The sequence below is a fragment of the Pteronotus mesoamericanus genome, unplaced genomic scaffold (genome assembly GCF_021234165.1).
Source record: "Pteronotus mesoamericanus isolate MK-2021 breed Mesoamerican mustached bat unplaced genomic scaffold, CSHL_Meso_final contig_87, whole genome shotgun sequence".
Classification (NCBI taxonomy): domain Eukaryota; kingdom Metazoa; phylum Chordata; class Mammalia; order Chiroptera; family Mormoopidae; genus Pteronotus; species Pteronotus mesoamericanus.
Genome location: NW_026555273.1, coordinates 387821 through 457625, shown reverse-complemented (window position 1 = coordinate 457625; position 69805 = coordinate 387821). Strand labels below are relative to the sequence as shown.

At 56.5% G+C, this 69805-nt stretch overlaps 2 gene segments (V, D, J or C); both read right to left on the bottom strand.

Annotated features, from left to right (window-relative positions):
- Window positions 1–19824: 19824 nt before the first annotated feature.
- LOC129080281 (Ig alpha-1 chain C region-like) lies at window positions 19825–21453 on the bottom strand. The segment is given in 4 exon segments: window positions 19825–20249; window positions 20439–20742; window positions 20916–21243; window positions 21375–21453. Coding segments are annotated over 4 exon segments (1136 nt in total).
- An 8000-nt stretch (window positions 21454–29453) lies between these two features.
- On the bottom strand, window positions 29454–68439 carry LOC129080279 (immunoglobulin heavy constant gamma 1-like). The segment is given in 6 exon segments: window positions 29454–29537; window positions 29913–30043; window positions 31383–31703; window positions 31790–32119; window positions 32622–32912; window positions 68256–68439. Coding segments are annotated over 6 exon segments (1341 nt in total).
- Window positions 68440–69805: the final 1366 nt, after the last annotated feature.

Here is a 69805-nt window from a genome sequence, read left to right as displayed (position 1 = left end):
GTCCCTGGAGATGCCTGTTCAGGTTGCCCGCCTGTTTGGTCTTCTCTCTCATTCCCTCTGGCTCCTTGTTTTCTTTGGGGTCATTTCCTTTGTTGCTGACACACTGTGTAAAATGTTGCATTTTATCCTGGTTCCTGTAGGTGGTGTTATGGGCTGTGGGTGGTGGGTGAACACAGTTGGCTGGGTGACTGGACGCCACATACCTGTGACTTCTACTGGGGTCTTGAGAATCACCTGGTCTGGAGCAGGTGCAATGGCATATGATGGCCACCAGGGGGCGCCCGAGGCTGCTCCATGGCCACCTTGGGGTCAGGATGGGTCTGAAGGGGCCCTGAGGGAGCAGGAGGACCTGCCAGGGTGGCCTGCGCCCCCTGAGACCCCTGAGCCCTGACTGGCCCCCATGGCTGAGCCTGCCCCTGCCCCTGCCCCATGTGTGCCTGGCAACCTGCCCTTCTGTCTGGATGCTTCTAAACCCTGTGCTCATCCCAAAATGTCAGGAACCGCAACTTACTTTCATTTACTGTTAAGGGCTGAATCGTGTCCCCCAGATTGCCGTGTTGAGGTTCCAACCCCAGGATATAAAAGTGTGGCGGTATGTGTAGATGGGGCCCTAAAGAGGTGATTAAGATAAAATGAGGTCACCAGATGATCCCTCATAAGGGCAGATGAGGACACACTGTGCAGAGGGAGGGCACGTGGGGACAGAGGAGGTGTTCCTCTATGGGCCCAGGAGAGAGGCCCTGAGGACCGAGTGCTGCCTCACCTGCCCTGGGACTCCCGGCCTCCAGGATGGGGACGGCGGGCTGCTGACTCAGTGGCCAGGTGGTGGCGCTGCATCTGTGCCGGCACCGACGGACGCGTCCTCCTGCCCGGGGCCGGTGGACGTTCGAATATGACACGCGGGTCTGGGCCACTGTTGATACAGCCCCAGCCCCTGCCTCTCCCCATCCCTGTGTTTCTCCTTGTTGGAAACTCTTCTTCTTCATGTCCCCCATGTGGCATTCAATACTTGTGCTACTGTGGGGGCCAGTTAATGTCGCTGTCATGCTGGCTCTGTCCCTGGTGCTGCGCCCGGGCTCATCTTCAACTTTTCATCCACCTCGGGGACCGCCCCTCCAGCTGTGTCCCACGGGCTGCCTGTCTCATCGTTCTTGACTCCAATGCCAATGCCAATGTCACGTTTTCCAGGAGTTCTTTTCGTTTCTCTTGGTCCAGTTAAAAATGTCTTATTTCCTTGTCATTATTAAACACTTCAATACCAAAATTAATCACACACCCTGCACACTCCACATCTGATGATTCTAATAGTGGCTCTTCCCGACCATCAGTCTGGAGAGCCTCCTGGCACTGGCCCTTGCTCGCGGTGGCTTCCTCTCTTCGCTCTGTGACAGTTTGCCCTGTCCCTGGACTTGGTTGCTCAAACCACAGTCCCCGTCCGTGCATGTGCTTTTGGGTTTTCAGTTAATGGGTGAAAGCCCGGCCTGGGAGCTGCTCTGGGGAGGGGTCAGGTAGCTGGGAATGGCAGGGCTGCGATGGCACGGGAGGGCTACCAGAGGGCTCCCGAACCTGCTCTGTGGGCTGATCCCACAGGGGCTGTGGCCTCACGCCTGTGTTGCCAGGTGTCTTCTTCCAGGACCCCTAGCAGGACTGCCTGCCGGGACCAGCTGCCACTGAACCTGGGACAGAAATGCTGAGTGGATCCCGGCATATCACTCTGTGGGGGCATGCGGGCAAGGCTTGGAGAGCATTCCCCCAAAGTGCAGCGATGAAGACAGCACCCCACCTGACCAGCGAGCAGGGCGCCCACCCTCAGGCCTCAGACCTCAGGTGAGGCTGGGCCTGGAGCCATCAGGACAGTAGGCGACCCACAGGGCCGCCGGCGGGCAGTGCTGGTGCCCGGTGTCCCCAGTGTTCTGGGCACTCGGTTTGACCTTCCCTGAAAGGACACTGGTGGCCACCTCCCCTGCAAGGGCATGTGGTGAGGATGGACTCGAGGAGTGTCCAGTGACTGGGCCCAGTCCTGGGTCCCAGGCTGAACCCAGACACCACGCCCACGGGTGCTGGCCATGGCCCTCGCTCCGTCCCTCTGCCCCCCACCCTCTGTCCTCCACCCTCTGTCCTTCATCCTCTGCCCTCTGCCCCCACCTGCCCTCTCCCCACTGCCCTCTCTCTGCTCTCCCCTGCCGCACCTGCCCCAGCCCGCGGTAATAGTGCCTCCTGCAGACCTCAGGCTGCAGTGCTGCTCATGGCCACACGGGGCAGCAGAGCTGCATGTATGCAGTGGGCTGGTGTCCAGAGCTGCGGTGCTTGGTGTCCTGGCCAGGACCAGGCTAGAGGGGCCCCCCCCCGGGGAGGCCAGCCCAGGGAGCCCGATTCCTGTGTCAGGTCACCTGAGCCTGGCCCGCGGCTTCCCTTGACCCCACGCCTGCCAGGCTGAGCTCTCCACAACAGGACAGCCACCGGGGCTGAGCTGGCTGTGCCCGCGGTGAGCATCCACCCTGAGGGCGGTATTGGGAGGCCCCTGGACCCTGAGTGGGTGCTTGGGATACAACATGAGGGGACCACAGTCCTGGTCACCCGTCCTGTCCTGGGCACCTCTGAGGTGGGGGTCCCGTGGGGCAGGAGGAGGGCTCCTGGTGCCTGCTAGGGGAGCAAGCCGGGGCCTGGGGGCCCCTCGGGCTTCCAGGGGGAGGTTCAGGTGTTGGCGGCCAGGAGGGGCCAGGTCCTTTGGTCACGGAGGCTCTTATCTAGGTACAGGGTCTATGGGACCCCCTCCCATCCCAAGGGGCCCGTTGTCATGCTGTTCCACCTTCTCAGGTGTGTGGTCTCCTGTCTGTGTTCTATGTGTGTTTATGCACCTGGCCAGTTACATGTTTCAATTTTTAAAAAAATCTCCACCTGAGTATATGTTTGCTGATTTCCATAAGAATGTTGATATATATGTATATATATAGAGAGAGAGAGAGAGAGAGAGAGAAAGTAAGAGAGAGATGTCGATGTGCTAGGGAAACATAGATTGGTTGCCTCTTATACATGTCCCAGTCAGGGCTTGAACCTGCAACTTAGGTACGTGCTCTGACTGAGGATGGAGACTGCAGCCTCTTGGTGTCTGGGACGGTGCTCCAACCAACTGAGCCCTCGGCACATGTTCTACATCCATGGGACTTGTTCAGGTGGCCCCAGTCCCTGTTTGTCCCTGGGCGTGCCCTTTCCTTCCTCATTCAGCCCCTAGACAGTGACAGAGCCCATCAGCTCTGTGTTTGTGGTTTGCACAGTGTCAGCTGCATCCTGACCCGCAGGCCACGTCTTCTGCGGGTGGGATGGGGGGTCACAGTAACCTCAGCAAACAAAACACAAAAGGGAAAGCAACCTGGGGATTTTGTTCCCATCAGCAGAGCAGAGCTGATCCCCTGAACCACTGTCGTGGTGGAAACTCCTGAAAATACTGGACTTTAAAAAAATCTTAAAATTCCCTGTTTTCTTTGGCAAGGTGATCTGTGAGAAAGAAAGGGCCATGGGGGTCCCTGGTCACTGCACATGGGCGGGGTCCATGGGGTGGCAGGGCCACAGGCTCCCCGTGGGTGACCCGAGGTGCAGCACCCAGGGTGCAGACTCAGCAGGTGGGGACGTTTGCATGCCCCCCCCAGAGACCTGCATGCCCACTTTAATGAGACCAGGGCTCCAGTGGATCCTAAAAGCAGATGACCAGGCCTGGGGAGCGGCAGGGTGGGGAGGCCGTCAGGGAGCAGCAGCTCAGAGCTGGGGCACCTCCAACCCTTCCACTCAATTCTCCCCACTTCCCTGAGACCCTCGCCCGCCCGGTGGCCCTGCCCCAGCTCCTCCTCTGCCCCCCTCCCCTCACAGCCCCTCCTGCCTGTCTCCCCTGGCCTTCCCCACTTTCTGCCACTGGCCCCGCTGGGTCCCCCTTTCCCCTGACCTCACCCCGCCTCTCTCCTGCTCCCCATCCCTCCCCCCCCCGCCCCCTCCCGGCATCCGGGGGGTCAGAGGCCCCCGCTCTCAGAGCGCTGCAAGTGTCGCGTGTGCGGTGGGCTGGGGCACCGTTCCCGAGAGCCTGTTGGACACGCAACCCTGACTCCCACCGCATCTTGTTGCGTTTCACAAGGTAACCTGTGGCGCGTGCAGAAGGCTAGGGCGGCCCCTCTGCGCCCAGCGTCCTCCCCGCAGTGAGGACCCTCCCGGGTCTGCCAGCCCGGACCCCCAGGGGCTCGCCCCCTTCACTGCAGCCAACGGTCAGAACCAAGTCCACGTGTTTGCGACGTGAGCGTGGTGTCGAGTCTGCGAGGGCGATACGGGAAATTAAATGAAATACACAGCAACACCATCGTGCTAACCATGCCGGGGGAGCCGGGCGAGGCCAGCGGGGGACCCCGGTGAACTGCAGGGCCGAGCTCCCTCCTCCAGCCGGCCCTCCTGGCCTCCTGGCCACACCCAGCCTGGGCTGTGTGATGGGCAGGGGCTGGGCCTGCGGGCTGGGCGGGGTCCCAGGAGGGGAGCTTCCCCCCCCCCCCCCCCCCGCACCCACGGACCAGAACCTCCTTCCCAGCACGACCCCCTGCGGGCCGGGAAGGGCTGGGGGAGGGCTGACGGGGAGTGGCAATCTGAGAGCGGGGCCTCCACCAGGGCCTGCGGGGGAGGCCAGGAGGGAGGGCTGTGCCCGTCAGCCCACAGGCCCCCAAGCCCCCGGAGGCCTGGGCCCCCAGGCGGGGGTGCGGGGCTCTGCCACCCCGCCCCGCTCGCCAGCCTGTCCTCCCCTCCCAGGTCTGTCCCCAGGCCCAGAGCCGCTGGTTCTCCCCTCCTCGTTGGACCAGACTCGCTGAGGGCGCCCGCATGGCTGCCCCTGAATGCTCCTGCTCTGCCCAGAGTTTCCTCTTAAAGAAAAACAACCCCTTTGTTTGGTGAAATGTCACATTCTGACAGAAAACCAAGAAACACACACAGCCCGAGAGCCCCCAGGGCGCCCGCGCACGCCCCAGAATGAGCCAGCCCTCCACGGGCTCGTGACCCAAAGGCACCCCGAGCCCCCCAGAGTGCGGGGGCCCAAGGGGCAGCTCAGCCTCTGCGGCACGGTGGCCCCAGTGGGACCAGACGGCCCCTGCCATGGCAGCGAGGCCAGGGCGTCGGCAGTGACCAGGAGGCTCCTGGGCAGGAGCCTGGGCAGGCCCACCGGCTCAGCAGGAGGGCAGTGGGGGCGGTGGCCAGCACGTGGGCACTGCTGCCCGCAGCTGGGCCCTCACAGCTCCGCACATGGCTGTGCCCAGGGACCCCTCCACAGCTGGTGTGTGGAGCCAGGGCCCAGGCAGCTGCAGGTGGCCAGGCTTCACCCCCAGAGCATTGGCGGCCGTGGTCGGCCTGGGTTCTGGAACCATCCTCAGTGGTTCAGAGCGGGTCCACTGAAAAGGGGCCGACCCGGGCAGCTGGACTGTGGGCTCTGGGTGCCTGGCCCAACGGGGCCTGGTGCGGCCCTGGGCGGCTGCCGGCCAGTGGCCTGGGGTGTGTGTGCTTGTGCGTGCGTGGGGGCGTGAGTGTGACTGGGCGTGGGTGTGTGTTCACGGCCTGAACCACCTGCTGCCCTCCTGCCCTGTGACCACGTGGGCCTGGCCTGTGCCCCACGTGGGGCGTGGGCACGGGTGACTGAGGGTCTCCGGGTGTGGGTCTGTGCACCCCACGTGTCTGAGATCCTGGTCCCAGCATCAGCCTGACACGTGCCCTGTCCTGCTGTGCATCTCTGTGCTGAGCTGGGGTCCCTGAATGGAGCGCTGGCCCCAAGGGGGTGCCTGAGGACAAGCCTGGAGGTCTCTGGCTGGCAAGGGTCTCCCCTGTTCCCCAGAAAGAAATCCCCACTGAGCCACGCAGCCCCATCCCCCATGTGCCTCTGCGAGTGAATGTGTCTTGGAGAGCATGTGTTAACTGTGTGTGCCATGTGAGCCCACGTGTGCCGTGTGAGTCCATGTGAACCAATGTGAACCTGTGTGAGCCATGTGAGCCCATGTGTCCTGTGTGAGCCGGTGAAACTCATGAGTGTGGGGGAGTGTGTTCTTCCAGTTCCATGTAAATGCTCTGTGGTGTGTCCCTGAGTGTGTGTGTGCGTGCAGTGTCCACATGGCTCTATTGAGCGTGAGCCTCTGAGAGTGTGTGTGTATGGGAGTGTTTGTGTATCTGTCTGTCAATGTAAACACATGTTTACCTGAGAGGCCACATGTGCCCATATATGTGCTTGAGCCCACTGGGTCTGTGGGCACATCTGCGTGTCAATGCCGTGTGTCTGCGTTTGCCCAGCAGTGGGTCTGACGCCTGGGTGTGCTCACAGTTCTGTGTGTGTGTGTGTGTGTGTGTGTGTGTGTGTGTGTGTGTCTGACTCTCTGTGTCTCTGTCTCTGTGTGTCTGTCTGTGTATGTCTCGCTGTGTCTCGGCCTCCCTGTCTCTGTGCCCCAGTGTGATTGTGTCACTGTCTCTGTATGACTCTGTCTCTGTGTGGGCCTGTCTCTCTGTCTTGGTGTGATTGTGTCTGCATGTGTCCTTTCGTGTCACCCTGTGCCTGTGGGTCTGCATGGCCATGCGCGGGAGACGTGTGTGTAAAGAGGCGCCACCCCGCTGACCCCGCAGACCACACTCTGGGGGTCCTCCAGAAACACCTCCGTCAAATTCAAGAGCCGCCCCCCGAGGGCTGGGGCCTGGCTGGAGAGGTGGGCACAGGCACTGATCCTGCTTCCAGGAGGCGGGTGGGGGTGGCCTGCCTGGCCAGGACGCCCCTGCACCGCGTCCCCAGACGGGGACACCCCCAGGGCGGCCTGTCTCATGGCCACCACACCCTTGCTGGTCCTCCAGGGTCTCAGGGTGCAGGGTGGGCTCTCGCAGGGGCCTCCACAGCTGACTCGGGACAAGGGGCAGGGCTGCCCCAGGGTGGCCATTTGGAGTCTGGGGGGAGGGGGACGGGAGCCCCCTGAGGGCTGCAGCCCGGAGGTGTGCAGGGGCGCCGAGGGGCAGGCAGCTCCTGCTCCGGGCGCGGCTTCGTCCCCCCGGTGCCCTGCAGAGTCCCCTGCCCGGGCCCAGGGTGCTGGGAGACCTGCCCGTGGCAGCGGTGCCTCCTCCCCCCACTCGGGAGGCCCCGCAGGCAGTGGGCCTGGCCAGAGCGCAGGCCTGGCCGCCTGGGGGGCACGGCAGGGGGAGGATGGTTGGGGACCCTCCCCAACAGCCGGCCTCAGCTCCCCGCCAATGCAAATGCTCACGGGCTCCGGGCCAGCTGCTGGCCTCAGGGGTGAACGGGGCTTTCCACCCTGGCCCCCTCCCTGCTCTGCGGCTCCCGTCCTTGGTGTTTTTAGAAATATTTACAAGCATGTGTTTGTGCCTCTGTGTAGGGTGGGGGTGGGAATGAACCGGCCCGTGGACCTTGTTTCTCAAGGTGTTTCTCTGGGATGTGGGGGAGGGGAGCTGCACACTCAGCCTCCCCTGTGGGGCAGTGAGGGTCCTGGGGACTCCTGGCTGTGCAACCCCTACCAAGGGTCATGTCCCTGTGGGGAGGCCCTGGGCAGCTGAGGCACCCATCCTGATTGTGGCCCAGGGCCTGCTGGACAGAACCTTCCAGAAGCACAGTCCCCAGGCTGAGGGGACAGATGGAAAGCAGGCTCAGTGATGAGCAGGGATTTGCTCCACAGTCACACATTCATGTATGTGCAGTAACAACACACAAACACACATGTGCACATGTGCTGCAGCCCCAGCACTGGCTGCCCAGGTGACAGAAGCTCACCCACACTCGCAGGGGCCGCACAGCCCTGTCGTTGTGGCCCCGCGACTGCCCTCCGCTCTGAGCACTGGGCCGGCCTCCTCTAGCTGCAGGCAGGGAGCTCAGAGGGCGGCGCCCCGTGTGCACACAAGTGTGAGCACATGAGCGAGCATGGCAGTGTGCAGAAGCCCCGTGGAGCGAGCATGGCCAATGTGTGTGTACCTGTGTGCACAGATGTATGCACAGTAGGAGTAGTGTGTGATGTGTATAAGTGTGTAGTGTGTAGGTGCATGTAGTGTGTCTAGTGTATGGTGTACAAGTGTGTGTGCAAGGTGTGTGTGGTGTGTGTGGTGTGTAGGTGTTTGTACATAATGCATACAGGTATGTGTAGATGTGTATGATGTGTGTAGTTTGTAGGCATGTACAGATGTATGTGGTGTGTGATGTGTATGGGTGTATAGCGTGTAGGTGTATATACTGCATACAGGCATGTGTAGATGTGTGTACAGGTGTATGCAGTGTGTGCTGTGTGTAAGCATATAGCATGTAGATGCCTGTAGTATGTATATGAGTGTACAGAAGTGTGTACAGGTTCATGTAGTGTGTGGTGTGTGCAACTATTAGCATGTAGGTGTGTAGTGTGTATATGAGTGTACAGATGTGTGTACAGATGTATGTAATGTGTGATGTGTGTACTGTGTAGGTGTGGGCAGTTGTGTGAACAGGTGTATGTAGTGTGTGATGCATGTGTGTGTACTGTGTTGATGTCTGTAGTGTGTATACGAGTGTACAGATGTGTGTACACATGTATGTGGTATGTAGGTGTGTATAGATGTGTGTATATGTGCATATAGTATGTGTACTGTATGCAGGCTTATAGTATGTAGGTGTGTGTAGTGTGTATGTGAATGTACAGATGTGTGTGTGTATGTAGGTGTGTGGTGTGTAGGAGTGTGACACATGTGCATACAGGTATGTGTAGGTATATGTGGTGTGTGTAGAGATGGGCACACAAGCATGTGTAGGTATGTGGTGTGTGGTGTGTGGGTGTGTGTACAGGTGTCTGTGATGTATGTTGTGTGCAGGTGTGTAGGAGTGTGTGCAGATGTGTGCAGGTGTGTAGTATGTACATATGGCTTCACCACTGTGTGTGGTCTGTAAGTGTGTGGCCTGTAGGCATTTAGTTTGTGTAGGTGTGTATATATGTGTGTACAGGTATGTACCATGTGTAGGTGTGTGACATGTAGCTGTGTGCACAGAAGTGTGTAGTGTGTGTGCAGGTGTGCAGTGGGGCTCCTAGGAGACCCTGTAAGCTCACCCCTTCCTTCTAGGACTGGCTATTGTCACCCCTCAGGACAAGACCACCATCCATACTCCAGGCCTGCCTGGTTCTCTGCTCTTGGTGACCCCACCCCTGGGCATGGACAGGGCCATGGGAGGGTGTGGCCTGTGCCCCGAGCACCCCGGCACAGCACACATTCCTGACTGAGCACACGGTGGACGGTTGTGGGAGGGCATTCGGGGGCCAGTGTGGTTTGCAGCCCCTTCTCTGGTTAGGGCCTATGTGTGCAAGCACGTGTGCACACGGGCCTGCATGTGCGTGTGGGTGTATGCACTTGTCCGAGCGTGCGTGTACACATGCATGTATGTGCACACATGTGCACATTCAGTCTGGACTCATGTGCCTGCACACATTCATGCGTGTGCACCTTTACACAGCACACATGTGTGTGTTCTGTGTGCACGTGCACTTGGGTGTGTGCTGGACGGCTGGGGCATGTGCAGGGTTCTTGGTGGGGGTGAAGTGGCCTTGTTCCCCTTATTCTGGGCAAAGCCTGCAGACTTCCAGCTCCCTGCAGGGTCCCCACCCTCAGCCCAGGAGTATGTGGGGGCTGAGGAGCCCCTTGGGGCAGGGCCGGGCTATGAGGAGGGGCTGGCATGGCGGCCCCTGAGCCGCCTCACGGGCAGCCAGGCCCAAACCTGGACAGAGACGGAGGCCCAGAAAGGCACATGGACACTTTCCCTGCCCAGCACAGCCACAGAGCCCACGTTACCCAGGGGACCACATCCACACCCACACTCACGCGAGCATGCAGAGAACGCACTCAGACCCACACAGCCATCACCACACCACGCCCCAGTACACCTCACACAATAGAAGTACAGCCGCACGAGACACCCTCACTCACAATCACCGTTCCACGCTTGCTGAGAACACGGATACACTCACGCAGATGAACACAGAGACCCACACACATGTTCACTCCCGCAGCCCTTGCTCACTCACACAGTTGACGCTCATTCTGAGTCGCTTACTCGTAATCACACTGTGCCCTCACATGATGACACCCTCTCAAACTCCCAGTCCTACACTCTCACACAATCACACTCTCACAACTCTCACACTTACAATCCCTCTCGTGCGCACTCCTCCCTGCGGCCCTTTGGGCTGAGAGACACCCACTGAGCTCACCAGGCCGGGCTGCTCCCGAGGGGCTGAGAACGCCCCGGGCATACGGGCCCACCAGCCCCATGGCTCTCTGGCCGTGTGCCCCTGGCCTGCCTCGGGGCCCCGTCTGTGAGGCGGGCACGCGCCCTCTGCTTGGGGAGGCGCCGCGCGCAAGCGGTGTGGGAGCGCAGGGGCAGGGGGCAGGGGCAGCTGGGCCCGGTCCAGCGAGCTCTGAGTCAGAGCCCGGGGCCTGTGTGTGGGGAGGGGACAGAGCAGGTGGGGGCCCACCCGCAGCTCCGGGCCTGGCCCCGGGGGTTGCTGAGACGCCCTCTGCCCTTGCCCTCTGCCCCGTGCATTGTTGCTGTGCTGGCCGAGGTGGCGTCCAGGCTTCGGGAGACACCCAGCCCTGCCTGGGCCCAGCCAAGGGGCTGGGAGGGGGTGCCCTGCACCGGGAGAGGCTGGAGACCCTGGGGCAAGGTCACTGGGACCCCTGTGCTGGGGCTCAGGCCTGGGGCTGGTGCAGGGTCTCCCGCAAAAGACTGACAGCCAGGAGCTCGGGCCTGCTGCCGTGGGGACGGGGCCCAGGGGACAAACGCAGAGCAGGACAGGCCGCACGGCCTGACAGCGACGGATACGGTCAGGTGTCCAGAGTGGGAGGGAGGGCCCTGGCGGGGCCTTGTGTGGGGCTGGGCATCCAGGGGGGCCTGTGGGGGTCTGGCCAAGGCCCTTCCCGCGGGGTCGGTGAGCAGCTGGGGAGGGCAGGCTGGGTGGGGGAGAGTGAAATGGAGACAGCAGAAAGGCAAGGAGGGCGACCCGGCCAGAGGGTGACTGAGCCCTGTGTCTCTGTCAGTTACCATGCACGGACCCGGTCCCCTGGCAGCTGAGGGCAGAAAGGACAGAAGGAGGCAGAGAGCCTGGGGGTGAGGGTCATCGGTCATGGAGGGCTAGGGTGGGTCCCGTTCCTTTCCTTCCTTCCTCACATGTCAGCTGGGAACCTTCTGGAAGGGGAAGGCCCCTACCTCATCACTGTCTGGTGATTGTGGAGCGTGGATCGTTCCAGAAAGAGCAGAGGAGCCCAGCCCTGCCTAGATTCACCAGTTTCCAGGACAACAAGTCAGCTTCCAGGTGTCTCAGGGATCCTGTAGCACGGATGGTGCGGCTCCTGGCACATGCTGCCCCCGCTCCGGGTGCCCGACAGCCACCGCCACCCGCCCGCGAGACCTCCCTCGGCCGCCCTCACAAGGCTGCTGTGCCAGGCCTCCTCCAGCGCTGGCCCCTCTCGGCCCCTCCCCGTGTTCGGACGGCGACACCCTGTCCGCCTGTGGCACCGGCCCTGGCCAGCGTCCCATGGGCACTGTCGCCAGCTCCACGTCCAGTAGGTGCCCCTACCTCTCGCATCCTCAGTGGTTGCTCGTGTCCACCCCTGTGGCACCCAGAGCCCTGGAGGCGAGAGGGGGTCTCACTGCCACTCTCCCTGCTGCCCAGCCTGGGTCCTGGGGCCACGTCCTTGCTGGCCAAGGGCGTGGTGGGGCCATGGCTCCTTGTGGGCCAGCCCCAGGCCCAGCCAAGGGGGTCATGTTCCCATCTGCGTGGGGACCCCCCCCCAGAGGGCTGCTGGGGGCCTCCCAGAGGGTCTGTCCTGGGGTGCTCAGTGCTGAGCTGGCACCCATGGGGGGCTGGGGGCTGCATTGCTGGGGTCTCTGGGCCCCAAGCCAGGCCCTGGCACAGCAAGTGCTACCCACCCTGCTGCCACCCTCCCCCAGGCACGTGTGAGGAGGCTCCTCTCAGTTTCTCCCCAAGTGACTCATTTGGGGCAAACTGGGCCCTGGAGAGCACATGCAAATGGCTGTTTGTTCCACACCGAAATACATGCTTCTATCCCCCGGAGGCTGTTTCCAGAAATAGCTTACCCCGACGCCCCACCTGCAGCCCGCCTCTGCCCCGACCCCCTCAGCATGGCCAGCCTGGCCAGGCCTCAGATTCAGGCGACCCTCCCCTCCCCCGGGGCAGAGCCCACTCAGCCTACCAGGCCCATCTCGGTCAGTGACAGAGTGACCACGCTGCCCGTGGTGACTTCAGCGATTTAAAGTGGTTCTCAGCTCGTTTCCATCTCTGTAACCCAAGCCCACAGGCCCTGCCGCTGGCCTGGCCTGGGGAGCAGAGGGGAGGCTTGCAGGGGAGCATCCCCGGGACACTGCTGGTCCCGCTTCGCAGGTGAGAACAGCCGGGCTCCGCAGGGCCAGGGAGCTGTCCGGAGGTCCTGTGGGGATGGGCACTGTGGGCCCACGTGGGGCCACAGCTCCTGAGCCCTCGTCGGCCTGTCACCTCCCTGGCCCTGACTGGCCCCGTCCCGTCCTGCCCTGTCCTCACCCTGCCCAGGGCCTGGCCACACTCCATCTCCATCCGAGCCTCTGGCTCCGTCTCTCCCTCGGACACTCTCCTCGTCCCTTCTCTTGACCTTCATGCCTCTCCCTGCCTCTCCCTGTCTCTCTGCCTCTGTATTTCTCTTTGTCTCTGTCCCCGTCTCTCTTTGTCTATCTTTTTCTCCCTGCCTCGGCCTCTCCGTGTCTGTCTGTCTCTGTCTCTACCTCTATCTTCCTCCCTCTGTCTCTATCTCCATCTCTCTCTGTTTATGTGTCTCCTTCTCTCTCTTCCCTTCCCTCCACCTCTCTCTGTCTCTCTGTGTCTCTTTGTCGGCCTCTCTTCCTCTCTGTGCCTCCCTGTCTCCCTCTGTCTCTCTTCATCTGTCTCCCTGCCTTTTCCTCTGTCCACCTCTCTCTTTCTCTCCCTCTGTCTCTGTCTCTCTCTCTGTCTCTGTCTTTCTGTCTGTCTCTCTGTGACTCTCCCTGTCTCTCCTACCTTTCTCCATCTGTCTTTCTCCACTGTGTTTTCCCTTGTCTCAAACTGGTGAATCTAGAAAAAGCCGGGCTCTTCTGCTCTTTCCAGAGTGACCTGTGCTCCACAATCACCAGATGGTGACAAAGGGACTGCTCCTTCCAGAAGGTTCCCGGCTGACACGTGAGGAAGGAGTGAAAGGAATGGGGCCCATCCTGGCCCTCCAGGACATGAAGGCCGAGGCCAGCGGGCCTGATGTTGTGACACCCGGGAGCCTCCGGAGCTGGCTGGTCCAGCCACATGCGGGTACCTCTCAGAGCCCCCACACGGGCAAGCCTGGGGGCCAGTACTGGGCAGCGATGGCCAGTGGCCGCCCACACCCACCTGCAGCTCCATGATCTCCACAGAGAGAGCCGGGGTGCAGCCCACGGCACTGAGGGCCCGAGGAGCGGGGCTGCCCCAGGGCCCACCACCCACCGCCAGGACTGCAGGGAGGGCAGGGGAGCAGGGCGAGCCCCCCAGGGGAACCGCCAAGGACAAAGGGCACCGTGCAGGGCACGGGGGCCAGGTCCCGAGGCTGAGGTGGTGGGGGAACTCGAGTAGGTCTCTGTGACACGAAGGGCTGTGAGCCGTCACTTGGAGTGACAAGGATGGCATGCTGTCTGCAGGTCCTCCTGGCCTCCGGAGACACACACGGAGGGCTGCAGGCGAGGCCTGGGGCGCCTGAAATGGCTGGGGCGGGTGGACACGCTGGGCACACCCCACCGAGGCCCCTCACCCACGGGCCCTCCCAGCAAGTGTTTTCAGGTGCGCCTTCCGGTGTGCCAGGCCAACGTGGAGGCCCAGCGGGACACAGGCACAGGAGCGGGGAGGCAGACAGAGTCAGACACCCCCCCCACGCCACCCCAGGCACTGGGCTCAGTCAGAGCAAAGCCAGTGTTCCCCCCACTTCGAGGTGCCCACCTGGCCCTGCCGCCCTTCCTCACTGCCCCTTCCCCACCCAGCCTGCCCTCTCCAGCTGCTCACCGACCCCGCGGGAAGGGCCTTGGCCAGACCCCCACAGGCCCCCCTGGATGCCCAGCCCCACACAAGGCCCCGCCAGGGCCCTCCTCCCACTCTGGACACCTGACCGTATCCGTCGCTGTCAGGCCGTGCGGCCTGTCCTGCTCTGCGTTTGTCCCCTGGGCCCCGTCCCCACGGCAGCAGGCCCGAGCTCCTGGCTGTCAGTCTTTTGCGGGAGACCCTGCACCAGCCCCAGGCCTGAGCCCCAGCACAGGGGTCCCAGTGACCTTGCCCCAGGGTCTCCAGCCTCTCCCGGTGCAGGGCACCCCCTCCCAGCCCCTTGGCTGGGCCCAGGCAGGGCTGGGTGTCTCCCGAAGCCTGGACGCCACCTCGGCCAGCACAGCAACAATGCACGGGGCAGAGGGCAGGGGCAGAGGGCGTCTCAGCAACCCCCGGGGCCAGGCCCGGAGCTGCGGGTGGGCCCCCACCTGCTCTGTCCCCTCCCCACACACAGGCCCCGGGCTCTGACTCAGAGCTCGCTGGACCGGGCCCAGCTGCCCCTGCCCCCTGCCCCTGCGCTCCCACACCGCTTGCGCGCGGCGCCTCCCCAAGCAGAGGGCGCGTGCCCGCCTCACAGACGGGGCCCCGAGGCAGGCCAGGGGCACACGGCCAGAGAGCCATGGGGCTGGTGGGCCCGTATGCCCGGGGCGTTCTCAGCCCCTTGGGAGCAGCCCGGCCTGGTGAGCTCAGTGGGTGTCTCTCAGCCCAAAGGGCCGCAGGGAGGAGTGCGCACGAGAGGGATTGTAAGCGTGAGAGTTGTGAGAGTGTGTGAGTATGAGTGTATCAGTGTGAGAGTGTGTGAGTGTGGGTGTGTTTGAGTGAGAGCGTGAAATAGTTGAGTGTGTGTTTACCTCTGGATGTGAGTGAAGTGGGTGAACTTGAGTGTGTGGGAGTAGGACTTGGTCGGGGGCTTGCCTAACTGTTCCATGTGCGCAGGGTGGAGAGTGTGGCTGAGTGTATGTGTGCATGTGTGTGTGCGCGCATGTGTGCGATGTCTGAGCCCACTGCCATCCTTTCTGGCCCCTTCCTGTCTGTGTCTGGCTGCCCCTCTGCAGGTCTCCCTCTGTGGGTGTCTCTCGCCTGCCCTGGCTCTGCGTCTCCCCGTTTTTGCCTCTGTTTGTCTGTCCCTGTCTCTCCCCTATCTGTCTCTCTCTTTTCCTGTCTCTGTCTCTGACCTTGGTGCAGTGTCCCTGGGTGTAGGACGTGTAGGATGTGGCCCTGTCTTGCGCCCAGTCAGGTGTGCCTGCCCTGGGCCAGGACCCACTGGGGGTGGCTGCTGGGGTCCCCGGGCTGTGCCCATGCTCAGCCCCTGGCCGGGGGCCCAGAGCGGAGGAGCAGGAGGGAGCGGCCCATGGGGTGCAAGCTCGGGCACGGTCTGTGCCAGGCCCTGCAGTGCCGGTGTCCCGCCCGGGCCCAGCTAAGTCGTAGCCCCAGGCCCTGTGAGGGCTGCAGGCCCAGAGCCCTGTGGCCGGTGAGGCACCCAATGACCTGACCTGGACGGGGTGGATGGCAGAGCAGTGGGTGCACGTTCGGCTGGGTCCTTGGCTGACACTGACAGGCCCTGGCTGACCTTTGCTAATCCTGGCTGGTCTTGGCCTCACGGCTTCACAACCACCTGATGGGGACGAGGGGACTGCTCCTTCCAGGAGGTTCTCAGCTGCCACGTGAGGAGGAATAGAAGGAACGGGACCCCTCCTGACCCTTCAGGCCATGACGGCCAAGGCCAGTGGGCCTGATGTCAGGACACCCTGGAGTCTCCTGTGTCGGCTGCTCCCCCGACATGTGGGTGCCTATCAGGCTGCTCCTGGCTGCCCCTGAGCTGACCTGTGTGATCCTGATGCTCTGGCTGACTCTGGACAGACCTTTGTCTAATCCTGGCTGAACATGGCCTCTCTGGGGCTTGACCCTCGTTGACCTGGCTGATTTGGGCTGACATTGGTTGATTCGGGGTGATCCTGGGCTGACCCTGGGCTGCTGGGCTCTGCTGTGGGGTGGGGGCTGTGGCATTCTGCAGGCTGCGGGGCAGGGGGTGTTCACTGCCCTAGAAGGGCTCTTCGGGGCTCTGGTCCACTGCCCAGGCTCCAGGCCCATCTGTCCAGGACTCGGTTTGGGACGTGGCCTCAGAACAGCAGGCTCTGGCTGGGCCACCTGGGCTGGGCTGTGCTCGCAATGATTCAGCTGCCCCATAGGGTTATTGTTAAAGTTTCAGCAGGCGATCAGGCACAAGAGCCTTGAGAGGAAAGAGAAAACAAGCACCAGTACCTCCCCCTCATGTTCCCACCCCATGTGCCCAAGCCCTCTCTCCCCATGTGGACCTCTGGGCATGGAGACTCCCATAGTCATGGGTCTGGCTCAGGCCACCTGGGCCTGGGACCACTCTCTTTCCACCAAGTCAGCCTGGCACCTGCGCACCTCTCTGGGAACTGGAAAGGAGGAAGCCAGGTGCTGGGTCGTCACTCCATCCTCATCCAGTGCTGGACCAAGAGGGGAAGGGCCCCTGGGAGGCTCCCTGTCCTCCGGGTGGGTCACTTGCTAGAGAGGATCAGGGCTCAGGACCCCGGGCAAGGAAGCAGGACTCAGGAGCTGAGAGGAGATGGCGCAGGATGATGAGAGCATTTCAGAGGCAGAGGAAGGCGGGATAAGACCAAGACTTGGCCGAGCAATGGGGACCAGAGCTGGGGACCAGAGCTGGGGACCAGAGAGGGCCCAGGCCTCAGGCTCAGGCCTCAGGACAAGGGCTCAGTGATCTGACCAGGGCTCGGTGAGCAGGACCAGGGCTCAGGGAACAGGTCCAGGTTCCAGGTATCAGAACCAGGGAAGGACCAAGGCCCAGGGATCAGAACCAGGGGAACAGGTCCAGGTTCCGAGTATCAGAACCGGGACTCAGGGATCAGGATCAGGGCTTAGTGAGCAGACTGGGGAGCTGGGCCCATTTCCTGTGGGGGGTCTTATTTCATACTCCCCTTGGTGATTCCCCTCTTGTAGACCCATGCTTTATGCAGGACCTGGTCTGGTGGCCTAGGCCAGAGGGACCCCCACCATGTCTACTGTGAACCTGCCTTGGGTCCTGAGGCTGGTGTTCTCTCCGAAGAATCCCCATTCCTTGTCCCTCCCCTCACTCAGAATCAGAGAACATGATGAGTTTATTGCACCAGGACAGCCTGCATGTGGGTGGGTGGCTTCCAAGCTGGACTGAGCTTGGGGCCTGGCTGGACTCGAGGAAGCTCTCCCATGGTCCTCCCTGCACACACAGGCAGGTCCGGCCTGGGAGCTCCCGAGGTGGCAGGCTGCTTGCCTTGGGCTGGCTCCCGGGAGACTGAACCGAATCCTTCAGTGACTGCTTGGTGGGAGGCAGGCGCCCTGAGCCTGCGGACTCCCCACCTGCCCTTGATGTCTTGCGGGGATGACCTCCCTGGAAGACAAGACCCCCTGGCATGCATGCTTTCTGGGAGCCAAGCATCCATCCCCCGCCATGAGCCCACTGCCTTGCCTTCCCGCCTCCCCATCTGGGCCTGGCTGGCCCCTGCTCGGTACTGGGGGTCCTCTGGGCTGCCAGGCGGACCCCGGACACTGGTCACGATCAGTGCCGTGCTGTAGGAGAGGCTGTGCAGGAAGAGGTGAGCAAGGTGACAGTGGTGGGCCACAGGCCAGCTCTCGGGGCGTCCTCCTCCAGGTCCTTCTGTGGCAGGTCCGTCGCCACCCGGGACAGCGGCTCTGGACAATCCGTAAGACACTGGGAGCCTGGCAGGCATGCCCTTGTGTGGGTGGGGGCCAAGCCAGCGCCCTCCCCTCCCAGCACCCTGAGGCCAAGATGGCAGCAGTGTGGCTTCTCTCACGGGGCTGAGGTTGAGGTGGCTGGAAGGGGCCGGGATCCTCTTGGATCTTGAGATGCCCATAGGACCCTGTCTCTGAGGGTCTCAGCACATCCTAGAGAGAGAAGGTGGCAGGGCAACAGGGTGGGCATTGCCTTTGCTGTTCTAAGGAGAACTCAGGCCCAAGGCCTCCTGGATCTCAGCCCTCTCTGTGTCCTCACCAAGCTCCTGTTCTTGGGCTGGACTGGCCTGGGCCCTGAATGGGGTCAGAGAGAAATGAACACACTCACCCTCAGCTGCTCCAGTTAGAGACTCAGATCTGAGTCTGTGTTTAATGTGCCAAGGGCCCAATGGGCCTTCTGATGCCCTCCCAAGGAATGTAGCTGATGAGCTATGAGGAGCAGGAAGGAGGGCCAGGTGAAGGCCACTGGGCAGCCCTGCTGTCTTCAGAGTCTTAGGGCAGAGACCTCCCATGTTAAATGGGATTTGCACCTGCTTATCATATGCTGACACATTCAGTCATTCATCTCTTCATCCATCCATCCATCCATCCATCCATCCATCCATCCATCCATCATCCGTCATCCATCCATTGTGTGCCCTTTCATCCATCATATGTCCTGTGGTCCTCCCACCTACCTGCCTGTTGTCTATCTGTTGGTTCAGCCCTTCATCTACTTATTCCTCTTCCCTTCCTTGTCCTCTTAGGAAGCTCCTCCTGGGGCAGGTCCTGGGTCCCTGGTGGCTGGAAAACCTTCACAGTGGCAGAGTTTCCCCAGTAAGTGCCTTGCTCTTCCTACTGCCCTTTAGTGACTGGACCCTCAAGAGGGGAACAGTAGGCAGGATGGTTAGGGGTACCCATCTATCTTGGCCCTGGGAGCAGAGGGAGGCAGCCAGAAGGCTAGGCACTCTGGAGAGGCCCAGAAAGTGTCTAAAACAAGAGCAGGGGCCCTGGCACCAGGTGTCCCAGGTGGTCATGGGGTTGTCATTTCCACTTTGTTTCCCTGGCCTCCTCTTCTTCTGCCAGGAGCCCCAAGCAGGAGCTGGGAGGGGCCCTGTCCCACTGACCCCTACCCACTCCTGCCCCCACCCTACAGTCTGGGTCATATTTGGGTTCAGGGAGGAATGAGAAGCTTGAGGTTGGGGATCGGGCAGGGGCCAGAGGCTGCCATGGGGAGTTCTGTGAGATCGCTCCCTGAGCTGTGCCCAGCTGGGCAACCGGGGCCAGAGGCCAGAAGGACCTGGGGCAGTGGGCTGGGCCTGGGGAATGTACTGGGAGCTTGAATGGGGATTCCTGTTGCCTTCCCGGGGCAGGGGCTGTGCTGTGAACATTCTACACCTACAAGGTTCAGGGGTGTGTGCACCCAATTGAGTGTGAGCACGTGGAGGATGTGTGTGTGTGTCCACGTGAGTGTGAGCCCATGTGCACAAAGAGCTGTGTGAGGCAGGTGGAGAGGACTGTGCCCGGCCAGGTGGTCCCTTCTTTGTGAGTCAGCGGGGCTGGCCTGCATCTTCCTGTTGTGCCCACCGAGGGTGTGAGGGGCCCTGGAACCCAGCCCTCCTGCCCTGGCCATTCCCCTCACACCTTGGCCCACGCATGATGGCCGCGGACCCTTCCTGGCTGCCCAGCTCCCTTCCACCTCTTCCCCTCCTGCTGCCCCGAGAGGGGTTTTTGGATACAAGCAGGCACTTCCCAGGGTGTCCGCTGTGCCCAGGACCCACCAGCTGTGCCTTTCTCCCATGGCTCTGCCACCCCAGCTTTCATGCCAGCTCAGTCTCAGTCACTGTGCATGCACACTCCTGCACATGTGTGTGCACACACACACACGAGCCCATGGGTGTGAGGGCGCATCCCAGGGCCAGGCCGAGAGGACCAGACAGGTGCCAGAGGGACATGCGGCTGCTTTGGGCCAGCGTGGGATTTATTCGAGGGCAGGGTGGGCAGGCGTGGCCGCTCCGTAGCAGGTGCCATCCACCTCTGCCAAGATCACGGACACGTTGATGTGGCTGGGTTTACCTGCCAGGCGGTCGATGGTCTTCTGGGTGAAGTTCTGGGGTAGCGCCTCGTGGCCCACCGTGCAGGAGAAGTTGTCCCCGTTCCTCCACTGCTTGGCCTCCATGCGCAGCACGCTGGTCACGGCGAATGTGTTGCCGGGGCCGGACTTGTGCAGGGGGCTCCAGGTCAGGTACTTCTCTTGGGACAGCTCCCAGCTCCCGTGCTGCCACAGCACCAGCAGGTCACTGGGGCTGAAGCCCCGCACCAAGCAGGTCAGTGTCACCATCTCGTTGAGGGCCAGCTCCTCCGAGGGTGGCGACAGCAGGTGGACCTTGGGTGGCGAGAGGCTCCCTAGGGGCATAGAGGAGGCAAGTGAGGGGTGTGGGCAGGGAGAGAGAACCTTTGCCCTCTGGGCACCCTGTGCCCAGCCTCTATCTGTAAAATGGGCAGGGCACCTGGGTGTGGGGAGGCAGGCTTAGGTCTGTGCCTGGCACACGGTGGAATGCTGGGTGGCTCCTCTCGGGTGGGATCAAGGCCCACCTGAGGCTTTGGCGATGGTTGCTGTTAGCGGGCTCTTAGAGCCAGGATAGGTGGCAGTGCATGAGAAGGTGACCCCACGGTTCCGCAGCTCGGCGCAGCCTGACAGGACACTGGACACGCTGTAGCAGCCAAAGGAGTCATGCTCAGGTGTCCTCCGGATAGCGTCCATCCCACCTGTGGGCTCCCAGGTGAAGGTGGTACCCTTGGTGTGCATGTGACATTGGCATTGAAGCTCAGGAGCAGGTCCTCGAGGGTGGGCCGATGCAGCGTCAGCTGGGGCTGGCAGCAGGGTTTTCGCACCCTGCTGAGAGGGAGGCAGAGCCATCAGCACCGCTGCACCCCCTCGTCCCCTTCCCTCCCTCCTGATCCGGCCCTGCCCCCTCCTCGCCATCCACTCCCTCAGCCTGAGCCCACTCTTGCCTGAGGGGAGCCCCAGTGGGGGACGTGGTTCCACCATGGGAACTTGATGGCCCCCACCCCTCCCTGGCCGGACCTTTAGGGGTGAGGCAGGGCACGTCCACGAACTGGCTGGGGTTGGAGCTGTACTTCACGTGGCATTTCCGAGACTGCTTCTCTGGGCACTGGTCGGCCGGCAGGGTCAGCTGGCTGCTCATGGTGTACAGGCCCCTGGCGGCTTGCACTGTGGGGAAGTTGCTGATGGAGGTGCCTTTCCCGTTGTGGTCCCAGGTCATGTTCACGGACCCTGGTGGGAAGAAGCCCTGGACCAGGCAGCCGATGGCCACATGACTGGCTGGGTCGGTGCTTTGGAGACTGAGTGGGAAGAGACTGGGGCTGGCTGGGTCCACTGCAACAGGGGAGGGTGCCCCGTGAGACCCCCGAGACGGCCCCATGAGGGTGGACCACATCCACCGCTCCTCTACCCTGGGGGAATAGCGCAGGGAGGGCCTCTTGCTGCCCCTGGGTCATTCAGCTCACAGGCCAGGGACTTGGGCTTGGGACTGGCAGCCGAGTGCAGCTGCACGGCTCCTGAACACACTCCTTGGAGCTCCAGCATGTGGACTGGACACGCTCCTTAAGCAGGCCGCCTCCCGATCGAGTCACGGTTGTTACACAGGGCTCTCCACTGGCCGGTGGAGCCTGTGGGCACCGCTGGAGCCTCAGCTTCCTCTGTGCAGTGGGTACGGCCATGCTCTCTCCCAGAGTTTCGGGGTCCTGAAAGGTGGGCCCTGACGGGGGACATAGATCAGCACAGGGAGATCTGGGCCTGAAGCTCAGCCTGCCCTGGGGGCTGGCGTGGCTGTGCCGAAGGGCATGCTGGGAAGGAGAGGGGACCTGAGCACTCTGTGGCCCCCAGTCAAATGTCGCTGGTCAGGGTCCAGGTTGAACCACTCCACTAGCTAACACCACCCCAGTCCCCCACAAGTAGAGGTCCACCTCGTGGCCTACAGGGGTCTCAAGACCAGAGGCCCAACCAAATCAACCCTTTGGAGATGTCCTTCCTGGACAGGCTGGGCACACAGGGCCCCCACTTGTATCTCCTTCAGGGCCACTAGTGATGGGAGAAGAGAGGACACATGGCACAGGTACATCTGAGACTGCATGGCCCTCATGTGCTCCTAAAACACAGGGTGCAGCCTGGGTGGGGAACAGGGCAGGGTCACCCAGGGATGATCCACACTGAACCCACCTCTTCCCATTCACCAACTACTAGCAGTCCAGCTCAGCTCAGCCCAGCCCAGCCCAGCTCAGCTCAGCCCAGCCCAGCCCAGCCCAGCCCTGCCCAATTCAGCCCAGCCCAGCCCAGCCCAGCCCAGCCCAGCCCAGCCCAGCCCAACTCAGCCCAACTCAGCCCAGCCCAGCCAGTCCAACCCAGCCCAGCCCAGCCCAACTCAGCCCAGCCCAGCCCAGCCCAGCCCAGCCCAGCCCAGCCCAGCCCAGCCTTGCCCAATTCATCCCATCCCAGCCCAGCCCAGCCCAGCCCAGCCCAGCCCAGCCCAGCCCAGCCCAGCCCAGCCCAGCCCAGCCCAGCCCAGCCCAGCCTTGCCCAATTCATCCCATCCCATCCCAGCCCAGCCCAGCCCAACCCAACCCAACCCAGCCCAGCCCAGCCCATCCCGGCTCAGCCCAGCCCAGCCCAGCCCAGCCCAGCCCAGCCCAGCCCAGCTCAGCCCAGCCCAGCTCTGCCCAATTCATCCCCCTCTCCATCTCCCGCACCCTCCTCACGGTGCTCTTGGCTCTGTGCCTTGGCCACACCTCCACTGCCCAGCTCGCGCCCTGCTCCCAGATGTTGTCAGCACCCAAGGAGGGTCACCTGGCTGCCCCGAGGAGGGTGTGGGCGCCAGGCCCCCCACCGCTGCTGGTGGGCCATGTGTGCAGATGGGACATCGGGCCTGCTGCTGACACTTGGCTCTCATTTGTGTGTATCTGCACCCGGAAGGGCCGGCCTGGGTGTGTGTGTGCAAGTCTATGGGTCACTAGGGGCCCTGGGCACATGCTCCCATGTCTCCATCCTGCAGCTGGGCCCCCTGGCAGATGGCTCTGCCAGGCCTGGTGACCTGGGAAGACCCTGGTCTGCTGCTTGGTGGGCTGGGCTGGGCTGGGCAGGCTGACCAGGTGCACAAAGCAAGACCTAGGTGGAGCCCTCTGACCCCGGGGCAGACTGTCCTGCTCTGTCACACCTGGCCCTTGGCCCCGAGGACAGATGCCATGTGGGCAGCAGGGTGGGGAATACAGAGTTCCTTGGAAGAATCTGTGATGCTGAGAGAAACCACAAGGCTAGAGCAGGCAGAGCCTCAGCTGGGCAGCAGGGTGGGCCCAGGCTTGCAGACTGCGCAGGTGGGAATGTGCAGGGCTGGGGGCTCCCCTGGGCTGCCCTGGCTCCTGGCCACTCCTCACCACTCTCTTTGGGCTGTGGGCCTGGGGGCCAGGCCTCAGGGCTGAGCCGGCCTTCTGGTTCTGTCCTTACCCCCAGCATGTGCTGGGCTGCTGGTGCTGGGCAAGGATGCATGTGGAGGTGGGCACTCTCCCAGCCTTAGCCACCGCTGGGGGCCTTTGGTCTCGGAGCAGAACAGCTCCCACAGGTCAGATCGGCTCTGGGCGCACAGGTCTGTGCTGCCCTGTTCTTCCCTGTGGCTGTGTCCCTGCCCCAGCCTCGAGGAGTCACCCGTGACCTGCCCCTTCTCTCCAGGGCTGGGGGTGGATGCCTGCTACCCTGCAGGCACATGCTGCAGCCTCCTCAGCCCCCTGCTGGGGCCCTGCCCTGGTGCTCCTGTGCCGCAGGACTCAGGACAGAGCCTGCATCTAAACCAGCTGTGCCTCCGCTGTGCACAACATGTGAGTGTGCACCTGTGTGACATGTGTGTGCCTCTGTGGGCATACATGTGTGCATGCACGTGCAGGTGTGTGCCCGGGTGTGACACAAAACATGTGCATGTGTATACCTCTGTGAGAGTGTGTGTCATGCACACACACACATGTCCTGGTGTACATGCGTGTTCATGCATATGTGTGGTGTGTGTGCCTGCATGGCATGCACATGCCTGTGTCTCTCCATGTATATGTGTATGCATGTGTGTGCACACATGCGTGTGTGGGTGCATGCGACTGCATGACATGCACATGTACATGTACCTCTCCGTGTGTGTGTGTGTGTGTGTGTGTGTGTGTGTGTGGAAGTCGTGCTCTCCTACCATAGCTCTGGAAAGCCCAGCCGACTGAGAAGCACTCTGCAAGGCTCCGACCGAGGGCAGCACAGGCAAGGACAGAGCTACTGCTCACCCGGATGCAGCTGTCCCTGGCGGGCGATGTTGCTCAGTGTCCACAAGAGCCGTCAGTGCAGTCCCCCGCGCTGGAGGATGTGGTGAAGCCTGGAGCTGGGAGCCTGGGCAGGGCAGGCTGTGGCTTCCTGTTTTTTAATGACCCAAGTAAGGTGGGTCCAGAGCAGGATCCCACTTGGTTAGAAAGTTTCCAAGGAGCTGGGGTGTGGAGACAGGCAGGAGGTTAGACAGGGCCTGGCCAGAGAGCACAGGCTGAGTGGGCTTTGAGCCTGAGCAGCTTGAAACCCCATTTGGAGGCCAGGCCACAACATTAGGCCTGTGGGGGCAGCAGGGACCAATGGGCTGCTTGGAGGGAGCAGGGCTGCAAGCGCTTCTCAAACCGGTACGCACAGGATAGTGGCAGCCTTCAGAACCCCCAGACTTAAGCTGGGGGCTCAGCGTCTCTGACACCTGTGACAGGGGCCAGGCCCCAGAGTCCTCCTAGACAGTGAGACCAGCTGACTCCTTTGTTGACCTTGGTAGTGGCCCCAAAGGCAGGCCCCTGAATGTGCTGGTCCCTGTTCTCAGGGGCTGGCCTGGACCCATCTCCATCCTGGGACTGACTGAACCACCCCAGGCTCCCTGCCTTCCACTTGCTCCACCCAGGACAGCGTTGCACATGGCCCCTGACTTCCTCATGAGGGCGCCATGCTCCGAGGGCTGGAAAGCCGCGTCTCCTGTTCTCATTTAAATGCTCCTGTCACTCAGGAGCTTGAGTGTCTCCTCAGATACTCGGAAGCCATCTGCACTTCCTTGCCTCTGCTCTCACCGTGTTTCCTAGAGGCGTTCTTGGCGATCCCTTGGGACTCTGCGAGGCAGTCATTCCGAATGCCAGTCCCTGGTTAGTTTTGAATTTGCAGTCTTTCATCAGTTGATCAGTGTCACTTCACATTGCTTATCATGGCCTTCATTTAACAGGAATTCTTATTGATTGGTTGATTGATTGTTTTAGAGAAAGAGGAAGCAGGGAGAGACATTGATGTGTTATTGCACTTATTCATGCATTCATTGGTTGATTCCTGCGTGTGCCCTGACTGGGGATCAAACCTGCAACCTTGGCCTTTGGGGAGATGCTCCAGCTAAATTACCTGCGTGTCCATGGCAATTTAACAGAAATTCTTGATTTCCATGTGGTCAAATTCATTAGCTATTCACTCTCAGCCTTTGCCTTAGGTGGTTGGAGAGCTCTGTTACCAGCTGTAGGAGTGTCCTGTGGCTCCTGTAACAGAGTGCCCCAAATGTGGGGGCTTAGAACCACGGGAACGTGTCCCCTGCCATTCTGGATAGCAGCAGTCCACCACCAAGGTGTGGGGAGGCCTGAGCTCCCTCTGAAGCTGCAGGGGCATCTGGAAGCTACTGATGCCACTCTAATTTCTGCTTCTGTCTTCATGTGACCTCCTGCCCCACGTGTCTCTGTGTGTCATGTCTTCTTTGAAGACCACCAGTCATTGGACTTGGGACCTATCCAAAGCTAGTATGATCTCAAGACCCTTAAGCTAATTTTATCTGCAAAAGCCCTATTTCCGAATGAGTTACCCAGGCTGAGGCTGTCTCCAGCTCCCCCAGCCTGGCTGGTCCAGTTTCTGTCGGCTTTGAGTGGCATCCAGATGGAGGCGGTCCTCCAGCGGGCCGCCCACCGCCCACCCCCACAGGATGCACAGCAGCTGTCCGCGCTCAGCTCCCCCCGCCCCCAGGCTTTCCCGCTTGTCCCCGCCGTCCAACCTGGCTGCACTCCCTGTTCACCACGTTCCTGCAAACAGCTGTGCCGTGTCTGAGCTCCCGGCCCCTGGGTCTGGTAGTCAGTGCAGGGGCAACGTGCTTTTACAACAGTGTTCGTGCATTTGTTGCTGTTTAGGAGGGCTTCCCTAAACCTCTCATCCTTTGCTCTTTCTTGCTCTTCAGATTCATTCAATCTGTAAGTGGACCTCAAAATCAGACAGACGGAGACACACAAGACAAACCCGTCTGCAATTTTGATTGGAGGACATGGCAAGGCGAGCGGGTCATGGAGCCCCAGTCATGCTGATGCTGTGACCCACGTCATCCCTTCCCCATCTCGCCCCCATGTGTGCAGGTCCCAGGCCGGGTCTGCCAGGCCCCGCTGCACCCTCACCATGGCATCTTCTGGCGCCACAGGGACGGGACAGGCCAGAGGAGCCGTTGGCTCCAGGGAGAGACACACACATGGGTCCCGTTCCGGGGGACCAAGTAAGTGTGTGTGTGGGCGGGGAGTGTGGTGAGCCATGCGGAGGGGAGGGGATGTGAGAGAAGGCTTGGCGACGAGGCACCCGGATGGACCCTGGTGGCTGGTACCCGAGTGGGGAATTGTGTGCGATGTGAGGGCCTCTGTGTGTGTGCAACCACCTGAGTGTCTTTGTGAGTGTGTAAAACACAGACAGAGGTGTGCGTGTTGGAGCTGGTGCTCAGGGTGGGGGCTGCATGTGGTCAGGAGGGGCCTCAGGGCTCATGGGCACAGCTGCAGGGGCTCAAAGGCAGGCAGACAGTGAGAGAGGTGGGGTGTCCTGTGGTGCAGTGTTGCTGGGAGGTCGTGGGTGGGAGCCTCGCGATGGTGGGGCAGTTCCTGAGGGTGTTCCTGCCCTGAGGGCTGTGGCTGTAGACCAAGCCAGGGCCTCCTGTTCAGCAAGGAGGCCACAGGGTCCGTGGTGGCAGGGTGACCCTGAGGGAGGGGTGGGCTGGCTGGAGGTGCATGCCTTGGTCCCAGTGATGGAAGTGAGGTGCAGAGTCTGGGAAAGAGAGGGAGAGGGGCCTGGGCTGGGCACAAGAGACCGAGCGGGGAGGGTGACCCTCAGTTCTACCACCTGGGGCCCTGGAGTCTGGAGACCCACAGGCTGCCTGGCCAGGGCCCTGCGGGTCCGACGTGGCCCTGGGCCCCTGCTGGCCGCACCGCCAGGCTCCCGCGTGTGATCCAGCTGCTGCTGGAGCGGTGATGCCCCTTGGCTGCATGAAGCCCTCCCTCCCCTGCCCACAGGAAGCGGAAAGGGCACCTCCCCATGGCTTCGGGCCTCCCGGGCTGTGCTGGCAGAGGCCCTTCGCCAATGCCCCCCATCCTGGAGCCCACCCCAGGCCGTGGGACGTGTTCTGGCTGACGCCTGACACGCCCACCTCCTCCCTCGGAGCTTTACTGAGAAGGTGGACACCTGAGTGCTGCCTTGGCCCCTGCGGGCGGTCTCTCTGCAGCCCAAGGGCCTCTCCGGGAAGGGTGGGCCTGGCCCCGTCTCTGTGAAGGACAGCCCTGACTCCGCCACTGCCGGCCAGTGGGCCATCTGCCTTTGGCCCCTACTCAGACCGCCCTTCCTCACCCTTCCTGGAGCCCCCTGGCCCCTCACCCTCCTGGGAATCACCCTTCTCCCTGTGCAAACCCAAGCCAAGTTGAGGTCATGGGACCTCCCCCCTGATGACTGCTTGCTGCCTGGATCTGTGCTGACCTCAGAGCATGTGCCCCTCTGGCCTGGCCTTCACTGCCCCTCCCACCTGATCCTTGTTCCTTGCACCCACTTGCCCCTTTGGGGCTGAATTTTGTCCGCACATTTGCCTATTGAAGTCCTAACCTCCAGCACCTCAAAACCTGACTGCATTTGGAAATGGGGTCTTTCTGGAGGTGGTAAGTTAATATGAGATCAACAGCGTGGGTCCTAATCCAGTCTGATTGGCATCCTTACAAGAGGAGGAGATTGGGGCACAGACACAGAGAGGGACGGCCATGTGAGGACACAGAGGAGGTGGCCGTCCCCACGCCCAGGAGGAAACCTCAGAGGGCCAGCCCTGCCACACCGGCTCTGGGACCTCCGGCTCCAGGACGGGGACAGAATCTCTGTCTCCTGTTTCAGCCGCCCGTCTGTGCTGACTGACACTCCCGTCACGTGCGTCTTGGTTCTGGCCATGGGCAGTCCTGCTTCCTGCCGCAGGCGCCTGTGTGCCCCGGTGCCCCCTTGTTTATGGGTCTTCCTCACCCCCTGGAAGCCCAGGGGCCGCTGGGAGTGGAGGGCGTGAGGAGATGGGGGGTCGGCAGGTTCTGGCGCTGGGAGAGCTTGGGGGGCCTGACGCATGACTCGGCCAGGCTGGGGGTTTCGTGAGGCGTCCCAACACAGGGAGACTCCAGCGAGTCACGGAATTGTTAGGATGCTTTATTGTCATTTAAGAAAAACAACAACAACAACACCAAAAACAGGAGCAAAAATTAATGGGATCCAGAAAATAAAAAGAAAATAAGAAGCAACCCAAGCTACGAAATGGCATTTCCTTCTTGCAGTCTCTCTCTGTGCATCCCCTGTAGTCACGGGGTCTGTGTCTCCCCCATCTTATCTAGATAAGCAGGCTGGGCTCTCGCTGGAGATCTGGACCTCTGCCCACCATGCTGGCTCCCCGAGGCAGGGGACACAGTCTGCAATGCTAAGTCCTCTCAGCTCTCATGCCCCTCCGCCCACCCCTGGAGCAGGGGAGGCCCTGGGAAGGGGGAGGGGGCAGGACTCAGGCCCATTGCGCCCTCTCTCCTGCTCTCCTGGGGCTCTGCACCTCAACGCCCACGTCCCTTGGCCTCCTCTGTCCCCCGAGGAGGCTGTGTCCTGCCTGCGTGGAGACCTGGTCACCAGGCCCCTCCTCAGGAGGCCTGTGGGAGGACACCCACCCCTCCCTGGGTGGCACTGCCCTGCACCCTGGGTCCCTGCAGCAGCCTGCCCGGGCCCCGCTCTGAGGGTCTCCTCTGGTGGGGGCCGTCTGGGTGGCCACGAGGGCACCTCCTGAAGTTTCCTGGTGGGGCCCCGGACCCTTTCAGGATGCCTGCATCTTGGATCTTGCCCAACAGGCACCGGGAACCCAGGGCCCCAGCCTCCCCCAAGTGGACTTGCATGCCGACTCCGGGCAGGGACGTCCTGGGAGGGGACGCAACACCCTGACGCTCCTGGTGTCCACACGGCCCCTGGCGGTGTCTGTGGGGACTGACGTGGAGGGGCTGGCAGGTGCCCGTCAGCTCAGGTTGAGGGTAAATGTGCTGTCCACCTGGTTCTCTGAAGGGGTCAGTCATGGAGCAGGATGAAGCCTGGGATGGCTGTGTAGCCAGACAGCCGAGGTGCAGGCCCAGGGTGGCCGTGGGGTCGGAGGGCGGCGGGGTCAGAGGGCAGGGAGGTCAGAGGATGGCAGCAGGCTGAGCAGCACGAACCAGTGGACCCGGGCCCTGTGCGGGTCGGGGGCGGCCCTGGAGGCCTCCCTGTGAGGGATGGCGCTAAGCCCCCTGTCCGATCCTGTTCCTGTAGTCAGGGACCATGGTCCGCTTCAGCTGCACCACCGAGGAGAAGACCCACTTCACCTGCAGGGGTGAGAGCCCAGGACCCCACATCAGCCTCCACAGGGTGGGGGAGGACCACGTGGTGGCTGCGTGGGGACAGGGTGGGGACAACATGGGAACAACCTGTGACAATGTGGGAACAACATGGGGACAGTGAGGACAGCTTGGGGACAAAATGTAAACATGTGGTGGAGTGGAGACAGTATGAAGACAGTGTGGAAACAGTGTGGGGTCAGGGTGGGGTCAGCGTGGGGACAGGGTGGGGACAGGGTGGGGGCGGCGTGGGATCAATATGGGGTCGGCGTGGGGTCAGGGTGGGGCTGGTGTGGGAACATGTGGACAACATGGGAAGAACATGGGGATGGCGCAGGAGCAGCGTGGGGACGGCAGGCGCACCTTGAAGAGGGTGACCGTGGCGCTGTGGCACATGCTGAGCAGGAAGAGGGTGGTGAAGATGGAGGTGGTGGTCCACAGCCCGTCCAGCTCCCCGTCCTGGGCCTCCACACAGCCCTCGTCCAGGAGCACCTCTGGACAGGGAGGGGGAGGTCAGTGCTGGTGGGGCCTGGGGCTCCCTCTGTGACAGGGTGGCAGGCCCTGGGCTGGGCCAGAGGTGCCCAACTTCCCCTTCCTCCACCTCGGCCCCAGGTCTCAACCTGCCCTGGGGGCACCCTCTCCTCTCTGCTGCTCTCACTGGGCCCTGTGCGGATGAGGTGGGCCTGCAGTCCAGTCTGCTCTGCAGTCCGCTCAGCCCTCTGTCTCCCCCCAGGGGTCAGAGGGCAGGCGGGGCCCCTGTCCCAGGAAGGGCCAGTGCCAGGTCAGTGTTGGGAGTGCAGAGACAAGCGGGAGGGCCAGAGGGCTGGCCTGGTGCGGTGGGGAGGATTTCTGCACTTCGGAGACCACAGGATGGTACCCGAGCTGGTCAGCGTGTGAGTGAGCTGCTGGGTGGGCCCTCGGGTGTTGGAGGGGGTTGGGCCCAGCTGGTGCCCACGGTGGGATTCACAGGACCAACTGTGTTCTCTGTGCAGGGCGCCTGGTGGGAGCCCCAGAGTGTAAGGCCTGTGTGTGTGTGCATGTGTGCGCACATGTGTGCATGTGTGCGCACATGTGTGCATGTGTGTGGTAAGGTGGCCATGTGAGCTGGCGCTGGTCAGTGGGAGTGACTCATTTTCAGTGGGTCTGGGCTCAGCATCCCTGAGGGCACCTGGACAGACCCTCTCTTGGGGCCCCATGGCACGGGCCTCTGCCCCTTTAGGGTAATAGGGTGAGTGTCCCCCGAGCAGGCAGCCCTGGCCCCAGGCAGGACAAGGCTGGCAGAGTCCCCTACCCTGAGGGAGGGTGGGAGGTCGGTTCTCCAGGGCAAGACGGGCCTGTCCCCACAGCACCAAGGGCCAGGCCTCCCCTGTGTGGGCCCAGAGCCACCTCAGAGCCCAGGAGAGGTGCAGTGGACAGGGAGCCCTGGGGACCGGGGCCGCACTGTCTCACCATGCGGGCTCATGCAGAGGCGGCAAACACTGGGCCCTCGTGTCCCTGAGGGGCTCTGGAGGGCCCTCTCCTGTGCCCTGTCCACTTCTCCAGTGGGAGCGGGTGCTGGCTGGGGAGGGTGGAGGAGCGGTCTCTGGTGGCGAAGCCCCGCCCCCTGTCTCAGGTGCCTGTAGACCAGGAGGCTTGGGCCCTGCCCCAGTGGGCCCACCTCTGTCCCCTTCATGGTGACAACCCGCCACAGAGCCCGGCCTGGGCTCTGCCTTGGAAAGAACTGTGACAGTGTGGCAGGGTCCCAGGGCAGCACTGAGTGCTTTATTTAATGCTGAGCCTGGGGCGTGTACATGGGGTGGGGGTTGCTGGGCTCCAGGTGTGCTGCTCATTTACCTGGAGTCTGGGAGATGGTCTTCTGGGTGTAGTGACTGTGCAGAGCCTCGTGCATCACTGCACATGTGAAGGCCTGTCCCTGCTGCCACCTGACTTTGTCCATGGAGAGCTTGCTGTACACGAAGTAGGACCCGTCCTTGTCCTTCAGCCGCGGGGTCGTGATGTACTTGGCCTCTGGCTCTGGCTGCTCATTGTGCTTCCACTCCACGTTGGTGTCCGGCGGGTAAAAGTCTTTGACCAGGTAGGTCACACTGATGGTGTTCTTGGCCAGCTTGTCCAGGTGTGGGGGCGGGGTGTACACCTGTGGTGCCAGGGCTTGTCCTGAGGGAAGGGGTCAACACAGACAGTCACTGCCAGGTCAGGGGCTGGCCCCTGGGACCTGCCCCTCACCTGTCTGCTGCCCCTACCTTTGGCCTTGGAGATGGTCCTCTCAATGGGGGTTGGGAGAGACCCGATCTTGACCTTGCACTTGAACTCCTTGCCCTTCAGCCAGTCCTGGTGCGTGATGGGGAAGGCATTGGCCACGCAGTAGGTGCTGTTGAACTGCTGCTCCTGCACCTTCTTCTTAACCGTGTTCGCCTCTGTGCTGTCCACGTACCAGGTGAACTCTATGTCAAGGTCATCCGAGGCTACATCCACTACCACACATGTGACCTCGGGTGCCTGGGAGATCATGAGGATGTCCTTGGGTTTTGGGGGAAAGATGAAGACGGAAGGTGCTCCTGGGGGATCAACAGCTGGTGGAAAAGACACAGTGGCCAGAGGTCAGCACCTAGATGGGCCTCCCCAGGACACTCATCCCCTGTGGGCCATGCCTGGGCTCGGGCCACCTCCTTGGGGTGGCTGACTCACATGCGCATTTGGGACATTCAGGGCACGATGGTCCAAAGTCTGCACTGGGCACGGCAGAGAGAGCACATGAGGGTTTCTGGGGCCTGGGGGTGGTTACTAAGCCCTGGGGGTGGGCTTAGGTCTGAGCCAGGGCTCAGCAGGTCTCAGAGCAAGGTCTGCCTTTGGGGCCTCTGAGGCTGGGGAAGGGGTGTCCAGCCTGTGCCCTTCCTGGGCCTGGTAGAAATGCCCAGAAGACCCCTCCCCGAGCTTGGGGAGCCTTCAGGATGGGGAGACTGTCAGTGCGTCACCCATAGCCTTGGGGCAACCATCCCTGCTCCATGGCCTGTCCAGGCAGGAGGCCGCCCTGGCCTGTCTCCCATAGATGTCCCCCAGTGGCTGGGTTCTCACTGTCCTTGTTCACTTTGGTGCTGCTGGCTGGGTGGGCTACGCTGCAGGTGTACGTCTGGCTGGACGTGCTGCTGGAGGGCACGGTCACCATGCTGCTCAGAGAATAGAGCCCCGAGGACCACAGGATGGACGGGAAGGTGTGCACGCTGCTGGTCAGGGCGCCCGAGTTCCAGGACACAGTCACTGGCTCGGGGAAGTAGCCGGAGACCAGGCAGGCCAGGGACAACGTGGAGCCGGACGTGGCCCCACAGCGGGGGGACAGCGGGAAGACCTTTGGGGCCGTGGTGGAGGCTGCAAGAGAGGAGGCCGTGTGACTGCCAGGGCCTCAGCCCTAGAGGTCCCTGCAGGGTGTCAAGGGCCCAGGCCTGGGACAGGGCCCAGGCCAGCGCCTGGGACTGATGGTCTGTAGACCAGCTGCCCGTGTGGGTCTCTGCCACCCAGGTCTCGTGCCTCTGTGGCCGTGGGCTCTGGACTCATCAGCTCAGCTAGTGCTGTGTGACCACCTGGACCCGAGCCCCCAGAGCCCCCTGAGCTCCCTGAGTCCCCAGCCCCCTTGTCCCCATGAAGCCCTCTGAGCCCTGACCCGTAGCCCCTGCTTCGGGCTGGCTCACACAGTCAGCCCCCTGTGCCTACTGTCCTGCCCCCTGCCCGGCCCTGCCCCGGGTGTGGAGTTCCCTCCTCGTGGTGGGGCTCTGCCTGTGCTCCGCTGCCAGCCCTGCAGCCACAGCCCGTCAAGCCCGCTCTCCACCCGCTGGGCGAGCTGCGCAGCCAAAGCATTGGCCTGGTCCCTGACCCCACCCCAGACCCTGTCCCAGCCCAGGCTCCTAAGTCTGTGCCCCTGGACCCACCAGCCTCCCCCGTGTACCCTGTGGCCTCCTGAGCTTGTGCATGCCCTTCTGGGGGGGGCCACCCAGCTCTTGCTCGGTCCTGGTCCTTCCTGAGCCCAGCCAGCTCCTCAGCGTGGCCAGGAGCCAGGCCCTGGCCTTGGCACCCCTCTCCTGCACGGAGCCAGTGACCCAGACCCTTGTGGCCGGGGTGCACCCCCACCCCACAGCCAGGCCTGTTTCCCCAACCTGGTCCCATCAGTCAGCCCCAGGGCTCTGCCCCTCGGTCCCCTCTCCCTTCCGACCCCATCCTGGTCTCAGGCCCTGAGTGGGCCCTCCTGCTTCCCACTGAGGGGTCCGTGGAGCTGTGCCACCCCACATAGCCCCAGCTCCCTGCAGCAGGACTGGTGCCTCTGGGCCAGGAAAGGTGGCCCACCTGGTCTCAGGGGCCCCCTTGCCCCTTCCCCTCGGAGCCTTTCCTTCCTCTCTACCCCCTTTGCTGTCCGCCAGGCTCACCTGGCCCCGCAGCTCACTCTCTGCTCCCTCCCAGCTCAGCCCCCACCTCCTCCAGGGCTCCTTTGCGCTCAGGCCCTGCCCTGGTCCCCAGAGCTCCTGGGCTGCCCACCACCTCTTCTGCCCTCCCAGCCCACTGGTGCCCACTCTGCCTGCTGCCCGGAGCTCCTGGCCCTGGGGCTGCTCCCTTTCAGGGCCCCACAGGCTCGCCTCCTCCAGCTGCTCTCCCACAGCCTGCCCTGCCCCGTCCCTCTTCCTGGACCCGGACAGGAGCTCAGGCCTCTTGTCCATCAGTCTCTTGCCTCTGATCATCCGAGGCCCAGCTCTGCCAGCTCAGGCCCCAGCTCTCCTTGCCCAGGGGCCCTCAGCATGACCAGCGGAGGCCCCACCCTGAGCGCCTGCAGGACTCCAGGCCCCGCGTCTGGCCCAGCCGCCGGCCCCCTGCACTCAGGCCTCCTGCTCAACCCAGAGCTGCTATGTCCACTGCAACAGCTCACCGGCGGGGGCCCGTGTTCCATCCCTGGAGCCCCCGAGCAGCAGTGCCCTTACAACTACTGCCCTGTGCTCCCTGCCTGCTCACCTGCTCTCCGCGGTCCCTTTGTCCTCAGAGACCTGGGGCAGCTCCCTGCCCCCCGCCCCCCCCCGCCCTCCCACCTGCCCTTGCCCACCTGCAGTTGTCTTGCCCCTCATCCCTAGCCGGCTGGGCTACAGTAGCCCCTTGCCCCTTCTGCTCTAGGATCCTATTTCTCATAGATCTGTGAACTCCACCCAGGCTGCTCTGTGCCCCACAGCTCCCTCTGGGTCCTCTGCCATCCCAGAGCCCTCAGCCGTGTTCAGCTCCACTTCTGATCGCATCCTCCTCGGGCTGGCCCTGGGCTGTGCCCGCCCTCTCTCCGGCTGGCTCTGTCCACACAGCTTCTGCTCTGCCCATGCCTTCTCTGAGGAGCTCACCCTTTCTGCTCCCCCCACCCCCTGGGAACCCTGTAGACCTTTGCTCCTTCTAGTTGCAGGTCAGCTGCCCTGCGCCCAGAAACCTTGCCCCAGAGCCCCAGCTCCTGTCCTCGTCCCCCACCAGCGGGGCCGTCCACTGAGCCCGCGAGCCCACGCACACCTCTCCTGCTGAGCCCCTGCTCGCCTCTCCCCAGGGCCTCGGCCCCTCCTCTGACCCTGCCCATTGTCCTGCACAGGCCCCTGGGGCATCCTGGGGCCTTCTTCCTCCCCGAGCTGAGCCGGCCTCCTCCCTGTCTCCTGGGCTCAGACCCCCTGCCCACCCTGGCGCTGCCCTGCAGGGTGGACTCTAGCCCGGCCTGTGCCTTGCCCACTGGCCACGTGCAGCTCTGGCTCTGCCCTCCAGCTCCTCACTGTTCTCATGCCCACAGCCCAGCTGGCCTCTGCTGACCTCTGGCGCGTCCAGCTCTGTGGGTGAGCAGTGCTTCCCTGCTTCCTGTGCTCGGTGGGGCCACGGCCTGAGGCCACCTGCATTTCCCCGCTGCCTCAGCTGATCCTGCGGCTCCCTGGGGCCTCCAGCGCCCGATCTGCCCTCAGCTCCTGTGGCCGGTTCCACGGCCCCCACCGCCCTCCCTCTGCCCTGCTCCGGAGGGACACCACTCACCACTCTGCCCTGCCCTCTCCAGCCCCGATCCCGGGGGCTCCTCCTGGCTGTGCTCTGTGCCCACAGCCCTGCGGCCCAGGGTCTGGAGGTGGCGGGGCCCTGAGGTGCGACTCTCCCCACCCCCAGCTCTGCAAAGCCTAAGAAGGGGATTGAAACCAGCCTCAAGGCTTGCTTCCTGAGGTTCCCTTTTTTCTGGGTGCTTTCTGTGTCAAGGGGCCTGGGGGAGTCCAGACGTGGCCAAGGTCACCTTACACAGGTGTACAGGGGTGGGGCAAGGCCGCCATCGGGGCCCAGGGGACTGTGGGAAGCTGGCAGTCACGCACTCTGCCTCCACGGGACTGGCCTCTCCTGGGCCCTCTGTCCCGGGAGCAGCTCTCCCCGCCCCCCTGGCGTGCAGTGTGGGCACAAGCTGTCCTGCTCACTGTCTGCAGCCCAGTCCTGGCTTGTCCCCTCTGCACCAGGGGCTTCCCAGGAGCCTGCTGTCTCCCTGGGGTCTCTGACTCTCCCCTCCTTCCCTCTGCCTCCATCCGTGGCCGTATCGCTGACCAAAGGATGGTGCTGACCCACAGTCTGGGGGAAGCTGTCCTCCAGAGGATGGACGGAAGTCTGATGTGTGAGGACGGAGTTCACGGTGGTCACTGGTCCCAAAAGTGTCCCTCTGGCTGAGACATTGAGCAGCCCCTGCCCAGCCCTGAGGACGCAGGCCCTGCCGTCCTGCGCGAGGGACCTGGGTCCTCAGTGTCTGTGTCTCGGCCACACGTAGCTCAGCCGCCCTGGAAGTTCAAGCTTTGGCCTTGGACTGGGAGGCACCAGTGCCCCATCCCGGACACGCCAAGGGCCAGGAGGGCTACTGGGCAGGGGCCAGGAATGGTCCCTTCCAAGCAGTCAGTGGGCAGAGCTTATGTTTGGGCTGCAGAGTGGAGTCCTCCACCACAGGAAGGGAACATTGTCTGTGACATAGGAGAAGAGGGGTCCCTCTCACCCACGGTTTGCAGGGCCCAGTGCCCTGGGTCCGCAGGTCCCCCATCCGCCTGTCAAGAGTCCTCCAGGCCCCTCCGCTGGCCCTGCCGTCCAGTCCTCACACCACATTCTGTGGTTTGGGGTTTCTCACTTCCCAGCCCCAGGTCCTGGTCCAGTGGAGCACGAGAGCCTCAGCCGGGGGCTCAGAGGCTCCGCTTAGAGCCCAGCGCCAGGGACAGTGGCTCCATGCTCCTCTCTGCGGCACAGCGCCTGTTACGGAAAACCAGACTCAAGACACGATTCAGGGAACGGAGTAAGCCTTTATTCACACGTGCGGGCTCAGAGGAGGCAGTCTCCAAATTCTGAGCCCCGAATAGGGGTTAGATAGGGGTTTATAAGCCCTAGCATTCCGGCGGGAAACGGATGGGCTTCCCAGGTGGGGGAAGGGATTAGCATTCAGGTGGGAGATTGATGAGATTGATGTGCTACCCAGGCAGGGGAAGGGATGTGAAAACGGGCTACAGAAGCAGATAAGCAATGATTAACAGTTAACCTGGGAGGGGTCTCTGGCTAGGCTGCTCCTCCCAAGTCATCTTGCCCTTATCATTCCCCACTTTGATGCTAGACGAGATTGGCCTGAGTCTTAGCATCATCACACAAGTCACGGTGGTCACTCTGTTGGGGTTGGGTTGGGAGCCTTTGGTATCAGTGATGCTGGAGGAGCAGCACTCAAGCAGCGGCTCGTCTGGTGACCGCGGTCTCTAGGTTATTAATGAGGGTGCGCAGCAGCCAGGGTCCTAGACTTATTTGTAAGAGGAGTAATATCAGGGGGCCTAGGAATGGAGCCAGCCAGCGGAGCCAGATTTGGGTATCTAAGCTCCATGTCCCTTGCCCTGACTCTCGGTAGCGCTTCGCACCATCTTTCAGCTCCTTAACCTTCTGGGTTAAGATTCCAGCCTAGGAATAGGCAAGTCCCCCCTTTTTCTGCTGTGAGGAGATCTAGGGCTCGCCTATTCTGCAGGGATCATGCCTTGGTTGCCGACTAAGATGGTTGGTCACTACTCTCGGGTGGGATCAGGTCTCTGGTTCCTCGGGTAGAAGGCCCACTGTCCTTCAGTTCTCTTCAGCCGGACTGTGGGGGCTCCCTTCGAGGTGGAGGTTCGGTGGCTCCGAAGTCCTGGCTCATCTGGATCTGCTGCTGCCTTGGCTCGAGTGTAGTGGATCCAGGGGGTTATTCCTGTAACTTTAAGGGCAGTAGGGGTGGTTAATAGTACTAGATGTGGGCCCGTCCAAATGGGTTGGAGTGGTTCCTTTTTCCAATCCTTTACCCATACATACTGGCCTGGACGGAAGGGGCGTGCTGGCCTCCCTCAGGGTTTGGGTTCCTGGCCCAATTGGGCCCCATAGATCCTGTCTAGGGTCTTACCCAACTGTTGTAAGTACTGGGTCTGCTGTAACTCCCCCTTCTGTCGAAGGTCATTGGGACTTCCTATTCTAGTTATAGGTGGGGGTCTTCCAAAAACTAACTCATAGGGAGTATACCCCGAGGGGTTCGGGGCATTCCTAACCCGTCAGTCTGGGGTTGGACAGCCATCGGTGCCCCTGTCCTGCCAGGAGGCTATGGATGCTATGGGGAACGAATAGAGTGGTCTCCTGCCCCAAAGTTAATTTGTCCGCTTCTTGTAGCAGGGATACCGCGGCTGCAACTGCCCTCAAGCAAGGGGGCCACCCGGCCGCGACGTTATCCAGTTGCTTAGACAGGTAAGCCACTGGGCGCTCCCAAGGTCCGGCTGGTTGAGTTAAGACCCCCAGAGCAACCTTGTCCTTCTCATGCATGTGTAGATAGAAGGGCCGGCTGGGGTCTGGTAGGCCCAGAGCTGGGGCTTTACTAAGGAGGTCCTTTATTTGAGCAAAGGCCTGTTCCTGTTCTTTTCCCCATGCCAGGGGTAAGGTGTCTGGCCCACGCAGGGCCTGGTAGAGTGGCCTTGCTCTGGCTGCGAACCCCGGGATCCAAATTCTGCAAAAGCCGGCTGCTCCCAGGAACTCACGTAATTGTCTTCGTCCGCTTGGGGCCGGGAAGCGGGTAATGACCATTTTCCGGTCTGTATTTAGGGATCTTTTGCCTTGGGAAATTAGGAACCCTAAATATTTGACTTCTTGTTGGCAGATGTGTGCCTTTTTCTGTGAGACTCGGTACCCTTGTTGGGTTAGCAGTTTTAGGAGCGCTCTGTCCCCTCAGGCATCGGCTCTGGTCAGGGGCAGCTAAGAGGAGGTCATCAACATATTGGAGTAGAGTTAAATCCTTTCCCTCGTCTGAGAAAGATTGCGGGTCCCGGGCTAGCGCTTCGCCGAATAACGTGGGGGAGTTCTTAAATCCCTGTGGCAACCGGGTCCATGTCAACTGTGTCTTTACCGCCGTATACGGGTCTTCCCATTCAAAGGCAAAGATAGGTTGGCTGGCTGGAGTACCGGGATGCAGAAGGCGTCCTTTAAGTCTAGGCATGTGTACCAGGTGGCGGTTGGCGGGAGTCGGCTCAGTAGGGTGTATGGGTTCGGGACTACCGGGTGCAGTGTGACGACGGCTTCGTTTACCACCCGGAGGTCCTGCACTGGACGGTACCCTGTTCCGTCAGGTTTCTTGATTGGCAGGAGCGGGGTATTCCACGTTGATTGACAGGGGACCAATATACCCTCTTGGAGGTGCTTTCGGATGACCTCCGATATTCCTAGGCGGGCCTCCCTTGAGATAGGGTACTGTCGCTGGCGGCACGGTTTAGCCCCCGGTTTGAGTTCAGTTATTACTGGGACCTGGTTTCTGGCTAGTCCAGGGGGATTGTCCTCGGCCCAGACCGTGGGGAATTCCTGCAGCAGGTTGTCTCTAGCCTCAGGTCTGGGGCCATGGTCACCAGATTCCCCAGAATACAACTGGTATTCTTCCTCTCGTGGCAAAATGAGGGCCATGAGCCTAGGGCCGTCCACTTGCAGCGAGGCCTCCCCTGACTGCTGGAAGGTGATTCGAGCTCCCAGCTTCGATAAGAGGTCTCGCCCTAACAGTGGGACAGGGCATTCAGGTAGGTATAAGAACTCATGTCTAATCCGGTGGCCTCCCAGATCAACAATTCGGGCCTGGCAGAAGCGTTTTGGGCTACTTGGCTGACCAGTGGCCCCTACGATGGTGACTTCTCGTCCGGATGGGGGAGCTACAGGGGTGGCGACGACCGAGTGCTCTGCCCCGGTATCTACCAAGAAAGAGAGAGTCTGGCCCCCAACAATCGCTTCGACCATGGGCTCCTGGGGGCCTAGATTCAGGGAGCCCGGTCTTCCTCATTCTGAGTCTAGGCCCGCCAGGCTAAGGATGGTGGGCGCCGGCTCAGAGGGCGCCGGACCAGCCTTCTTTTTCCGGTGCGGGCATTCTCTTTTCCAATGTCCTCTTTCCTTACAATAGGCACATTGGTCTCTCTCTACCTTGGCGTGCCCTTTCTGGTCTTTCGGTCCCCCTTTGCCTTTTGCTGCCGGCTGACTGAGGGCGGCTGCTAGCAGTGCGGCCTTTTTCTCTAATCTTTTCTGGGCTGCCTTCTCAGCGGCCTCCTCCCGGTTATTGTAGACTTTATTTGCTACCTCAACCAGCTGACTGATGTTCATGCCTGCAAAGCCCTCTAGCTTCTGGAGCTTTTTGCGGATGTCAGGGGCCGATTGGGAGACAAAAGCAGTGTTTACCATTAGCCGTGTATCTGGGCTTTCTGGGTTGAAGGGGGTGTATATCCGGTAGGCCTCTAGGAGCCTTTCTAAGAAGTCCCCGGGACATTCATCTGGCCGTTGGACAACACTGGCCACCTTTGACATATTGGTCGGTTTTCTGGCCCCAGCTCTGACCCCCTGGAGGATGGCTTCCCTGTACCGGTCCAGGGCTGCTCTTCCCTGTTCGGTGTTGGGATCCCAGTCGGGTTGGGTCTCTGGGGCTGCCACCCGAGCGTACTGGGCTGGGTCTATTGTGCCCACTGGAGCGTTGGCTTCTAGATATCTCTGGGCCTCCTGGAAGACTCTGCGCCTCTCTTCCGTATTAAAAGGGTTAGGAGCAATGGGCGTCAATCGTACCACGTTGGCCGGTGAGTTTGCATAATGGACTCCATTAGGTCTACGAGTGCCTGGGGCTTCTCCGAATATGAGGGTGTGTGGTGTTTCCAGTTCAAGAGGTCAGTCGTGGTAAAGGGCTGATAGTAAAACACGACCGGTCCCGGGTATAAGGTCCCATCAGGCCCCGTTCGTGGCGGGCCCTGGGTCTCCCGCAGCGGCATCTGGAGGGACTGGTGGTGTCTTAAGCGGGAGGCGATAGGAGATTCTGGGGGTGCTGTTGCCTCGGGCTGCGGGGGCGAGACTGAAGGGGGGTGGTGTTTCAGGCGCCTCTGCCTGACCTCCCAAGTTCCTAGATGGGTAAGGGGGGAGGCTGCACCGGGGGGTCTTCCTCTGGCGGGCCTTGATAGAAAGGGGGTCTCGCCACTGGTTTGGCAACTAGGATGCGGGTTACATCCCTTTCCTTTGATCGGGAGCAACAGTTCCGGGTTCCCCTGGCTCGCCCTCCCGTAGCGCCTAGGTGACGAGGTTTGACCCCCGCACCCTTCCGGAGCCAGTCGGGCATCTCTTGCGCTAGCTCCTGCCACTTTTCTATGTAGAGGAATTGGTTTGGGTGTCCTGGACTTCCTGTGACTATGAGATGGACAGCCCTAACTATGTCTAGGTCAAGGGTTCCTTCAGGAGGCCAGCCTACCCCGAACGTGGGCCACTCAGCGGAACAGAAAATTTCTAATTGCCCCGGATCCATATCGGGCTGCTGGCCCCGGAACCGGTCGAAATTCCTTAACATGCAATCTAAGACAGTAGACTGTCTGCCCCCCATGATCCCTCCCGAAACGGCGCAGACAAACGGGGGCAGCAGGGATACTTTCACTTTCGCCCGCCTAGCCTCTCCTCTCGCGAGGGACTTGGGTCTGTCTTAGCTAAGGCTGCCCGAGTAGAGTCCGGGTCAGCTTCCCAGCCGTTATGCCGTATGACAGACCGAGGACCCGCAGGTAGGGCTCACTCAGACTCCGTAGGCTTGGGGGGGGGGGGAACACCGCTGGCCTGTGGAGCCACACAGTCAGTCACTCACTCAATCACACAGAGGTTAACACTTTCCCTCCCGACAGGGAAACCGTGCCAGAGGCCGGTCGGCCTGAGAGGTGATCAGCCTCTCCTTCCACCACTTATAGGTGGGTCTGATTCGGGTCTGGTCCCCGGGGCACTTACCAATCTGGCGCCTTCAGGTAGGTTTGGGTCCGCTCCCCGAGTGCCCGGGTTATGGAACGGCCCGAGGTCGGGGCCAAGGGGAGCCCAGCCCCTCGGGACCCGAAATCACCGGGACACGTGCTTCCCTCTGGAGTCCGGGCTCGCCCGGCCGACCCCAGCCGTCTTCACCGGAGGCAAACGGCCTGCTCGTGTGAGTCGTTTCCCGGTCAGGGAACCAAATGTTACGGAAAACCAGACTCAAGACACGATTCAGGGAACGGAGTAAGCCTTTATTCACACGTGCGGGCTCAGAGGAGGCAGTCTCCAAATTCTGAGCCCCGAATCGGGGTTAGATAGGGGTTTATAAGCCCTAGCATTCCGGGCGGGAAACGGATGGGCTTCCCAGGTGGGGGAAGGGATTAGCATTCAGGTGGGAGATTGATGAGATTGATGTGCTACCCGGGCGGGCGGGGGAAGGGATGTGAAAACGGGCTACAGGAACAGATAAGCAATGATTAACAGTTAACCTGGGAGGGGTCTCTGGCTAGGCTGCTCCTCTTAAGTCATCTTGCCCTTATCACGCCCAGGGCCTGAGGCCCAGGAGAAGCCAGGCCTCTGGAGGTCCTGCTCTCAGAGGCCCAGCGGTGGGCCTTTTGTGGCTGCCTCCCCCCAGAGGCGGCCACGCAGCCCATAGGTTCCAGGTGATGGGGAAGTGACTCCACCTCTGCATGGGGCAGGGCAACGTGCGGTAGGAGCCCATGGGCCACTTGATAAAATGCCATCGGCCACAGCTTTGACCCCTTCCCAGGCCAAACTCATGGTAAATCTGTTCCATGCTCCAGGCTTCTGCCCCACGGCGCCTGGTCTGCCCCGGACTCCTGTCTAGCTGGTTGCTGCCCAGTGGTGCAAGCTGAGAGCGTTGCTTATGGCTGCCTGAGAAGCACACTGATCTACATCTCCTCCGGCCACTCACCACATTGCTGACTTTGGCAAAACCCAGGGAGTATCCAGGCCAGAGGCTGTTTGCCTGTCGAGTCCGCTGCCACCTGGAAGCCCAGACTGCTGACAAATCGCACAGACCAGCTGGCTGCTTGCCACGCATATCGTCCCCACGTTTCCCATCCCAGTGATGGAGGTGGTGTCAGGAAGACCCATCTCTGGGGTCATCACAGGACATCAGCACAGGTGCTGCCACCCGGATCCAGGTGGGGAGGCTGCTGTGGCAGGTGAGGGCATGAAGGTGGGTCCTGGGTGTTCTGCACGCTGGGCTTGGTCAGACCTCCGGCACAAGCCCTTACCAGTTCTCCTGGCCCATCCTTCCCAGGGAAATCCTCTCACATGAGAAGTCTGGCAAGGCTGTTTACCTGGGGGTGAGACCTTGCTCACGGCCACAGTGGACCTGAGCCTGGCTCTCGGAGACTGGGCAAAAGAGATGCTTTGAAGGCGTTCACAGACCCCTTTCTGCCTTGGGGAGCGACGCATTGTGGGTAGTGCCGTGGTGGAAGACGGGGCTCCTGGATCTGAGGGTTCCTGTCCGGAGCCAGCTGAGGAGGGAGTGAGGCCCTGAATCCAGCAGAGCCCACCCCGGGGTTGTCACAGATGAGGGGGAATAAACAGCAGTCGTCGCAAACACTTCTCTGTTTGCCAGGAGAGAAGACATGGCTCTTTCCTCTACGCGAGAGAAGGCCCCGAAGCCCCATGTCCAAAGGCTTTTATTGAGAACCAAATGCACAGGGGTATGGATGCAAAGCTCATCAATCAATGTCAAAAGGCTATGTTCACAGAAAACAGACAGAGATCATGGGTAACAATCGGAGGAACACAAGAGACCCGCCTCAGGTCAGGGTCTATGAATAATGTAAATCTTCCCAGTAAGAGCCGGTTGTCATCACTTTGAGGGAAGAACAGAGCATGCTTAGAGGAACCTACTTCTAGGCCTGATTGTCCCTGGGAACCACCCCATCCAGTTTGGGGCTGAACCCGCCTTTAGTATTGTTTCAAGCCTGAGCCAGGCGGGTGGGGCAGAGCCACCAAAAGATAAGGAGACTTCTGTCAGAGAGAATGAGGACTCTGGCCACGTCCAGGCTGAGTCGAGGGGTGCGGGCCTTTTTGCCCTTTCTCTGTGTCCCCCAGGTCCTTGTCTGCTGCCCATACTGGCTGATGTCTGGCTTAGGTCATCCCTCCTTGTGAGAGAACTTACCCACCATCAACAACCGGCCATTACGGGGCCAAGCAGGGTGATATGAGGGGGACAGGTGTTGTTTCCTCAGTGGCCAGTCTTTCCCAAGGCCTCCTTGATTAGGGGTCCAGACTTGGGGCCCTCTCACCTGTTGGTGAACCTACAGTCCCTGAAACCAGATGGGGCATTTCCCAGCACATTCCCACGGCCTTGTCCCCATGTGGGGTGTCAGGGCCAAGGTGGCCATCCCTGAGTCCACAGCCATGACAGACGGCAGCCTGCCCCATGTCCTGCTCTGCCTCACCTGGGACGCCCACCAGAGTCACCTGTGTCCCTGCTTGTGTTTAGGTTTGGGGGGCTGTATGTACCTGTGACTGTGAGCTATTGTCACAGGGCCTCACGTCTGCTAAGATGCTGTGAACATGAAGACCGAGCAAACGGAAACAACAAAGGCTTCTGCTGCTCGGAGTCCCCACAGCTGGGAGTCAGCGTCCAGCTCTCCGCTTGTCAGAGGCGGGGCAGGCAGGAGAGTGACAGGAGCCTGGTAGTTTCACTATGTGTAGGTATGTTGTCACTACATACATATAATATCACATACATGCATATAGCATACACGTAATACATCTACACAGTCCATTATATATGTTCATAGGTTAAACAATACAGAAAAGAGGGGCGCCCTTAGCGGGGCCGGGGAGGTGGGGTCGCCCACAGGAAACAGACCACCCTGTGTGACTGCCTGGGGTTCAGGCTGCTTTCTGTGCCTGTGTTGGAGTCGAGGGTCAGCATTCACTCTGTCCATGGTCTGCTCTTTCTCCATCTAGGTGTCGTCTTAGGTCAAATCACCACCCGGTGATTTCTGGGTGTGAATATCCATGAGGATTGGTTGGCAGCACAGATCTGTGGTGCATTGGGGTTTTGCTGAACCTCCTGGATCATGGTGGACAGGTTTGGGCTCGGGGGGAAGTCTGAGGCCAAGGGAACCCGGCCTGGGGGTCAGTCTTCATCAATACCCAGAATCCAAAACCTGTCCTGGCTGAGCAGGGAGTGGGGAAGATTGTGAGTAACAGTGAAACATAGTCCACAGGCTTATCTTGTACTTATCTTGTATATAGAGATAAGCACAAAAATTAAGGGTCCTTCCTCTTTAACTCAGATAGTTCCTCAAACCAAGTGTCCCCAGTAAGTTTTTAGATACAACATCAAAAGCACAGTCCATGAAAAAGGAAAACCCATCAATTGAACTTTATTCAAATAAAAAAATCTGTCCTGTGAAAGACACAATTGAGAGTGAAAAAGACAGGCCATAGATGAGGACACAATATTTCTAAAACACATGTTTGATAAAGGACTTGTTTAAGTTCAACAATAAGAAACAAAACCCCGATTAGAAATAGGCAAAATACCTGGACAGATGTCTCACCAAAGAAGACATACGGTTGGCAAATGAAGACATGAAAGACACCCCGCCTCCAACAACTGCAAGTTAAGGCAATGAAGCACCACTGCACAACCCTTAGAATGGCAACAACCCCCAAAAGAAGAATGGGCACCCCACAACTCTGAAAGCTGGGAGCAGCAGGACTGCCATCTCTCCTGGGGAAGCTCAAAGTGCCTCAGCCACCTCAGAAGGCAGTTGGGCAGCTTCTTCAACATCTAGACCCAATTTTACCATATGGTCCAGAGATCACACTCCTAGATAATTATCCAAAGGCATAAAATTCATGTCCACCCCAAAACCTGCAGGTGGATGTTTATCACAGTTTTATTCAGAGTTGCCAATACCTGGCAACCACCAAGGTGCTTGGTGATGGATAGATAACCTGTGTCCATCCAACACTGGACTGAGCAGTAAAAAGCAATGAGCTGCCTCTTTCTGCTGCACTGATCCTCATACAAAGTCCTTTTTCTTTGTTGTTGTCGTTTCTTTGTCTCTGTGATTGTTTTTGATTTGAAGTATATTTTGTGTAAGTATAGCCACCTCTGCTCTCTCCTGTATATCATTTTTATGGGATGTCTTTTTCCATCTCTTCATTCTCAGCTTATGCGTGTCCTTAGATCTAAAGTCAGTCTCTTGTAGACAGCACACGCTTGTGTGAATGAAACACAGGCTCTGGTACATATGACAAGTCCAGTGACTGACAGCAACCTCATGGGGTGATCTGATCATAAATCCCTAACCGGGCAGGCCATGGTGGGCTGTCACGCCCAGGCCTATAATGTTGTCATGAGAAGGCTTATCTTTGATGCAAGGCAGCCCTGTCCACTGTTCTTGTGAAGTTAGGTTAACATGCCTTTTCAGTGCCAGAATCACCCTCTTTTTCAGAGCTCTCTTTTTCAGAGGTGTGGCTCCCCTCACGGGAGCACGTGGCCTGTAACTGTTGTACACCTCGGTCTCTCCCACCTCTGTGTGATCTTCCTCTCCTCTCTCCCTAATTCCAAAGGTACAAAAAAGCCAGATTGTTATCCTCCAGCGTCTTTCAGATCTTGCTCATGGCATGTCATCAGTTTTGCTCAGACAAACTCATAACATTTCTTTACAGATTTGGTTGTTATTATGTTGACAGTTGAATCTTGTTTTTATACCCACTCAGCCGCTCTGTATCTTTTGATTGGGTAATTTAATCCATTTACACATAAATATTTATAGGAAAGGGTCTATTATGGCCATTTATTACTAGTTTTATGTTTGTTTTGTAGCTATTTCCCTCTTTTATTTCTTACTGTCTTCCATTGTGTTTCATTGATTTTTTTTTTGTAGTGATATTCTTTTGACTCTCTTGTTTTTTGGTGGGTATAAAGTTTTAGTTATGCAGCTCTGTGCACTTAAACAGTTGTTAAGGGGATAGATTTCATGTTAAGTGTCTTAACACATGCTCCTCTTCCCCCTCACAAACCCTCTCAAATAAAAAACCCTAAGGGCACAAGAAAACTTCTAGAAATAATGGGTATGTCTATTACTTTGATTGCAGTGATGTATAATCACTGTAGACATTAAATATATGCAGTTATTTTGTATATAAATTATATATCCATAAAGCTGTTAAAAGATAAGTTTTTTAAAAAAGAAAATGAACTTACCAAGCCACAAAAAGACACAAAGGAATCTTACATGCATAGCGCTAAGTGAAAGAGGCCGATTGGAGAAGGCTGCATGTTTAGTGGTTCCTGATGCGGGATGTCTGGAGGCTCAGAGACAGAGACAGCAGGCAGGTCAGTGGTTTCCAGGGGGCAGGGGAGAGTGAGGAGCAAATACGGAGGGAGTCGAGGGTCTTCAGGGCAGTGAAATCACCCGAGGTGACACGGCACTGGTGGGTGCACAACAGCAACCTACTCCATAGAGGTGACCAAGGCCACCCTGTGGACAGCAGCCTCGAGGCCTCTGGGTGCAAATGACATTATGCATTTGTCAAAGCTCATAGAGTCCAGCCAGTGTGGCTCGGTTGGTTGGGGTGTTGTTCCATGCATGGAAAGTCACCTTTTTGATCCCTAATCAGAGGATCAAATTTTTCTTAATGACTTTTTATTTCTAATTATTGTTTATACTGTTTCAGCTGTCCAAATTTTCTCCTCTGCCAAGCCCACCCCCCCACTTCCATAGTCAACGCATGCACCGTTATCCATGTCCCTGGGTCCTTCATATATGTTCCTTGACTAATCGCTTCACCTTCTTTCAATCAGTCCCCCCGCCTCCTCCCCTCTTACAGCTTTCAGTCTGTTCCACGTTTCTTGCCTGTGGTTCTATTTTGCTCCTCAGTTTATTTTGTTCTGTAGATTCCTCTTATAAGTAAGATCACATGGTTTTGTCTTTCACCTCCTGGCTTATTTCACTTAGCATAATGCTTTCCTGTTCCATCCATTCTGTCCAAAAGGGTAGAAGATCCTTTCTGCTTCATGGTATTCCATTGTGTAAAACTATGTACCATAGTTTTTGATCCACTCATTTACTTATGGGCACTTAGGTTGCTTCTTGCACTCGACTATTGTAAATTATGCTGCTATGAACATTGGAGTACATGGGTTCTTTTGAATTGGTGTTTTGGGATTCTTAGGGTATGTTTCCAGCAGTAGAATCATGGGATCAAAAGGCAGTTCCATTTTTAGTTTTTTGAGGAAATTCCATACTGTTTTCCACAGTGGCTGCATGAGTCTGCATTCCCACCAACAGTCCAATAGGGTTCCCTTCTCTCCACAACCTCTCTAGCACCTGTTGTTTGTTGATTTGTTTGTGATGGCTGCTCTGACCTGTGTGAAGTGGTGTCTCATTGCAGTTTTAACTTTCATCTGTCTGATGGCTAGTGATGTTGAGGTCCTGTGACCATTTTTAAATTGGATTTTTTTTATCTTTCTGGTTTTGTTGTATGAGTTCCTTATATATTCGGGAGATCAAACCCTTATCCAATGTATCATTGGTAAATATGTTTATCCCACAGTCTGTTCCCTTTCCATTTTGATGATGTTTTCTTTAGCTGTGCAGAAGCTTTCTAATTTTATGTAGTCACATTTGTTTATTTTTCCTTTATTTTCCTTGCCCTAGGGAATACATCAGCAACAATATTGTTACATGGAATATCTGAAATTTTACTGCCTATGTTTTCCTATAGGACTTTTATGGTATCACAATTTATATTTAAGTCTTTTATCAATTTTAAGTTTTTAATCATTTTTATTGTTATTCTACCACAGTTGTCCCAATTTTTCCCCCTTTGTCTTCCTCTGCCCATCCCCATCACTCCCATATTTAATTACCACAATGCTGTCCATGCCCGTAGGTCATTCATACATGTTCTTTATCAAGCTCCTTCCCCTTATTTCCACCATTATCACCCTCCCCTCTCCCCTTTGGCCACTTTCAGTCTGCTCTATGTTTCCATGCTGGTGGTCCTATTTTCTTCATTAGTTTATTTTGTTAATTAGATTCCTCTTATAGGTGAGATCATATGGTATCTGTCTTTCACTGCCTGGTTTATTGCACTTAACATAATGGTCTCTAGTTCCATCCATGCTGTCACAAAGTATGGGAGTTCCTTCTTTATATCTGCTGAGTAGTGGTCCACTTTGTAAATTTACGTGTGATCCCTCCAATTTTGTTCTTCTTTCTCAAGATTGCTGAGGCTATTCAGGGTCTTTTTTTGGTTCCATATAAAGTTTTGAAATATTTTCTCTAGATCTGTGAAATATGCCATTGGTATTTGAATAGGATTGGATTAAATCTATAGATTGCTTTGGGTAGTGTGCACATTTTAATGATGTTAAATTCTTTCAATCCATGAACACGGTATATGCTTCCATTTATTTTTATCTTCCTCAATTTCTTTCTTCAGTGTTCTATAGTTTCCAAGTACAGGCTTTTTACCTCCTTGGTTAAATTTATTCCTAAATGCTTTATTGTTTTTCTTGTTGCTATAGTAAGTGGGATTTTCCCCTAGTTTCTCCTTCTGATAATTCATTGCTGGTGTACAAAAATGCCATAAATTTCTGAATATTGACTTTGTATCTTGTTACTTTGCCAAATTCACTTATTAGGCTGAGTAGTCTTTTGGTGCAGTCTATAGGGTTTTTTATGCACACTATCATGTCATCTGCATATAAGACAGTTTTACTTCCTCCTTTCCAATTAGGAAAGCTTTTTTTTCTTCTTCTTGTCCGATCACTATGGCTAGAACTTCAGTACTGTGTTGAATAAGAGAGGTGAAAGCAGACACCCTTGTCTTGCTCCTGTCTTAAGGGAAATACTTTTAGTTTTTGCCCATTGAGTATGATGGTGGCAGTAAGTTTTTCAATATATGACCTGTATTAGCTTGAGATATACTCCCTTTATTCCCACTTTGCTGATTTTTTTTTATCATAAATGGATTATGGATTTTACCAAATGCTTTTCAGCATCTATTGATATGATTTTGTGATTTTTGTCCTTCATTTTATTTATGTGATGTATTATGTTTATTGATTTGTGAATATTGTATCATCCTTGCAACCCTGGGATGAATCTCACTTGATCGTGGTGTATAATCTTTTTAATGTATCTGTGAATCCAGATTGCCAGTATTTTGTTGAGGATTTTAGTATCTATGTTCATCAGATATATTGACTTGTAGTTTTTGTTGTTGTTGTGTCTTTACCTTGTGTTGGAATGAGGATAGTAGTGGCCTAAGAAAGAGTTTGGGAGTCTTCCCTCTTTTGAGTTTTTTGGAATACTTTTAAAAGATAGGCATTAGTTCTTCTTTGAATGTTTGGTAAAGTTTGCCTGTGAAGCCATCATGACCAGGGTTTTTGTGTGCCAAGAGTTTTTTGCTTCTTTTTGCAGTGAGACTGCTTCAATTTTGCTAGTTGTTATTGGTCTATTCAGGCTTTCTGCTTCTTCCTGTATCAGTTTTGGAAGACTGTACATTTCTAGAAATTTATCTGTTTCACCCAGTTGTCCAATTTCTTGGCATATAGTTGTTCATAGTATATTATTTCTCACAATCTTTTGTATTTCTGTGGCATCAATTGTTACTTCTCTTTCATTTCCAAGTTTACTTATTTGGCTCCTCTTTTTTTTTCTTGATGAGTGTAGTTAAAGGTTTGTTAATTTTGTTTATATTTTCAAAGAACCAGTTCCTGATTTCATTGATCCTTTGCATTGTTTTATTAGCTTCTTCATCATTTAAAGAAGCTAATAAAACAATGCAAATCCAATATTGGATTATTTCCCAATCTTGATTATTTCCCTCCTTCTACGCTCTCTGGGCTTTGTTTGCTGTTCTTCCTCTAGTTATTTTAGATGTAGGGTTAGGTTGTTTATTTGAGGTTTTTCTATCTTCTTTACTTAAGCCTGTATTGCTATGAGCTTCCCTCTCAGGGCTGCCTTTGCCATGTCCCATAGGTTTTCTGTCATTGTGTGTTCATTTTCACAATCTTAACTATGGACTTTAGTTTATAATAACAATTGTTATAAAACAATTGTCATAGATATTGATGCAAGAGGTTAAAAATAGGTAAAGATGTGGATTTTTTTAATAGAGCAGGAATATATGGAAAATCTCTGTACTGTCAGCTTCATTTAAATGTGAAACTAAAACTATTCAAGAAAAAACAAATTTTATTTATTTTTTACATTTTTATTTTTTTAAATTTATAAATCATGTTTATTCTATTACAGTTGTCTCAGTTTTTACCCCTTTACCCCCCTCCACCCATTACACCCAACCCCCGACTCTCACAGTCAATTCCCACTCTGTTGTCCATGTCCATGGGTCATTCATACATGTTCTTTGTCTAGTCCCTTCCCCTTCTTTCTACCATTGTCCTCCCCCCTGGTCACTATCAGCCTGCTCCATGTTTCCATGCCTGTGGTTTGTTTTGTTCATTGATTTATTTTGTTGAATAGAGTCCACTTATAGGTGAGATCATATGGCATTTCTCATTCATCAATTGGCTTATTTCACTTAGCTTAATATTCCCCACTTCCATCCATGTTGTCACAAAAGGTAGGAGTTCCATCTCTTTCTTTCTTTCATTTGTTCAGTCTTTCTTAAATGCAGATTGATTTTTTTTTTAAATGTCAAATTATAAAATATTAAAAAACTAAAACCATTATAAAGTCTCAGCAATAAAACCAACAACACAAGCACAGAAATAAGTAGATCAATGAAATATAATGAGCATTCTAGAAACAAACATATGTATCTGTTTAACAATGTAATATATAATTAAGTTGATATTTCAGATCAATGGGTAAAGTAAGGTTTATTCAACCAATAAGGTGCACAGACTGTTATTACTTGAAATAAAACAAGTATAGAGCCCTATTTCACATATTATACAAGAAATATTCAGGTGAGTTAAAAATAAATATGTAGAATCTAAGGAGTTTGGGAGAAAATAGAACTAATATTTTTCATGACCTGAAGTAAAATATTCCACCCCAGAAGATATAAAGTAAATATTGATAATATGATTGTATTAAACATTTAAGACTATATAGTAATCTACATATAAAAAAAGTTAAAGGACAAGTAATAGAATAGGAAAGTATTTGCAACACATCTAAAAAAGGGTTAATAGGTTTTTTCCCTTTTTTTAGGGAAAAAAGTTCTACAAACCTTTAATCAATAAATGAATAAAGAATACCAAAAAGTCATTTAAAGCTTTTTAAAAAAAAATAGAAATAGGTAAGAAATATACAAAAACAGTTTTAGTTTCAACAAATAGTAAAGGAACAATTAAAATACCATCATTGTCACAATCAGATTAATGAGTATTAAAAATATTGGCAATATCGAGTATTAGCAACTCTGAAAGGACTGGGTATTCAAAGAAGCTTTTTCTTCATCTTAAAGCAGTCCCTTTAGCATATTTCTCAGTGCTGGTTTGGTGGAGGTGTATTCTTTTAGCCTTCTTTTGTCTGGGAAACTTCTTACTTCTCCCTCCATTTTAATTGTGAACCTTGCTACGTAGAGCAATTTTGGTTGCAGACCTTTGCTTTTCATTACTTGGAATATTTGCCATTCCCTTCTGGCTTGCAGTGTCTCTGTTGAGGAGTCAGCTGCTAGCTGTATTGGGGCTCCCTTGTATGTTACTGCCTGTTTCTCCCTTGCCTCCTTTAGAATTCTCTGTTTGTCTTTGTTATTTGCCATTTTAATGATGATGTGTCTTGGAGCAGGCCTCTCTGGGTTCCTCTAGAATGGGACCCTCTGTGCTTCCTGGACTTGTGTGACTTTTTCTCTCCTCAAATTAAGGAAGTTTTCCATCGTTATTTTTTCAAACAGGTTCTATATCTCTTGTTCCTCTTCTTCTCCTTCTGGTATCCCTATTATATGGATATTATTACGTTTCAGGTTGTCTTGCATTTCCCTAAATGCCTCTTCATTCTTTTTTAGTCTTTTTCATTTCCTTGCTCTTTCTGGGAGCTTTTTTCTACCTTATCCTCCAGTTTGCTGATTCGATCCTCAGCTTCATCTAGCCTACTTTTGATTCCTTCTACTGTGTTCTTCAATTCAGAAATTGTATTCTTCATTTCCTCTTGTCTCTTATTGATAGTTTCTATGTCCTTTTTCACGCTGATATACTTTGCAGTAAGTTCCTTGTAGTTTCCCTGTAGTTTTTTGTAATTCTCTCTGAGCTTTACAAAATATCGTTTACTTGTCTCTGTTTCACTCAGTTCTCTTTCTGGGGATGCCTCTTTTCCCTTAGACTGGGAAAAATAGAAATACAAAATAGTATTTCCATGTTCCACTGGTCTATGGGTCTGTTCTTGTGCCAGTACCAGATTGTTTTGAGTACAGTGGCTTTGAAATATAGTTTAATATCTGTTATTGTGATCCCTCCTACTTTGTTTTTCTTTCTCAAAATTGCTGCTGCTATTTGGGGTCATTTATGGTTCCATATAGATTTTTGAAATGTCTGTTCTATGTCTGAATTATGTCATTGATATTTTAATAGGGATTGCATTGAATCTATAAATTGTTTTGGGTAGTACAGACATTTTGGTGATATAAATTCTTTGAATCCATGAACACGGTATATGCTTCCATTTATTTGTGTCTTCCTTAATTTCTTTCTTCAATGTTACATAGTTTTCTGCGTACAGGTCTCTTACTTCCTTGGTTAAGTTTATTCCTAGGTACTTTATTTCTCTTCTTGCTATAGCGAATGGTATTTTTTTTCTCCTGATTTCTTCTTCTATATCATTGCTGGTATACAAAAATGCCTTTGATTTCTGAATATTGACTTTGTATTTCACTGTTTTGCCAAATTCACTTATTAGGTTGAGTAGTTTTTTGGTGGAGTCTATAGGGTTTTCTATGTACACTATCATGTCATCTGCAAACAATGATAGTTTTACTTCCTCCTTTCCTATTTGGATGCCTTTAATTTTTTTTCTTGTCTTACTGCTGTGGCTAGGACTTCCAATACTATGTTGAATAGAAGTGGTGAAAGTGGCCATCCTTGTCATGTTCCCTATCTTAGGGGGAAAGCTTTTAGTTTTAGCCCATTGCATATGAGGTTGGCTGTAGGTTTTTCATATATGGTCTTTATTACATTGAGGGATGCCCCATTTATTCCCATTTTGCTGAGTGTTTTGATCATAAATGGGTGCTATACCTTATCCAATGCTTTTTCTGCATCTATTGAGATGATCATGTGGTTTTTGTCTTTTCTTTTGTTTATGTGATGTATTATGTTTATTGATTTGCGTATACGAAACCATCCCTGCATCCCTGGGATGAATCCCACTTGATCATGGTGGCTAATCTTTTTAATGTATTGCTGGATGCCGTTTGCCAATATTTTGTTGAGGATTTTAGTGTCTATGTTCTTCAGCGAAATTGGCCTGCAGTTTTCTTTCTTTGTAGGGTCTTTATCTGGTTTTGGGATCAGGGTGATGCTGGCCTCATAAAAAGAGTCTGGGAGTCTTCTCTTCTCTTGGATTTTTTGGAATAGTCTGAGGACAGGGGTTAGATCTTCCTTAAATGCTTTGTAAAATTCTCCTGTGAAACTGTCTGGCCCAGGGCTTTTGTGTGCCGGGAGTTTCTTGATTACGGCTTCAATTTCCCCAGCTGTTATCGGTCTGTCCAGGCTTTCTGCTTCTTCCCCATTCTTTGTTGGAAGATTACACTTTTCTAGGATATTGTCCATTTCATTGAGGTTTTTAAATTTCTTGGTATATAATTGTTCATAGTAGTTTCTTCTAATTCTTTGTATTTCTTTGGTATCCATTGTTATTTCTCCTCTTTCATTTCTGATATTATTTATGTGGGTCCTCTCCCTTTTTTTTCTTGATGAGTCTGCTTAAAGGCTGGTCGATTTTATTTATCTTTTCAAAGAACCAGCTCCTGGATTGGTTGATCCTTTGAATTGTTTTTTTTTTTTTTGTCTCTATGTCATTCAGTTCTGCCCTGATCTTGATTATTGCCTTCCTTCTACTTGCTCTAGGATTTATTTGTTTTTTATTCTCCAGTTCTTGACATTGTAGTGTTAGGTCTTTTATTTGAAATGTTTCTACCTTTTTTTAGGTAAGCCTGTATTACTATGAACTTCCCTCTCAGGACTGCCTTTGCTGTGTCCCATAGGTTTTGGACTGTTGTGTGTTCATTTTCATTTGTTTACAAAACTTTTTGATTTCTTCTGTTATCTCATTATTGACCCATTCATTGTTTAATAGTGTACTGTTCAGTCTCCATGAATTTGCAAGTTTTTGAAGTTTCTCTTTGAGGTTGATTTCCAGTTTCAAGCCCTTGTGGCCTGAGAAAAAGCTTGGTATTATTTAAATTTTCCTGAATTTGCTGAGACTTGCTTTGTGTCCTATCATGGGGTCTATCTTTGAAAAAGTTCCATGCGCATTTGAAAAGAATGTTTATTTTGCTTCTTTGGGATGTAAGATTCTATATATGTCAGTAAGTCTATTTGATTCATTGCGTCAGTCAGCTCCACAATATCCTTGTTGATGTTTTGTTTGGAAGATCTGTCCATTTTTGACAGTGGGGTGTTAAAATCCCCTACTATCAGTGTGTTGCTGTCTATATCTTTTTTGAAGTCGTCCAAGATTTTCCTTATATATTTGGGTGCTCCTATGTTGGGTGCATATAAGTTTACAATGTTTATGTCTTCTTGATGGATTCTTCCTTTAAGTATATAAAGTGTCCTTCTGGGTCTCTCTTTATGGCCTTTGTTTTGAAATCTATTTTGTCTGATATAAGTATTGCTACCCTTGCTTTCTTCTCTTGCCCATTTGCTTGGAATATTTTTTTCCATCCTGTTACTTTCAGTCTGTGTAGGTCTTTTGTTCTGAGGTGGGTGTCTTGTAGGCAGCATATGTGTGGGTCATGTTTTGTTATCCATTCAGCTACCCTGTGTCTTTTGATTGGGGCATTTCATCCATTTACATTGAGAGTTATTACCGATAGAAACTCATTCATTTTTTCTCTTTGTACCTGTGTTTTTCTCTTTCTCACTCTTTTCCTTCATCTTCTTAAACCAGTCCCCTTAGCATATCTTGTAGCGCTGGTTTGGTGGAGACTTATTCTTTTAGCTTTCTCTTGTCTTGGAAACTCCTTATTTCCCCTTCTATTTTAATGAGAGTCTTGCTGGGTAGAGCAGCCTTGGCTGTAGGCCCTTGCTTTTCATGACTTGGAATATTTGTTGCCATTCCCTTCTGGCTTGTAGTGTTTCTGTTGGGAAGTCAGCTGCTGGCCATGTCGGGACTCCCTTGTATGTTACTACCTGTTTCTCCCTTGCTGCCCTTAGGATTCTTTCATTGTCTTTGATATTTGCCATTTTAATGATGATGTGTCTTGGAGTGGGCCTCATTGGGTTTCTCTTGAATGGGGCCCTCTGTGCTTCCTGGACCATGAGACCTTTTCTCTCCTCAAATTGGGGAAGTTTTCCATAATTACTTTTTCAAAGAGGTTCTCTATCCCTTGCTCCTCTTCCTCTCCTTCTGGTGTCCCTATTATGTGGCTATTATTGCATTTCATGTTGTCCTGCATTTCCCTAAATGCCTCTTCATTCTTTCTGAGTCGTTTTTCCATTTCTTGTTCTTTCTGGGAGCTTCTTTCTACCTTATCCTCCATCTCACTGATTCAATCCTTGGCTTCATCCAGCCTGCTTTGGATTCCTTCTACTGTGTTCTTCAATTCAGAAATTGTATTCTTCATATCCTCTTGTGTCTTCTTGATAGTTTCTATGTCCTTTTCCAGGTTGATATAATTTGCTGTAAGTTCCTGATAGTTTCTCTGAAGTTTCTCATAGTTATCTTTGAGCTGGCTGAGCTCATTGAGCTTCCTTAGAGCCATTGTTTTGAATTCAGTATCTGATAGTTCCCTTGCCTCTATTTCATTTAGCTCTCTCAGTGGGAATTCCTCCTTTCCCTTCATTTGGGGGGAACTTCTTTTTCTTCCTATTTTTGTGATAGTCTTTTTTTTTTTCTTCTACTTCAATTGATCCATCTAGATTTCCTGACTTTATGGATTAAACTTCTATGGTAGTGGGTGGTTCTTTTTATTTATTTGTTTTTTCTTTACTTTTCTTTCTGAGTCTGCCTCTGATGGTGTCAGTTGTTGACCCTGTCTGACCTTGGGCTGTTTGTTTGAGCCTTTCAGGAATCTACTGTCTGTGTCTGTCTCCCATGATTGTCAGTCTGGTCACTCTGTCCTCATCTGGAGATCGTGGACTGGGGAAGATTCAGCACTGGGACTCCCCAACTCCTCTGCCTCCAATATCTCCTCGAGGGTCTCTGGGCAGCTCTGTGACACCTTCGGCCAGGGATCCACTATTTCCGTCGACCACTCTGCACTCACTGGCCCGCACATGCCCTCTCTGGCCCGTGCAGGTCCTGGTCCATGTGCTCCCTTGCTGGCCCCTTGGGCGCTGGCTCACCCAAGCCCTTGCCACCCCTCGCGGGTAGCCATCTGCGCATCCCCTCCCCTGCCCACCTGTCTCGCTGGGCGCCAGTCTGAGCGTGCCCTCACGGGACCCTGCACGCCCTCGCCCCCTGCTGTGAGCGGGCCCCTGCACTGGGCCATTTTGGGCTGTTTATTGTGTGCTTTCCTGTTTTTGTCTCTTTGGGGGCATGGTCTGCCCAGGCACAATGGAGACTATGAAAAGGGGAAGGAGTTGGGACTCCCTGGTTCCTCTTCCTGTTCTTTTCCCAACGCCTCTGTCTCCAGTCTCTCCTCAAGGGTCTCTGGGCAGTTGTGTGTCCCCTTTTGCCAGGGATCTTCTACTTCTTCCAGCCTGTCTGCACTCAACCTCCAGCTCACATGTGCACAAGCTGTGTGTGGAGCATGCAAAAGGCAGGTTAATTGATTCCCTTATGCCTGAGCGAGATGGTAGCTGCAGAGTGGGAAGTGAGTTATCACCGGGGCTTTGCCAGCCACCATCTCAGTTCTCTTCACAAAGTTTTCCTCACCAATCATTCCTCAGTCACCAGCCCACTCTGCTGCCGCCTCTACCCAGAGATCAAGGAAGGCGGCTGCCACTGCAAATTTTTGAGTTAGCTCTTTAAATGTCTCTTTGCATCTCCAGTCACCTGTCTCTGGCAGAGAGCGCCCCTAGCTTTTCAGGGTTACGTTTTGTCTGTGTGTTTTTCTGGTTTCAGCTGCTGAAGTCTAGGGGTCCCTGTTTATGATTCAGTCCCTGTTCTTCTCAGGGGGATCCAACTGGCTGTTTCAATGTCCAACTGGTGCTGGTGCCTGTGGGTGCCCACCCTCTCAAGCCTCCACCTCACTTCTCACCCATTGGGATGTGTGAAAGTTGATTCCACTGTCTGTCCGTGGCTCCAAGGCTCTTCTCCCTCTATTGTTCTGTTGTTTTCCAGGTGATTTCTCCACTATTTAGTCACAATTCCAGTTTGGTCTTGGGAGGAGGTTAGCTTGACTCCCATTGACTCCTCTGCCATCTTTTTCTCTTCTTTATTTTTTTTTTGACCAGTCTCCTCAGAACTTCTCTGGTTTTGTGTCTCTGTTGCTTCTCTTCTTATATTTTATTGATTTTTTTGCTTATATAATTATTACCTCCTTCCTTCAGTTTCTATGTTTATTTTGTCTTTCTTTTACCAACTCTTGATTAATTGAGGTGTTTTGTCCTTTTCAAACGTTTAAGGCCACCAACGTCTCAGCTGATATGACCATGAGGTGTGTACATAAGTTCATTTGTCATATAAGTATGTTGACAGTTATCGCGTCATGACGCAGGGCGCAGTGGATGGTTGGTCCCCATGGGTGTGTGGTGTGGTGGGCAGAGTGTGGCCTCTTTGGGCTCTGGGGCAGAACCCTGTGGTCCCTGTTGGACATAACGTGGCTCTGTCCCCGAGTTCTTGGCCTCTCCATCCTCCTCTGAGCCCACTCTGGTCTGGTCTTGACCTTGAGGCAGAAGACAGCGTAGGAAGAGCTCTGAGACTGCACTGCTGTTACTGGCCAGTGTCTAATATCCTGGTTGCCAGGAAATACCTTTTATCACTTAGGTGGAATGAAAAGTAAACCAAGACAGGCAGGAGGAGGGAGACATGTCCCACCCGCTAACTTAGCAGTCCTGAGCCTGGTCTGTCACGGGGAGCGACGCGTTGTGGGGAGTGCTGTGATGGAGCACGGGGCTCCTGGATCTGAGGGTTCCTGTCCGGAGCCAGCTGAGGAGGGAGTGAGGCCCTGAATCCCGCAGAGCCCACCCCGGGGTTGTCACAGATGAGGGGGAATAAACAGCAGTCGTCGCAAACACTTCTCTGTTTGCCAGGAGAGAAGACATGGCTCTTTCCTCTACGCGAGAGAAGGCCCCGAAGCCCCATGTCCAAAGGCTTTTATTGAGAACCAAATGCACAGGGGTATGGATGCAAAGCTCATCAATCAATGTCAAAAGGCTATGTTCACAGAAAACAAATAGAGACCATAGATAACAATCGAAGGAACACAGGAGATCTACCTCAGGTCCGGGTCTCCTTCCCAGTAAGAGCTGGTTGTCATCACTTTCAGGGAAGAGCAGAGCATGCTTAGAGGAACCTACTTCTAGGCCTGATTGTCCCTGGGAACCACCCCATCCAGTTTGGGGCTGAACCTGCCTTTAGTATTGTTTCAAGCCTGAGCCAGGCGGGTGGGGAAGAGCCACCAAAAGATAAGGAGACTTCTGTCAGAGAGAATGAGGACTCCGGCCACGTCCAGGCCGAGCCAAGGGGTGCGGGCCTTTTTGTCCTTTCTCCATGTCCCCGAACTCCTTGTCTGCTGCCCATATCGGCTGATGTCTGGCTTAGGTCATCCCTCCTTGTGAGAGAACTTATATGTCATCGACATCTGACCATCACAGGGCCAAGCAGGGTGATGTGAGCGGAGCAGGAGCTGTGCCTCTGCCAGGGTGACAGGTTTCATCTCCTCAGTGGCCTGTTTTCCCAAAGCCTCCTTGAATATTTCCAGCCTTGGGGCCCTCTCGCCTGTCAGCGAGGCTACAGTCCCTGAAACCAGGTGGGGTGTTTTCCTGCACTGGTCCAATGATACTGCCAGATGTTCCAACACTATAAGAAACCCTATGTGAGCAACGAAAGGGGGAAATCCTTGAAATTCTGTGTAGTGTCTCCACTGTCTGGGAAAGCAAGCCTTGAAACTGTGCTTCTATCCCAAAACCTGAAAGACAGAAGACCCACAGGGCCCTTAGAAGAAGCCCATAAATAACTTTGGGTAATTTCCCCAACTTTAATTAACAGCCTCCTGTAATGTATCTGTTTTACAACAAGATGAACAAATGGAGTCTGGAGCAAAATAAGGATTTGAGCTAATAGACCCCCACACATACCTAGATTTGGGTGGTCACATCCCCTCAGGAAAGATGGCATCACACTTACCTATTAATCAGTAGGTAACATTTTTTACTCACAGACTTCCAGCCAAGATGGAGGCATAGGTAGATACACTTTGCCTCCTTGCACCATCAAAAGAAGGACAACAACAAATTTAAAAACAAAAAATAACCAGAACTGACAGAAAAATTGAACAGTATGGAAGTCTGACAACCAAGGAGTTAAAGAATAAACATTAATCCAGACTGGTAGGAGATGCAGAGATGGGCAGCTTGGGCAGAGTGGAAGCTCAGCAAGGTGGTGGCTGGAGGACCAGGTTGGTGAAGGGGTGGCTTGGCAGACTTGGCAGTCCCACATTTGTGTGCAGATAAACTGGAGGAACAGCTGGGGAACAAGGCAGACCACATAACCCAGGGTTCCAGGGTGGGAAAAGAAAGCCTCAAGACCTCTGGAGGCAAAAGCCTGTGGGGGTTGTGGTGGCAGGAGAAACTCCCAGCCTCACAGGAGAGTCTGTTGGAGACCTTCAGAGTCCTAGAACGTACACAAACCCACCCACCTGGGAATCAGCCATAAAAGGGCCCACTTATCTTGCGGGTAGCAGGGGAAATGATTGAAAGCTGACCTAGGGCCGAACAAGTAGCATTGTTCCCTCTCAGACACCTCCCTCCAACTGCGTCACAATGCACTATGGGTTGCCCCACCCTGGTGAATACCTAAGGCTCTGCCCCTTCCAACATAACAGGTGCACTGAGACAAAGAAATATGGCCCAAATGAAACAACAGATCAAAGCTCCAAAAATACACCTAAGTGATGAAGAAATAGACAACTTATCAGATGCACGGTTCAAAACACTGGTAATCAGGATGCTCACTGAAATGGTTGAGTATGGTGGCAAAATGGAGGAAAAAGTAAAGGCTATACAAAGTGAAATAAAGAAAAATATACAGGAAACAAATAGTAAAGGTAAGGAAACTGGGACTCAAATCAACCATTTGGAGCAGAAGGAAGAGTTAAGCATTCAATCAGAACAGAATGAAGAAACAAGAATTCAAAGAAAAAAGAAGAGAAGCTTAGGAACCTCTGAGACAACTTTAAATGTTCCAACATCTGAATGATAAGGGCATCAGAAGGAGAAGAAGAGCAAGAAATTGAAAACTTATTTGAAAAAATAATGAAGAAGAACTTCCCCAATCTGGCCAAAGAAATAGACTTCCAGGAGAACCAGGAAGTCCAGAGAGTCCTAAAGAAGTTGGATCCAAGGAAGCACACTCTAAGGCACATCATAAATATATCACCCAAGATTAAAGATAAGGAGAGAATCTTAAAAGCAGCAAGAGAAAAGGAGACAGTTCCCTACAAAGGAGTTCCCATAAGACCCCCAGCTGATTTCTCAAAGAAACCTTGCAGGCCAGAAGGGGCTGGAAAGAGATATTCAAAGTCATGAAAGGCAAGGACCTACACCCCAGACTGTAATTATGATGTGCCTTGGTGTTCTTTTCCATGGGAACAGATCACTAATAAATTCTGATTGCATACTGATAAATTTGCTGATCTGTAATTCTTTCCATGAGTCAGCAAGAACCAGGTCTCTCCTGTCAACAACCCCACCTTGACATTAAGCCAGCTCTTGGGCAGTCACCACAGACTTGTGACCTGACCTACCAGAAGCCCTGGACACAGCGGGACCCTCTCTGCCTTTGGCTCTGCTGCTCTGCGCCTCTGCTCTGCCTGGCCCCTCTCGGACCCCTGCTCTCTGTCCTTGGTGGCTGAGTCCTCCCCTCCCCCGGGCCTCTCACCTCTGTCTTCTCTTCTTTCTTTTCTCCCTCTTAGGTCATCCCAGCCCTTCCTGGGTGTATAGACCCCTCCCATGTGCCAGTGGCTCCCAGGTCTGATCTTCCTCCCTGACTTCTTCCCAAGAGCACAGTCAGGTCTCAGAGCCGCACCCCATCCCAGCAGCTCACACCAGCCATGCTGACAGGGGAATTCTTGAATCGCTGAGCTCAGTAAATGGCCACTCCATTCATGCAGTGACACGTCATTCTGCACACCCATCTGTCCTGCCTTCCAGGGATGTGCGTGATTCGAACTCCTGTCCCAGTGCCCCACCCCATCCCTTCAGGCTGTCTCCCACCCAGACTTCTGCACCCACACCTGCCAAGGCTCCTCAGGCTTCCCATCACCTGGAGTGAAACCCAACAAGCCAGGTGCACGCCCACGAGGCTGCCCACCTCTGTCTCCCCACCCACCCATGCTGCCCCACTGGTCTTCCTGCTGCTCTTTGAACTTCTGAAGCACATTCTTGCCCTAGGACCTTTGCACCATCTTCTCCTGCTGAAACCATGCTGACTCTGAAGGTCAAAGTCCCTTCCTTAAGGAAGGGCCCTGGACATCTGTCTGCTAAGCACACCTGGTGTTGGTGCTTCTGTCCACATCTGGCTTCTGATGCCTCACAGGCCATTGGTTTGTTTTTAGTTGGGTTGCACCTCCACCAGCAGGGAGAAAGTGCCACAGTGCAGGCACACTGCGTGTCTGTCCTCCTAGACACCTGCTGGGCACACAGTGGGTCATCAGTGAATGAATGGCCAGTGGTTTGAAGTTGGTTTTCTTTGATTATTTGCAACTCAACAATTTCATGTGTTTCATTGGTCATCTGTATTTACAACCCACTGGAAATTACCTTCGCTTGCTTACCTTGCCCCAAACTTCTCTTTCAAGGTCAGGTTTGTACCACTCATTGCATGTTCCCAACATTCATTCCCTAGGACTCTGTGGCAGCAGACTTTATGGGGTAACTTGGTGAGGCCACTGAACCCAGGCATTTGGTCAGGCACTAGTCCAGAGAACGGAGGTGTTCTAAAGGTGTGATTGAGTCTTGAATCAGTAGACGCTGAGTGAAGCTGATTGCCCTCTGTGATGTGGCTGGACCTTATCTGGTCAGCTGAGGGCCTGAAGAGGAAAAAGACCCACGCTCCCTGGGGAAGAGGGTATTCTGCCTCCCAAAGGCCTCATTGTGGCAGTAACTCTTCCCTTGGTCTCTGGGCTGCTGGTCTGCCTTACAGACTTTGGACTCACCCGGACTTAACAATCGTGTGAGCCAAGTCCTTAAAATCAATCTGTCTCCTTCCCACTCTCTGTACATATGCATCAATCTATCTATCATTGATTTAGCTGTCATTGATTGATCGATCTAACTTCAACCTCACATATCCTCTCATCTCTAGACAATGCTGCCTAATACAGATTACTTTCAATACTGGACTCTTTGGCCACTTTTTCTCACACAGCGTTTTACTTTGTTTATGGTAACCTTATTCCTATATATGTTGAAATTTTTGTAGGCAAATTTATCAGTTTTATTTTTAAAGTTCCTGGTCTTGGCAGCACTCTGACAAAGCGCTTATTTACTGCAAGAGTCCGTATTTTCCCATAACCGCCATGGTCTGGTGATGGGTGCGCGTCGCTGCGGCCCTGGCAGGCCCGCCCTGCCAGCGAGGGCACGGACCCTGTCTCTGCGCCTCCGGCCTCCGCCTGCCCTCTGAGGTCTCGTCCCAGCCCCTCGTCTTCTGAATAAATGCTGCAGCCGTGGGCCGCCAGGGGTCAGGGGTGGGCATCAGGGCCTTGGTCAGAGAACGCAGCCTGGTTTCTGTCCGGATCCTGGAGGCCTCGGCACACAAGCTCGGGGGGCAGGATAGGCTCAGACCCACCCCGCAGCAAGAGAGAGGGGCCAGGTGGACCCCACATGGGGGCCGGGAGGTGAGTCCCGCACTGCGGAGCAGGCTTGTCGGGCCTCGATTCAGGTGTGGGGGTGTGTCCTGCTGGTTACAACTGTGGGAAACAGATGTTTCTTCCCAAGAGGTGGCTCCTGGCACAGAAGTTGCAGTGCAGGTGGGGGGACTGCCCTTGCCCGCCTGTCACAGCGCTGAGTGAAGGCCTGTGTGGGAGAGGGCCACACACGTTTCTGCGAAGGGAAACGGGGTGCCCGGGGTCCACAGGGGCTGTCACGGGCTTCCAGCAGATTGATTCCCATAGCAGGGCAGAGACCAACTGGCCTTTCCTGGAGACGGAAAGGGGAAGTCCTGTGGGAAGGCAGCTCCAAGCTCTTCCTGTGAGAAAACGGGGAAAGGGCATGAAACCACCCTACTAGCTTGGAGGTGCTGGCTGGGCAGGGGCTTTCAGGCAGGGCCTGGCCTGAGCTGGTGGTGCTTCGGCCCCAGAAATGTGTACAAGTCAGATTGCGTTGATGATGATGTGCTTCTTGCCGGATGTTAGAGGACGCTTTATAAGTGTGTTTCCTGGACAGAATGAAGCCCCAGTACAGTCTTCCTGGGCCCAGCCCTGCACCCAGAGGAGCCACGGGCCGCGGGCTTTGCTGCCGGGCTCCCTCCTGGCCTCCCAGGGGCCTGTGGATGGGGCTTCACGGTGCACATCCAAGGGCAGAGCAAAAAGCAAGGAGCTGCCCCCTTGGGGACGGGGTGGGGGGGCGGGTGACAGCTATGATCCCACATCCCTCCTCCATTCCTTCACGCTCCCCCTCCGTGGGCATGGGTGCTAGACCTGCAGCAGCCCTGCTCTCAGGGGGCCCAGCTGGAGACGGGGGGGCAGGCAGGGCCATGGAGACACACAGGTTGTGGCGCACTGTGACCGAGAGGAGGGGATTTGGTGGCCACAAGGAGGGGGCTTGGCCAGGCCTGGCTCTGCAGGTCACCGGCTGGGCTGGATGAACTTCGATGTCGCTCTGGTGGGACGGGAGCCCCCTGATGGGCTTGAGTGGGGGCTTCCAGGTCGGTTCATGTTTCAAAAGGCCACACTGGCCGTGGGTGCAGAGGGGCAACCAGGAGGCCGGCAGGGCTGCAGGGAGCTCCAGGTGTCATTAGCCCTGGAGCAGGAGGTTGGCCAGGCACAGGGCGGGTCGAGGGCCGAGGGTGCCTGTGGTGGGGGATCATTCACTGGGACGGCAGAGTGGGCGAGGGGGACCTCAGAGGGACGCGACGGTGCGAGTGCAGCAGGGGGCGCATCCCCGACAGGTGAGAAGAACGTGGCGGGGAAGGCAGACGCGAGGCGGGGGCTGAGCTCAAGGCATCGGTGACGCCCACTCCCTCACACGTGAGTGCTGGGTGCCTTCTACCTGCTGGTGCTGTGCTACCTGCCGGCTGGGTCCCACCTGCCAGGGGCTGTCAGGGAGCAACAGAGAGCCTGTGCTTATGGAGTCACCTTTCTAGGTGAGACAGAGAATAGCCGACAGGTATAATAAATGAGAGATAGAATGTGCTGGAAGGACAGAGAAAGAAACTCAGCGAGGTGGGACCGAGGCCTGGGGGTTTCATAGGGGCAGTTGGGGCTTCACGCAGACTTGGAGCTGGTGATGGGGGAGCCTCAGAGTCTGGGACAGCCTGCTGAGGGACAGCGGTCAGGTGGGGGGACAGGAGGCCGGGGGGGTGGTGCCCCCATGATGACCCCCACGGGTAGGCAGGCAGGGAGACCCAGTGGACGTGACCCTGGGCCACAGGGCACGGAGGCAGTTCGACCAGGCCAACGAGACGGGGGTGAAGGGGGGATCTGCTTCCTGGGGAGATGGCCCGAGTCAGGGGTAGGATGGGCACCCTGGGCAGAGATAGGTCAGTGGGAGGAGCAGTGCTGTGCTCGTTTTCTGTGGCTGCTGGAGCGAGTTACCACCAGTGTGTCCTCCCACAGCCCAGCTGGACCATGTTCAGCTGTGGTGGGGCCAATGCCACCCACAAGCCCTGCGGAGAATCCAGTTGGCCTTTTCTGGCTTCCGGAGGCATCACAGCCCTTGGCCCACGGATGTTCCTGTGGCAGCCGGTAGCACCACGTGAAGTGCACGCTCCTCTGTGGTAACCTGGCCCCTAAGACAGATAGGACGCCTCTCAGCTCCATGCCCTGAGCAGACAGGTTCCAGGAACATGCAAGTCGTGTGTGTGCAGCATGCATGTCGCCTGCAGACCAGCACAGGTACGCCTTGTGTGTAAGCGCATGTGTGCATTTGCATGTGTACTGAGTCTGCCTATTTGCGTGTATGTGTGCGCGAGTGCTCCGCGTGAGTCGTGCATGTGTGCGTGCGCACCTTGCCCCCGCAGTGTGAGCCTGCAAGCAGGCTTGGTGTGGAGGAGGGCCTCCCAGCCCACCCCAGACGTGTGCCCTGTTGCTCACATGGCAGCCCCTGCTGTGTGTGGACTCTCAGCCCCCTGGCCCTGTGCCTGGAGGCAGACCACCGAGGCTGGGCCGGAACGGGAGGCAGGTGCAAGGAGCCACCGCTGCTAATGGAGCCGGCCAGAGCGTGGGAGGCAGAGGTGCCTGAGTCAGGGCTGGGCTCTGCGGGGCCGGGTGGGCGGCAGTGCTCTGTCCAGGCGGGGGTGGGGGGCCCGGTCCTCTGGCTGCGTGCTGCTTGGAGCTGAGCTGGGCTTCTCAGTGGCAATGGCATCTGCCCTCAGGGCCACTTCGCCTGAGCAAGTCCCCGGAGTCAGGGGGCTGGCAGCCAGAGGGGTCAGGAGCAGGGCGCACGAGGACAAGACTCAGCCAGGGCCTTGCTTCTTCTCCGGAGGACGGGCCCAAGATCCCCTGCCTGGGTCCCTTGGGCCCAGCGAGCCAGGAATCCTCCCTCCTGCCCCTGCGTGAGTGGCCACCCAGAGCCTGTCCTCCAGGAGAGCTGTGGCTGAGGGGATGGGCACAGTCCCCTCTCAGGCACCCCAGCCGCTCCCTCAGGCTGGGCTGGCACCCCCTCCACCGCCTTCTTGCATGGTTTGCCCGGCTCTGCTCGGTCCCTGTCTGATGCCAGCGTGCGCCCTGGGAGGGCGTGTTGTCCGTGCAGCCCCACTGTGGTCATGCCCAGGCTTTGGAGACGTGTGTCCTCAAGAGAGGAGGTGGCCAGAGGGATTGCTGAGAGATGGCATGTGAGGCCCCAACCCCCCAGTCTGTGCCCAAGGGGCTGGCCTCTGGGAAAGGTGGCCACTGGGCTCCCCAGCATCCCAGCTTCTGGCTCGGCGTGGCCTGGGGGGGCACTTGGGTGAGGCAGGGTCTCCTCCTGGTCCCCCCGTGGTTGGGGCTGAGGCCTCCCATTGCCCCCGGCCTGTGAGGGTGCAGCTCTGTCTTCCCACCCCCCGAGGGCCAGGCGTCCCTCGTCAGTTTTCCCTGAGTGCGCCTTCTGGCTCTGGAGGGACCCCGTCCGCCAAGTGCTTGAGGACCATCGCCGAGCAACCACGTTGATGGTTTAGGGTGTGACCGGCCAGCAGGTTATTGGGCCACAGGCCTGCAGCAGCCCAAGGGACAGCCGTGTTGCAGGGGGCCGCAGGGCCACAGCGGGAGCAGAGCCCCGCAGGTGCGGCTGTGCAGACGGCAGCCCTGCCCCGGGGGAGCCACAGCAGGCGGGGCCCACCTCCGCCCGGCACGCCTCTCCCAGCGCTCGTTCGCCGCCTGGTCCAGGCAGCGGGGACCCTCCTCCTGCTGGGCAGGCACTGGGAGCACTGCCAGGCCCTGCCTTCGCGCAGCACCACACAGTTCTGTAAGGGTCGGGGGAAACGCTCGCCTTGAAGAGCCCGACCCCTTACTGAGCTCACATCTCAGCCAGGCCCGCTGGGCAGGTGGGACATCGAGCTGGCCTGTGGGCCTGCCTCGTCCACGGTGCTCCCTGGGGCTTGACCTGGGTGGGTCCCCGGCACACGAAGAGACTGGGTGGCACACAGTAGGTGCTTGGGAGCCGTAAGTTCAGGGCCCTGCCTTCTTCACCAGGGAGTGACTTGAAGATCCCAGGAGAAGCAATGGAGGGCTGCCTGCAGGAGGCAGCCAGAGGCATGGGTGGGCAGGTGGGGCTGTGCTGGCACGGAGGCTCCTCAGCTCGGCCCATGGCTATGGTAGGGGCTGGGGTGGAGCCCTTTGGCAGGGTGGTGCAGTGGTCACGGCAGGGCCTGCATTTCCCAACATGCTCAAGTCAGGGGAGCAGAGGGCAGAGCACTGTGGATGCAGGTGGGATGGGTGTATGGGGGCGGGGCCAGGGCCGCCTCATACTCAGCACCGCCTCCTGCGCTCTGGGGACAGGGGCCAGAGCACCGGATTCCAATGCTGGAGACAGGGTGGCTGAGGGTGGGGTGCGGATAGGGAGTTGCTCCAGGGGTTCGCTGGGCGCCTGGTTGGGGCCCAGGTCCCTGCTTCGGTCCTTGGGGTCAGGTCCCTGCTGGCTGGTGCCAGACATGCTGGAGGCCACTGGGAGGTCTTGGAAATGTGACTAATGCTGCAGTTGTGTGGGCCGGACTTTCAGACGATGGTCAGGAGGGAGAAGTGGGCGACCCCTGTTTCTTCTACATGGTCAGGGGCTATCTGGGGAGTTCCTGGGCCCCTGAGTGCCGGGTGACCAGTTGGATGGACCCTGTCACCAAGCAGGCCAGCGTCATCAAGCTGCCTTTATCTGGGGCTTTGCACCCCAGGACCATGGGGAGCACGGCCGCATCTGGAAGGCTCCTGAGGGCTGGGCGCTGCTGGGGGCACAGGGCGGCTGGAGGGACAGGGTCTGGTCCCGAGGGCCGGAGAGTCCTGGAGAGCGGGCCCGGACAGTCCCCGTCCCATCCTGTGGGCCCCCGGGCCCTGCTATGCTCCTCTGCTCTAAGCCCCCCACAGCCGCTGAGCAATGCCCCAGTCCAGGGTGTGCCCTGGCTGAGGGCCTGGGGTCCCAGCTGCCGCAGGAGAGGCGCAGCGTGGCTGGACTTGCATGTGGTCCCCCAAGCAGCAGTGGGATCGGACCCTCCTGACTTCGACTCCTGCTCCCAGGGGCTCTGCTGCTTGGAGACCAGCCCACAGGTAGCTTTGGTCTCACAGCGGGTATTCGGCACTGTCCTGGGGTGGGGTGGGGTGGACGGCTCCACCAGCCCACGTCCTGGAGGGCCACCCTGCAGTGGCCTGAGCCTGGGCCTGGACCCTTGCAAAGCTGTCCCAGAGTCGGCAGCTCCTTAACAGTTTGGCTTGCAACTGCATCATCTTTTCTTTGGGCACCTGGGTGACCAAGGTGGCCAAACTGACATGGGGCCCCTGTCTGGGTCCCCAAGGGCACTGCTCTCAGTCTTGTGGGCGCCCTTTCTCCCAGCCCCTCCTCCTGCCATGCCCCCAGCCGCGTGCTGCCTGTCAGTCCGCACGCCCCTGTGCCCTACCTGGCGTGCAGGGCGTGGTCTGGGTGGGCACCGTGCCCTCTGCTCAGGGTGCCTGTGGCAGAGCCCGCCTCCCTCTCTCCAGAGCTCCTGGCAACCCTGCTCTCGTCTTTCCCTGGGTTTTCTCAGCAGGACTGTGTCCCTCCCCATGAGGTGATGAGGCCCCTCTGGAGTAGGGTGGCTCCGAGCCCCACAGGACTCCGTCCTCACAGGAGGGGGACTTGGACGCAGAGACACGCAGGAAGAGGTCATGAGGAGAGGACGCTCTTCTAGCGGAGGTCACTAGCAGCGCTGCAGCAAGGGTGGGGGGCCCTGGCCCTCCCCTTGCAGCCTCGGCACTGACCCTCTGACCCTTGACCTCGGCTCCACTGGCAGGCCTGTGCCAGTGAACTTCCATTGTTTAAGCCTCCCGGTTGGTGG